This window comes from Orcinus orca, chromosome 5, assembly GCF_937001465.1.
Source record: "Orcinus orca chromosome 5, mOrcOrc1.1, whole genome shotgun sequence".
In the NCBI taxonomy this organism is placed as follows: domain Eukaryota; kingdom Metazoa; phylum Chordata; class Mammalia; order Artiodactyla; family Delphinidae; genus Orcinus; species Orcinus orca.
The window spans coordinates 8786029-8858117 of record NC_064563.1 but is presented as its reverse complement, the minus strand read 5'-3'; the positions used below and the strand labels follow the sequence as shown (position 1 = coordinate 8858117).

At 40.5% G+C, this 72089-nt stretch overlaps 1 protein-coding gene and 1 pseudogene across 1 annotated transcript; one reads left to right on the top strand and one right to left on the bottom strand.

The window, feature by feature from the left end:
• The window catches only part of LOC125964505 (centromere protein U-like), a 2085-nt pseudogene extending 281 nt beyond the window's left edge, over positions 1 to 1804 (top strand).
• A 20769-nt stretch (positions 1805 to 22573) lies between these two features.
• Positions 22574 to 71678, bottom strand: EFHB (EF-hand domain family member B). Its single transcript, XM_004271918.4, is given in 13 exon segments — positions 22574 to 23084; positions 26098 to 26279; positions 28134 to 28346; positions 31303 to 31510; positions 38185 to 38339; positions 42302 to 42369; positions 42956 to 43039; positions 48931 to 49060; positions 52571 to 52681; positions 54949 to 55129; positions 55830 to 55973; positions 56654 to 56716; positions 70758 to 71678. Coding segments are annotated over 13 exon segments (2634 nt in total). The 3' UTR covers positions 22574 to 22910.
• Between the last annotated feature and the right edge of the window lie 411 nt (positions 71679 to 72089).

The window sequence follows — 72089 nt, the reverse complement described above, 5'->3', positions numbered from 1 at the left end:
AAGCACAAAGAAGTTTGGACACTTCTGAAATTGAAGCAAGTGAAAACGAGTCTGTAAAAATTAGTGCAAAAAAGCCAGGAAGAAAACTCAAGCCCATTAGTGATGAATCTGAAAGCACTGAAGAAAGTGATATAAGAAGAAAAGTTAAACCAGCAGACAAGATAATACACGACAACATGAAGCTGTTTCAGCTACAGCATCTTCAGAACTTTCAGAGAAACCAGCTGAATCAGTCATGCCTAAAAAGATAGGACCCCTTAGTGCTGAGCTCTCTGTTGAAAAAGAGACCCTGGCAACAGAAAGTCAACTGAAAACTCAGAAAAAGATGTTTTGTGGCAAAAGGAAGAAACCAAGAAGCGAAGTCACAGATTTGGATACTTCCGACTGTGTACCTATTTGGTGTTTAAAAGAAAAGCAGTGACATCATGGAGTTAGATGTTGTTTTGTCTGCATTTGAGAGCATCCCCTTAGAGTATAAACAAAAAATAGACTCAGAATTTGTAAGGAAGCCATCAACAAATTTCATTCTAATTTGAAAGAAGAACTCATCGAACTGCTTAAAGAAATCCAGATGTTGAAAACTCTGAAAAGGAAGAACGCTAAGATGATCTCAGATATCGAAAAGAAAAGGCAACTTTTGTTTTGTCTTTTTGTGTTTGTTTTTTTCTAATTTCTAACTTGCCTTTTATTTTTCTTTCTTTCTTTCTATTTGGCTGCATTGGGTCTTCATTTCTATGCACAGGCTTCAGTAGTTGTGGCTCGTGGGCTCTAGAGCGCAGGCTCAGTAGTTGTGGTGCACAGGCTTAGTTGCTCTACAGCATGTGGGATCTTCCCAGACCAGGGCTCGAACCCATGTCACCTACACTGGCAGGCAGATTCTTAACCACTGCACCACCAGGGAAGCCTGGGAACCCATTTTTAAAAGGTAGAATTTAAGACATCCAGTTCCCTTTAGCATTCTCTCACAAGCATGAGTAGTGATACGACCAACATTTCTAGGATCTATGTAATGAGCTGCAGCCAATAGAATAGTCTCGTTTCTGTTTCATCCAAATTCTGCAGTTTACTCAGTTATTGCCTGTGGCTCCTTGCATAAATAGATCTGGGGATATTTGTCTCCAGTTAAATTATTTTATGAAACTTGAAATTACCTTCAGTATTAGTGTTATCTTTCTTTGAGAAATCAACTGCCAAATAACAAAGAAAATTTTAGCTAAACCTCATCTTACTTACAGATTTCAGCCAGAAAAGGGTTTTCCACATTTAGTACCAACCCTACCCACCTGTTCTCTATCCCTTTTGTAGATAGAACCCATAAAAGGTAAAATCCAAGTACTCTATGAAGAAATAATGCATTCTAAAGAGAAATAGACTCACAGACATAGAAAACAAACTTATGGTTACCAAAGGGGAAAAGGGTAGGGAGAGGGATAAATTAGTAGGAGTTTGGGATTAACAGATACAAACTACTATATGAAAAATAGATAAATAACAAGAACCTACTTAAAGCACAGGGAAATATATTCTATATCTTGTAATAACCTATAATGGAAAAGAGTCTGAAAATTATATATATATGTATAACTGAATCATTTTGCTGTATACTTGAAACTATCACAACATTGTAAATCAACTAACTATATTTCAATTAAAAAAAAGAAATAATGCATTCTTCCATGAAAATTCTACGTACATAAATTCTTTGGTCCTTCCCTTTTTTTCCCTCACAGATATAGTGGAAGCCCAGAGATGTTTAGATCTTTTCCCTTCGTCTGCAGTTACCTTCATGGTTGCTTGTGATTGAAAGCTTTCCAAAACCCACTTGGGCCTCTGAGCAGCACTCCAGCAACTGCACGTTAACCTGAGTAACTAGAGACTACAGCTAACAGACCTCACACCTGTGTTTTCCCCACTGCCAGCCTTTCACACCCACACCTTGTTACTAAAGCAATTTAAAGAACTGTATTCTGAAAAGAAAATTTTTTACATGTTATTTTTCCTTTCTAGATGTCTCACTTCAATTAGATAGGACATTGTTCTCCCCTTACCAGGCTGATTAACCCCTGGTGCTGCCCCATCTGTGTATGTGTGTGCTCCATTTTTCCATTTATCAGCCTTTGGTTGCACTTATCCACTGACCTGTCTATTGCTCCTTCTAGACAAAGAGTTTCTTCAAGGCAAGGGTCATCTCTCACATGCTTCTAAATCACTAAGCATCTGACACAATGCCTGGTGCACAGGAAATATTCAAAAATTGGTGATGAACACATGGCCCATACTACATTCTGTCCAGTGGGTAAAACCACGTCTGACACCTAAGTATTTCCACGTCAGCTTTGCTATTCTTAACTTCAATAACTGCTATGTGCCTAAATATGGATATAAAGTACATATTTATATTGCTCAGTTGGCCCTTTCCATCTGTCTTCTGTTCTAGGAAATTTCCTTTATTTCTCTGAGTATATCCTTCATTCCAGTTCTCATTCCAAGAGACTACCTTTTCTCCTAAAACTCCCATTAATTGAATGTTACACCTTCTAAATCTGTCCTCTCTCTTTCTCTCTCTCTTTCTCTCTCTCTTTCTCTCTCTCTCTCCTGACATCATATTCATACTTTCCATTTTTTATCTCTTTGTGCTGTTTTCTAAGAGAAGTTTCTTCAGCTTGGGTTCTCAGTGATATCCACTGGTTCATCTATTAAATTTTTTCCGATACTATATTTCTAACTTACATGCAGTGAAATGTGCAGATTTTAAGTATAGAGTTTGATGAATTTTAACAAATGTATATATCCACCTTCATATCCAAGAACTCAATTTATTACCCACAGATCCATGCTGAAAGAATGATGAGAAAACAAACTTCAGAAAAAAGAAAATAAATCTCAGAGGAATAGATAAATGCATGAACTATTAGAAAAATTTATTCTTAAGTCTAAATAATTGTTTGTTAAAATATTCAAAATAATCTGAAACTAGAATTCCAGTTGAAATCAAGATGGGAGATGGAGAGGGACTTTCCTGGTGGTCCAGTGGTTAAGACTTCATGCTTCCACTGCAGGGGGCATGGGTTCAATCCCTGGTTGGAGAAATAAGATCCCACATTTCATGGGGCATGACCAAAATAAAATGTGCAAATAAAAATGTGTTTAAAAAACAGATGGGGGGGCTTCCCTGGTGGCACAGTGGTTGAGAGTCCACCTGCCGATGCAGGGGACATGGGTTCGTGCCCCGGTCCGGGAGGATTCCACATGCCACGGAGAGGCTGGGCCCGTGAGCCATGGCCGCTGAGCCTGCGTGTCCGGAGCCTGTGCTCCACAACGGGAGAGGCCACAACAGTGAGAGGCCTGCGTACTGGGAAAAAAAAAAAAAAAAAAAGATGGGAGGTGGAGAAAGGAGAGGAAGCAGAAGACATAAAAGCATGCTACATTTTTTGTATTGTTTAATGGAAGGCTACAGAGATACTACTTAACTGCAGACATTAGAACAATGCATTTAATATGGAGACACAAAAGACCCCAAATAGCCAAAGCAGTCTTGAGGGAAAAAAACGGAGCTGTAGGAATCAGACTCACTGCCTTCAGACTATACTACAAAGCTACAGTAATCAAGACAATATGGTACTGGCACAAAAACAGAAATATAGATTAAGGGAACAGGATAGAAATCCCAGAGATAAACCCACACACCTATGGTCAACTAATCTATGACAAAGGAGGCAAGGATATACAATGGAGAAAAGACAGTCTCTTCAATAAGTGGTGCTCGGAAAACTGGACAGCTACATGTAAAAGAATGAAATTAGAACACTCCCTAACACCATATACAAAAATAAACTCAAAATGGATTAGAGACCTAAACATAAGACTGGACACTATAAAACTGTTAGAGGAAAACATAGGAAGAACACTCTTTGACATAAATCACAGCAAGATCTTTTTTGATCCACCTCCTAGAGTAATGGAAATAAAACTAAAAATGAACAAATGGGACCTACTGAAACTTAAAAGCTTTTGCAAAGCAAAAGAAACTACAAGCAAGGTGAAAAAACATACCTCAGAATGGGAGAAAATATTTGCAAATGAATCAACAGACAAAGGATTAATCTGCAAAATATATAAATAACTCATGCAGCTCAATATTAGAAAAACAAACAACCCAATCAAAAAAATGGGCAGAAGACGTAAATATATATTTCTCCAAAGAAGACATACAGATGGCCAAGAAGCACATGAAAAGCTGCTCAACATCACTAATTATTAGAGAAATGCAAATCAAAACTACAATGAGGTATTACCTCACACCAGTTAGAATGGGCATCATCAGAAAATCTACAAACAAATGCTGGAGAGGATGTGGAGGAAAGGGAACCCTGTTACACTGTTGGTGGGAATGTAAATTGATACAGCCACTATGGAGAACAGTATGGACGTTCCTTAAAAAACTAAAAATAGAATTACCATATGACCCAGCAATCCCACTACTGGGCATATACCCAGAGAAAACCATAATTGAAAAAGACATATGCACCCCAATGTTCATTGCAGCACTATTTACAATAGCCAGGTCATGGAAGCAACCTAAATGCCCATCAACAGACAAATGGATAAAGAAGATGTGATACATATATACAATGGAATATTACTCAGCCATAAAAAGGAATGAAATTGGGTCATTTGTAGAGATGTGGATGAGTCTAGAGACTGTCATACAGAGTGAAGTAAGTCAGAAAGAGAAAAACAAATATCGTGTATTAACACATATATGTGGAACCTAGAAAAATGGTACAGATGAACCGGTTTGCAGGGCAGAAATTGAGACACGGATGTAGAGAACAAGTGTATGGACACCAAGGGGGTAAAGTGGCGGGGGGTGGTGGTGGTGTGATGAATTGGGAGATTGGGATTCACATGTATACACTAATATGTATAAAATGGATAAGTAATAAGAACCTGCTGTATAAAAAAATAAAATAAAATTCAAAAAAAACAATACATTTAAGTGTGCATGTTAAAATCTAAAAGTAATCATAGTAGAGTAATGAAAAAGTGGGCACCACATCAGAGGAGTTTGGTAAGGCCATTGTGAGAAGGTACTACTTGAGCTAAGACCCAAAGGGTGAGAAGGGTCCTGTGATGCAAAGATCTAGGGAAAGCATATTTTAGGCAGAGGAAATAGCATGTGCAAACGTCTGGAGGCAGCAAAAGGATTGGTGTGTTTGAGAACCAGAGAGGAGCCCAGTATAGCTGGAGCGCCAAACAAGAGTGAGAAAGAAGCACTTAGATCTGAAAGGTAAGAAAGAGTCAGACCATGCGAGGCCTTTACACAATGTTAAAGGGTTTGGATTTTATTCTAATTTTTGAGGGGTGACCCTGAAGTGTTTTGTTTGTTTGTTTGTTTTATTGACATATAGTTGATTCACAATATTATATACATTTCAGGTGTACAACATAGTGATTCACAATTTTTAAAGGTTATAGTCCATTTAAAGTTATTGTAAAATATTGGCTGTATTCCCTGTGTTGTACAATATATCCTTGTAGCTTATTTACTTTATACATGGTAGTGTGTACCTGTTAATTCCCTCCCCTTATCTTGTCCCCTCCCCCTTCCCTCTCCCCACTGGTAGCCACTAGTTTGTTCTCTATATCTGTGAGTCTGTTTCTTTCTTGCTGTATTCACTGGTTTGTTTCATCTTTTTTAGATTCCACATATAAGTGATATCATAGAGTATTTGTCTTTCTCTTGCATTTTTCTGATGATTAGCATCTTTTCACATGCCTGTTAGCCATCTGCATGTCTTCTTTGGAAAAATGTCTATTCAGTTCTTCTGCCCATTTTTTAATTGGGTTGTTTGTTTTTTTTGATATCGAGTTATGTGAGCTGTTTATAGATTTTGGATATTAGCCCCTTATCAGTCATATCATTTGCAAATATTTTCTCCCATTCAGTAGGTTGTCTTTTCATATTGTTGATGTTTTCCTTTGCTGTGAAAAAGCTTGTAAGTTTAATTAGGTCCCATTTGTTTATTCTTGTTTTTGTTTCTTTTGCCTTTGAAAACAAAAAAAATATTGCTACAGTATATGTCAAAGAGTGTTCTCCTTTGTTTCTTCTAGAAGTTGTATGGTTTCAGGTCTTACATTTAGGTCTTTAATCCATTTTGAGTTTATTTTTGTTTATACCATTAGAGAATGTTCTAAATTCATTCTTTTACATGTAGCTGTCCAGTTTTCCCAGCACCATTTGTTGAGGAGACTGTCTTTTCTCCATTGTACATTCTTGCCTCCTTTGTCATAGATTAATTGACCATAAGTGAATGTGTTATAAAATCATTATGGAGAACAAGTTTCAAAGAAAGAAAAGTGGAATCCAAGAGGCTAAGTCAGAGGTGATGGAGATTGGATTGGGAAATGGCAATGGAGATAGAAATGAATGGATCGGGGGAAAATTTTAGAGGGAACACTGACAGCCCCTGGTGGTGATGGGCTGTACATGAGGGTGAGGGAAAGGAGAAAGTTAAAGATGATTCCCAGGCTTCTGGGTTTTACAATCAGGTGAATTGTTTTTATAGTTGGGTAAATGGTTTCTATAATTGAGTGAGTGGATTTTATAATTGTGTGGCCCTTACTGAGTTGGGAAAGTAATTTGTCTGAGAAGAGAACAAGGAGTGAAGACCACAGGCCTCCTTTACATGCATCCAGATGCCCTTTTAGATGCCCACGTGCAGGTGTCTGTCCACAAACCTGGGGTTCTTTTTTTTTTATTGAAGTATAGTTGATTTACGATGTTATGTTAGTTTCAGGTGTACAGCAAAGTGATTCAGTTATATATATGTATCTATATTTTTATATATAAATATATGTACATATATATTCTTTTTCAGATTATTTTCCATTATAGTTTTTTATAAGATATTGAATATAGTTCCCTGTGTTATACAGTTGGACCTGTTGTTTATCTATTTCATACATATTAGTGTGTATCTGCTAATCCCAAACTCCTCCTTTATCCCTCCCCTACCCACATTCCCCTTTGGTAACCATAAGTTTGTTTTCTGTGTCTGTGAGTTTATTTCTGTTTTGTAAATAAGTTCATTTCTATCATTTTTTAGCTTCGACATATAAACAGTTCCCATGTGTTCCTCTACCAACATGGAAACATCAACTTTTATTTCCCTGAATACCAAACTACATTCTTATGAGCTCTGAACACACAGAGTACAAGATACTCTGTTCATTTGGTAGAAATGGCATTCCTCCCCCAAAAGGCACTAATATCTTTACCGGGGGTTGATGCACAAACTTGAATAGAAAAAATGATTTCCACAACATCCACCTGAAGTTTAGCACTTCCTTCAATTCTGAATATAGGCAAAAAACTGCAGTATTATTTGCTATACCTGTGACTGTGTTACAAATACAATTACAGATATTTTCCTATCACGTCAGAGGTGTTCCAAGTATCTCAAAATGTTATTTATGCTCATCATTACTTTTAAATATGCCAGTTATTTGACCTGACACTAGATCTTTTTATTTAATGTGCTATTAAATAATATGATATTTAATATCACAATATTTTAAAGATTTGATAATTTTTTTCAGTATAATTGGTTTTCTTTGTAATCCCATGCATTTTATTTTATGCATTTAAAAAACATTATTCTGAGAAGAAACCCACAAGGTTCATCAGACTCTAAAGTTTGTCAAGTGCTTAAAACATGCCCAGTTCCTACGTAAGTTTTAATTAAACAAATTTCATGGGTTACTGGTGGGAGGGGGTTACAGAGTCATGGACTGGGAAGGCTAGGAATGGAGAAAACCAAGTGAAAAAGGAAACAGGAAAAATATAATTTCACTAAATAAAATCCCAATATGTGTGATATGATCCCACTAATGCCTGTTTATATAATTTTATGCTTATTTATAAAGCAAAATTGTAAAACAATGAGCAAATTTTAAATCTCATAAGTGTTGGAAGTCATTTTCCTAACACTGTCTTCAGAGTTCAAAGATAAAATAATAAAAAGCCAGAGTTAAGGCATCTGCAGAAAGACCAAACATATCAAATTCATCCACTGAGACTATACACCCTGCCTTTCTCTGATTGTAGAACCAGTCCCAAGTTACTGAATTTCAGGAAATTTTCATTAAAAAGTAAGACAGGTGAGAATTTAAAGAAAACATTATCATCTGTTCTGTGAAAATCTCTTTCAAAACACTTACGGTTTCTTGGCAGTTCACTTGAGAACAACAACAAAAAAGAGGCAAATAATGTGTTGTAAGATATATTATGAGAAAGCCAGGCCACACCTTCAGAGTCCACCAGGGTCCTTCCCCAGGATCCCCATCACCCGCAGACCTCCTGGCATGGGTGACACTCTCTGATCTCGCCATGTCTGAGGACTATTCCCTTTCAGTCAGTTAAGTCCAAAGTGAGCCTCAGTCTTTCCGGGTTATCCTTCTTGCAAAGAGGAGAGTCATAGATTACCGGGGGTCCCCAACCCCTGGGATCTAATACCTGATGATCTGAGGTGGAGCTGATGTAATAATAATAGAAATAAAGTGCACAATAAATGTAATGCGCTTGAATCACCCCGAAACCATCCCCAACCCACAGTCCTTGGAAAAATTGTCTTCCACGAAAACGGTCCCTGGTGCCAAAAAGGTTGGGGACTGCTGGACCATTATACTGTAGGCACCATCCACTAAGCTTCCATCTACCCTCAATCCATTTTTCTTACTGAAGCCAAAATCATTGTTTCTAAACACAAATGTGATTCTCTCAAACTCTCCCTCCAAAAACCTTTTAGTCTCCCCCATTTCTCTTTGGATCTGGACAAAACTCCTTCATGTGGCTCCAGCGCCCTGTGCGGTCTCATCTGAGCCCACCTCTCCAGCCTGACTCACCACCATGTTCCCTGCATCTGTGCTCTGCACACTCGGCCCTCCTGTCCCCTGACCTCCCTGAGCCTCCCTCTCCTTGGGGCCCTTTGCATGTGCTCATGCCTGTGACTGGAATGTCCTCCCACCTCCTCACCAAGGTAGAGCCTGTGAATCTTTGAGACCCAACCTCCATCCCAGTTTCATCATACTTTAGCCTCTCTGAGATTAGAGTGTGTCCTACAAGTAAGTGGAGTCTTGTGAGTACTGTTGGCCCAGATGCAAGTCAATTCTTCCAACAGTTTGCCTCTGCCAGTCATCTCAGGGAATTACCAGTCTGAAGTCACTTTAAATTCTCTCCTTGAGTTTTGGGACATATTACTGATGTGAATTCAGATGGAGAACACTTAAGCACTGACTTGACGCTGAAATTCTCGGGAGAGTTTTCTTTTCCTCCATCAGCTCAGTGCCGACATTGAGACAAGTAAATTTCCTTGCTGTCCCTTTCCGTGAGATCATTTATTTCTCACTTGCCCTTTTATTGCGGGGGGCATCCCAGCTTCATGTGGAGGTTCCCTTTTAGGAATTCCATTGTGGATGAGTTTTTTCTCAGTGGTACATAGAATAACCATGCATCATATAAAAACTGCCTCTTAAGTTTCGATGAAATACAGAGGTTCAAATTCCCCAGTTAGAGGCTTTCCTGGTATTCTGTATGGCTCCAGTCTTCCCACCTGTCACAGCGTAACTTCAGCTTTGTTTCTATGTGTGGTTAAATCTACCTCCCTTTCTAAACTATAAGCTCTGTGAGGACTGAGACATGAGACTATATTTTTTTCATCATGGCAATTCTAGAGTCTTCTAAATATTTTTCCAGCTCATACACCCTTTGAGCTACTTCATGCAGTTCTGGGAACAGAACTGTGGCAGATTCAAAGCCCAAACTGGGGCCATGATTTCCATGTTCTTGGTACATGGAGGCTTTCTACTTTCTGCAGATTAGAACCTCCCAAAGTTTCCCAGCTTGGCTAGAACTTACTGTTCACTCCTCAAACCCGAATCCCCTGAAAGCTAAGTTCTCTCCTTTGTCAGTTAACACAGCTTTATGCATTCTTCCAAAAAGGAAAAAATGAGCCCAGTTCTCCCTCCTTGCTTCCCCATTCCATTATAAAACTAATCATATTCAGATAATTGCACCAGCTCCTCCTTCAGACATCATATAATAAGGTAATGCTTATGGGTATAAAAATCATTTAATACATTAATGCATTTTTTCAAGTTTAACATTATTTACTAAAATCTTTATTACCCAAAGCATGGAGTGAAAAGGAAGGATGGAGTCAGTTAATACTAATAAGGATTTATTTACTAGTTTTTCCTGTTAGGAAGTAAAGATGACTACCATTTCCTTTCAAATAAAGAAAAGCGAATGGGTTTCCTAGGACACAGTTGATGATCCAGGAATCATCTTGCATGGTAATAATAGTTATTGGGCTTCCCTGGTGGTGCAGTGGTTGAGAGTCTGCCTGCCGATGCAGGGGTCACGGGTTTGTGCCCCAGTCCGGGAAGATCCCACATACCGCGGAGCGGCTAGGCCCGTGAGCCATGGCCACTGAGCCTGAGCGTCCGGAGCCTGTGCTCCACAACGGGAGAGGCCACAACAGTAAGAGGCCCATGTACCACAAAAAAAAATAAAAATAATAATAATAATAGTTATTTGCTTGGGGCTTACCACAAACGGTAGATGCTACTATTGTGTCTTTTAACAAATGGGGAACTCATAGCTAGGAATGGTTAATACTTGCCCACAAGGTCATAAATCTACAAAGTGATGGACATAAGATTTGAACTCTGGTAGTCAAATGCCTCTTAGTGAAGGAATGAATTTCAAAGCAGAAAATGATGGCTGGTTTCTCATTGCAATGAAAATGTATTCCCTTTAAACCTTAAAATAACTTGTTTGTTCATAAATGTAGGTAATTGTGATACACTTTGGGAGGATGTGGCCTTAAAACACAGCTTCTACCTCCATATATATGCTGGAAAATTTAGTTTTAAGTATTGATTAGTCAGAAGCCATTTCCTTCACAGTCAAGACCATTTTAAATTTTCTTTTTTTTTTTTTTTTTTTTTGCGGTACCGCGGGCCTCTCACTGTTGTGGCCTCTCCCGTTGCGGAGCACAGGCTCCGGACGCGCAGGCCCAGCGGCCATGGCCCACAGGCCCAGCTGCTCCACGGCATGTGGGATCTTCCCGGACAGGGGCATGAACCTGTGTCCCCTGCATCGGCAGGCGGACTCTCAACCACTGAGCCACCAGGGAAGCCCTAAATCTTCTGAAAGAAATAAACATTGAATTCTAAAGTCCCTTATTTACATAGTGATTATGCATATTTACTTGCCATTTATGACTTTTTTTTTTGGCCAGTATATAGTAGACATTTATTAAATGCTGCATTGATTGGATGAATGGATGAATGGATGGATGGATGGATGGATGGATAGATGATGGATGGATGAATGGGTAGATGGATGCATTGATGGATGGATGGATATCTGGATGAATAGATGGATGGATAGATGACGAATGGATATATGGGTGGATGGATATCATGGACTCTGTCTTGGGCACCTGGGTAAGATCTACTCTGACTGGGTGTTTTGATCCTTGGCTCTTTCAGTTCTCTTTTGGTGCCTAATAAGCTACTCCAAAACTTGGTTAAAAAATTAACAATTTATTATTTCTCATGATTCTGTGCATTAACTAAGCTCAGCTGGGTGGTTTTTCTGCTCCACGTGTTGTTGGCTGGATCACTCATGTGGCTGCATTCAGCTAGGAGCTGGGCTGGGCTGCCTTGGTGTTCCTCCCCGTGGTTTATCTCTCAGTGATGTATCTCATCCTCTAGGCATTCTCCAAATGGCCTTGCATGTGCAGCAGAATATCCTGGACATCCATTCAGCATGGCAGCTGGGTTCTATGAGAGAGAATTCCAAGAGGACCAGCCCCCAAATGCAAACACTTACCAATAGTCATATGGTAACACCCAGACTCACTGTGGTAGGGGTCACAGAGAACATGAATCCAGGAGCTGTGATTCATTTAAGCCACTGTGTAAGAGTCTACCTCATTGGCTAACTTGCTGCCCCTTCCTATTTCTTTGGATATGAACTGGTCTAGAAAAGTGGAGTTGTAATAGTCAGAATGCTTTTAGTTAAATGTAATGAAACTCAAACAAACTAAAGCAAAAACAAAATGAATTGGCTCATGTAACCGTAATCAAGCATAGCTGGAACTAGGTGCTCAAAGATTGTATCCAGGACTCTCTCTCCCTCTAACTCTTGGCTCTACTTCATTCCATGTTAGCTTTATTTCCTAAAAGCCAGTTACCATATAATGAAAAAATCCCCAATGATCCGTATTTAATTTGTCTTCATACATTACAACCTCAGAAGTGAGAGATCTCTTATGACTTTAATTTCCCAAAAGAGACTATTTGCCCAGAGTCCCCAGACAGGGAGGAGAGTTCTTGCCACATCAGTGGGTCTGTGGAAAGGATCCCTTTAGTCCCTTTTTCACTAAAAGAACAGCTGTTCAAGTCGTTAACGCTGCATAACAAATCACTAAATTTTAAGTAACTTAAAATAACAGAAATGATCATTTTCTTATCTCATGTGGGTGAGAAATTTGACACTGGCTCTGTGGGCAGTTCTGGCTCAATATCTCTGAAGCATTTGCAGTGCTAGGTGACTGGAGCTGGAAGTGGGGTGGGGAGGTGGGGTGGAGGCCAGCAGGAGCAGATGGGCGCTGGCCAGGCATCGCTGTAAGAGTAGTTCCAGGGCTTCTCCAAGTGGTCTCTCCACATGCGATAATTTGGGCTTCTTCATGGCACGGTGGCCTCGGGGCAGTTGGACAGCTTCCATGGCAGCACAGGCCCCCAGCAAGAGTGTTCCAACCAGCAACTGGAAGATGCACCACCTTTTCTGACCGAGACCTGGAAATCATGGAACATCAGTTCCACTGACCAATTCTATTGGTTAAAAGTGAGACATAAGAGATTCAAGGGAAGGGGAATTAGATTCCACCTTTAATGAAGGAGGGGCAAATTTCTACAAAACCATGTGGACTGAGAAGTATTCTCATGACCATCTCTGGAGAATGCAGTCTGCCACCGCAGCCCTTACAGAGCCCTGGCTGGGTGTAAAGAGCTTCAGTTCTGACGTGTATACCACACAGGGCTAGGTTATCAGGATATCATGCTGCAAACATGTTTCTCTAACTTCAAATTACCTTTGCTTTAAATGAAGTACCCACAGATTTCCATCTCTTTTTTTAAAGGTATGATTTAGTTCTGCTGTTGTTCTTGTATTTTACCCATCAGGTCCATGTGTTAGTAATGGGAGGAAAACAGTGTTACTGCAGTCCCCATGCCCAAAACTAGATTTCAGCTCTGTTCCTACTCTCTGAAACTTCAGTCTCATTCAGCAAAAATCTCCACCAAATTTAAACCAGGTTATTCTTTATTTTTTAACTTGAGAGAATAAAGCATATGAAACTCTTGGCTTTTCTTTTTCGTTCTCTTGTCGAAAGTGAATCCAGATATAAGGAGTAGATGAGTTTTGAGCAAAATAGAGTCACGCAAAAAATACGAGAAAGTCTTGAAAGCAAGCAGAGAGAAAAGACATATGGCCAACAAATAAACAATAATTAGTCAGAAAGCAGTTATTTCTAAAATAACAATGTAAACTAAAATACAGTGAATATTGCCAACATGCTGAGTGACAGTAATTATCAACTTGTCAGGCAAACTTCCACATCCAACTAAAACGTGATTGAAAATAAAAATGCGATTGAGGGTGTGACCAAGATGGCAGAGTAGGAAGACCCTGAACTCACCTCCTCTGCAGGCACACCAAAATTACAACTTACAGAGCAACTATCTATGAGAACAACCAGAAAAGATTTTCCAAAACTGAAGATATAAAGAAGGAACCACAATGAGAAGGGTAGTGGCGGCAGAGACACAGTTTAGTCAGGACCCACACCCCTGAGTGGGTGACCCCAAAACAGGAGAAATATCACAATTGCAGACGTTCTCCCCAAGAAGTGAGCAGCCCCAGCCTCATACTGGGCTCCCTGGCCAGGGGTCCTGCACCAGGAAGACAAACCACCAAAACGTCTGGCTTTGAAAACTAGTAGCACTTATGTTTGGGTGCCAGAGTACTATAAGATACACATGCACATGCAAAACCTCACATGTCCTGAGTCCCAATGCAGAAGCCTGGGTCAGACCCACTTGCTGACCTTGGAGATCCTGCCAGAGGGGCAGGAGGCAACTGGGACTCCCCCTGGGGATGAAGACACTGGTGGCAGCCATGTCGGGGAGTTCACTCTACCGCAATGATGCCAGCACTGGCGCGTGCCATTTTGGAATCTACCATCTAGCCTATTAGCGCCAGAGGCATACTCGCCCGCCAGCAAACCAGCACTAGCCTCGCACCGCTCTGGGGCATGCAGGCAGCCTCATAGCAACGTGGCCCCACCCGCCAGCAGGCCCTCAGTGGATGGCGGGAGGTTGGAGCCTGGATGTTCATTGTTGGAGTGGGTGGTTATAGATAAGCAAGGAACGAGGTCTAGAATGAGCCATGCGGTAATGGAGTCGGAGACATCCACGTGCCACAGTGTTCATTGCAGCTCTATTCACAACAACCAGGACATGAAAGCAACCTAAGTGTCCATCAACAGATGAATGGATAAAGAAGATGTGGCACGTATATACAATGGAATATTACTCAGCCATAAAAAGAAACGAAATTGAGTTATTTGTAGTGAGGTGGATGGACCTAGAGACTGTCATACAGAGTGAAGTAAGCCAGAAAGAGAAAAACAAATACCGTATGCTGACACATATATATGGAATCTAAAAAAAATTTAAAATGGTCATGAAGAATGTAGGGGCAAGATGGGAATAAAGACGCAGACCTACTAGAGAATGGACTTGAGGATACGGGGAGGGGGAAGGGTAAGCTGGGACAAAGTGAGAGAGTGGCATGGACATATATACACTACCAAACGTAAAATAGATAGCTAGTGGGAAGCAGCTGCATAGCACAGGGAGATCAGCTCGGTGCTTTGTGACCACGTAGAGAGGTCGGATAGGGAGGGTGGGAGGGAGGGAGATGCAAGAGGGAGGAGATATGGGGACATATGTATACGTGTAGCTGATTCACTTTGTTATACAGCAGAAACTAACACACCATTGTAAAGCAATTATACTCCAATAAAGATGTTAAAAAAAAATGGAGTCAGAAACATCAATATAAACTCATGTTTAGCTTAATGTAGATACAAATATTTATACATAGAAATATTTGCAGATATGTTTATATACATGGATTAATATTCACACGTATATTTGCTTGCTCTATCAGCCAAGAGGGCACAGAAGCAAAGATACCCCTGTAGCAACTAACACACTTAGTGCCCAGAACTTGGTTTCCCGTAGCATTCTCTACTAAAAGGTCTGGTTAGGGCTCCTTAGAGAAATGGCTAATTCTATGGCTGGGGCAGAAAATATACAAGATGAGCCTGGAGCATCTTATAGTGCCAGAAAATTCAAAAGTGCTAAAAACAAACAAAAAACCACACTGGAATGTTTTGAGCAACAAAATTAAATAGCATGGGGTTATAACCCAAAGTATAGAATAAATATCTATGATATAAATAAATGATGAAATAGACTATAAATGGGGGGTGATAGACAAATCTCCCATGCAGAAGAATTGCAAATAATTTATGTAGACCCTCCACTCTCAGAGAGGTAGAACATAACCTCCCACTTAAGTGTGGGCTGCACATGGTGACTGCCTGCCATAGAGAACAGTATGGAAAAGGGGAAAAAAGAGTAACTTAACAGTAGAGAAACTTGAAAACACTACCTTAGCCAAGTGATCAAGGCCAACATCAACAGTGATAAATAAAGTTGAGGCTATGTTCCTTAGATGTGATGTGATGAGGATAACCCTTTACCTCTGTGGTCTTCCCCCCAGAACACGTAACTGCAGTCTAACCATGAGGGAAAAAATCAGACAATTCTCAATTGAGGGATATTCTACAAAATACCTGACTAGCACTACTCAAAACTGTCCAGGTCATCAGAAACAAGTAATGTCTGAGAAACTATTATCATAGCCAAGAGGAGCCTAAGGAGACATGACAACTAAGTGGAATGTGGTGTCCTGGGTGGGATCCCAGGGCAGGAAAAGGACATTAGGTAAAAACAAAGAGATCTGAATAAAGTGTGGATTTTAGTTAATGATACTGTATCAGTATTGGTTCATTCATTGTAATGGACCTTAATTAATTATTAAGAAGTTAATAATAAGGGAATCAGTGCGGGGAACTATCTTCACAATTTTTCTGTAAACCTAATACTGTTCTAAAATTAAAATTTTATTTTTAAAAATAAAGTGAATGCTACCCAAAGAGAAGGAATGCATGCACGCCTGAGCAGAGAGCAGGCGTGTAAATAGTAAAAGAGCTATACCAACAGGGAGGGTGAATGGTGGACAGCTAGTACACATAAAGCAAAGGCACAGAATTGCCAGAAAGCTTAACGCTTTGTCACTCCAAGTGTGCCCTCTAACCAGCAACACTTTATCACGTGAAAACATTAGAAATGCAGAGTCTCAGGCCCTACCCCAACTTAATAAGAATTTGCATTTTAACAGGCTCTATAGGTGATTTATATGCACTTTAAAATTTAAAAGGCACCAGCTTAATGACTATCAAATACAGATTGTCTGTTCATCCTCTGTCCCCCCCAAACCCCACCTCTCCCCAGCAAAATTCTTTCACCTATAAAGCTCAATAATTCGGTTTTTCTTTTTATCTTTTAAAATTTGTTATACGATTTTTAAAGGTTACTTTTCATTTACAGTTATTACAAATATTGGCTATTTCCCCCGTGTTGTACAATACATCCTTGAGCTTATCTTACACCCAACAGTTTGTACCCCAATTTTCAACCCCGATATTGCCCCTCCCCCTTCCCTCTCCCCATCGATAACCACTGGTTTGGTCTCTATATCTGTGAGTCTGCTTCTTTTTTGTTATATTCACTAGTTTGTTGTCTTTTCTAAATTCCACATATAAGTGACTTCGTACAGTTCAATAATTCAGTTTTTCTGATAGACATCCTTTACTACAAAAGTCGATGAACTTACCAAGGATTCTAATTGTGAAAATATTTCTAACAGAACAAATTACAGGCTGGATCTCTGGACAAAGACAACACTTTTCGTCTTAATTTAAATTCTGTAGTAGTTAACTCTCCTCAAACAACTTAGAGAGTTGGTATGGGGAGTTCTTTTGTTAAAAGATAATTGTTTATTGATTGGTTTGAAGTATTGATATATGTAAGCTTACTTCAGGAGAGCAAGAAAAAGGCTTTCCCTCTGCCCAGATGAAGGTGTATTCACCTCTATCTACAGAGTGGAAAATCAGGCAAAGTAATTACAGGTGGAATAAGGACTGCACGCTCCAGATTACTCTCAGGAAACATTTCTGAGTCTAAATGTACTTTTTAATTATCTCTTCCAATAGCACCATGCTAATTGGCTAATTTGGAAATGATATGAGATCCCATGTGCTTTAAAGAAAATCTGTTTGTTTATATATTTATTTGCACCTGAGACTGTCTTATTTCTGGCAGGACAAATGTTATTAAAACAGAATCACCTGCTTATTTTAACCAGATTTTTTTTTTAACGAACATACATGAATTGGATTATCCCTAGGGTTTCAGGAGGAAGTATTGGCATTTTGAGTCATGGGAAATTGCCACTTAGCCAGGAAATAAGTGAGCTTTAAAAAGATCCCATTATTTTTTACAAGGTTATTATTGTAAATGTTTCATAATAGAAGAAATGCCCTTCAAGTTTACCCTCATTGTTGGTTTATGATTGGGGTGTTAACCTCTAAGGAGTCCAGCTCTTCACGTCAAGCCACAGTGAGTTTTCATAAGTGGTTATTACATAAAATAAAATTACCCTTTATTGGTCCCCATAATATTTCCAACAAGTTCCTCCATTTGTTAGCTATTTTGTGAGGAAAATTTATTGAGTTTATTTGTCTGGGCTAGGAAACAGTGGCTTTTTAAAGTTTTTATGAGTTGAACATATTTTACTATTAACAAGACCATCCTGAACTCTGTAGAAACATGATTTAGGTGAAAACGTGGTGATATATTTGGGTATTTATTTATATTTCACATGAATATTTCACAATGCTGTACCTGTTTCACTAAGAGATGGAACTTCATGATCCAAACAGACTTTCCCTCTAGCTTACTATTGAAAATGTTCCTTTCCAGTCTAACTACTGCCACTAAATAATGAAAGAAGAAACTGCTAGGATCACCCTGGATTTCAGAAAGTGCAGTGGTAAACAGTCTCCTCCCTCCAGCTTGACATTCTCCTTTTTTTCTGAAAGTATTATTGAACGGGCTGCTGCTCTTCTGCACTGTGGGCTGAACCTCATCGCGAAGTTTAGAAATGTTAGGGTGCCCCCTACCGTTGCAAATGGGGAAGCACGGTTCTTCGCTGTTGCATTCGGGGAACAGGATTCTTCCAAAAGGAGTACTTAACCAAAGTTCACATAAGTGATGGTTAGTCACATGGAAGGCAGGTAAAGAGGGAGGAAGGGAAATGGGAGGGAAGGAAGGGAGGGAGAGAGAAATAATAACTCTACCTAAGGATAAATTTAAAATTTTGGAGCAGAGCTACTTTAATGTTCAGCCTGGTCTAGAGATCCATCCGTGAAGGGGGCAGGGGATTTGAATATTACACCACCAAAAATATATGTGTATGTGCACTTTTCTAAAATGATAGTGTGTAGCTTTCATCATATTTCAAAGGGATATGTAACCAGGGTCACTCTCTCTGCCACCTTCCCTGTCACCCTTTTTGGTAACGTCAACATCCCTGTAGGTGGTCTCCTACTTAACACCAGACTTCCCATTGTTTGAACTCCTCTCTTTCAGTGATCTTGTTCTCCAACCGATTTCAGTCACTCATGCCTATTGTCGCACCCCAAACATTGTTACCAACAACCCTACCATCTCCAGGATCTCACGTGCAAGCGTTCCACTCTCTGATCACCGTCTCCTATTTTTCTAGCTTCTTTTTTGTGATACTTCTCCACAATTCTTGACCCACTGGAATGGTCCAATCCATTGACCCTGCCATTTTTCACTACCATTTCACTTCTGAACTTCCTCTTTACCCATCTTAGTTTCTGTGGTAATCACTAGAATCGTTTCCTAGCATGCACTCAGCTCCTATATCCACCCCCCCACACCATCTTATTCACCAGGAGAAATTCCTACCCTCGCTAAATCCAGAGCGCCACTTACTCCACGTCTGAAGTTCAGTGGTTGCATATGAAGAAAGGTATTAAGGAATCAGTGGAAGAATAACTGAGGCAGAAGAACGGAAAAGTGACCTGTAAGACAGAATGATGGAATTCATGGCTGTGGAACAGAATAAAGAAAAAAGAATGAAAAGAAATGAAGACAGCCTAAGAGACATCTGGGACAACATTAAATGCAACAACATTTTCATTATAGGGGTCCCAGAAGGAGAAGACAGAGAGAAAGGACCAGAGAAAATATTTGAAGAGATTATAGTCGTAAACTTCCCTAACATGGGAAACGAAATAGCCACCCAAGTCCAGGAAGTGCAGAGAGTCCCATACAGGATAAACTCAAGGAGAAACACGCCAAGACACATAGTAATCAAACTGGCAAAAATTAAAGACAAAGAAAAATTATTGAAAGCAGCAAGGGAAAAACGACAAATAACATACAAGGGAACTCCCATAAGGTTAACAGCTGATTTCTCAGCAGAAACTCTACAAGCCAGAAGGGAGTGGTGTGATATACCTAAGTGGTGAAAAGGAAGAACCTACAACTGAGATTACTCTACCCGGCAAGGATCTCATTCAGACTCAATAGAGAAATCAAAAGCTTTACAGACAAGCAAAAGCTAAGAGAATTCAGCACCACCAAACCAGCTCTACAACAAATGCTAAAGGAACTTCTCTAAGTGGGAAACACAAGAGAAGAAAAGGACCTACAAAAACAAACCCAAAACAATTAAGAAAATGGTCGTAGGAACATACATATCGATAATTACCTTCAACATGAATGCATTAAATGCTCCAACCAAAAGACACGGGCTTGCTGAATGGATACAAAAACAAGACCCATATGTATGCTGCCTACAAGAGACCCACTTCAGACCTAGGGACACATACAGACTGAAAGTGAGGAGATATAAAAAGATATTCCATGCCAATGGAAATCAGAAGAAAGCTGGAGTAGCAATACTCATATCAGATAAAATAGACTTTAAAATAAAGAATGTTACAAGAGACAAAGAAGGACACTACATAATGATCAAGGGATCAATCCAAGAAGAAGATATAACATATAAATATATATGCACCCAACATAGGAGCACCTCGATACATAAGGCAACTGCTAACAGCTAAAAAAGAAGAAATTGACAGTAACACAGTAATAGTGGGGGACTTTAACACCTCCCTTACACCAATGGACGGATCATCCAAAATGAAAATAAATAACGAAACAGAAGCTTTAAATGACACAATAGACCAGATAGATTTAATTGATATTTATAGGACATTGCATCCAAAAACAGCAGATTAAACTTTCTTCTCAAGTGTGCACAGAACATTCTCCAGGATAGACCATATCTTGGGTCACAAATCAAGCCTCAGTAAATTTAAGAAAATTGAAATCACATCAAGCATCTTTTCTGACCACAACGCTATGAGATAGAAATGAATTACAGGGGAGAAAACGTAAAAAACACAAACACATGGAGGCTAAACAATACATTACTAAATAACCGAGAGATCACTGAAGAAATCAAAGAGGAAATCAAAAAATACCTAGAGACAAATGACAATGAAAACATGATGATTCAAAATCTATGGGATGCAGCAAAAGCAGTTCCAAGAGGGAAGTTTATAGCTATAAAAGCCTACCTCAAGAAACAAGAAAGATCTCAAATAAACAATCTAACCTTACACCTAAAGGAACTAGATAAAGAGGAACAAACAAAACCCAAAGTTAGCAGAAGGAAAGAAGTCATAAAGATCAGAACAGACATAAATGAAATAGAAACAAAGAAAACAATAGCAAAGATCAATGAAACTAAAAGCTGGTTCTTTGAGAAGTTAAACAAAATTGATAAACCATTAGCCAGACTCATCAAGAAAAAAAGGGAGAGGACAAATCAATACAATTAGAAATGAAAAAGGAGAGGTTACAGCAGACATCGCAGAAATACAAAGCATCCTAAGAGACTACTATAAGCAACTCTATGCCAACAAAATGGACAAGCTGGAAGAAATGGACAAATTCTTAGAAAGGTATAACATTCCAAGACTGAACCAGGAAGAAATAGAAAATACGAACTGACCAATCACAAGTAATGAAATTGAAACTGTGATTAAAAATCTTCCAACAAGGGCTTCCCTGGTTGCACAGTGGTTGGGAGTCCGCCTGCCAATGTGGGGGATGCGGGTTTGTGCCCCGGTCTGGGAGGATCCCACGTGCCACGGAGCAGCTGGGCCCGTGGGCCATGGCCGCTGGGCCAGCACGTCCAGAGCCTGTGTTCTGCGGCAGGAGAGGCCACAGCAGTGAGAGGCCCGCGTACCGCAAAAAAAGAAAATCTTCCCACAAACAAAAGTCCAGGACCAGATGGCTTCACAGGTGAATTCTATCAAACATTTAGACAAGAGCTAACACCCTTCCTTCTCAAACTCTTCCAAAAAATTGCAGAGGAAGGAACACTCCCAAACTCATTCTATGAGGTCACCATCACCCTGATACCAAGACCAGACGAAGATACTATAAAAAAAGAAAATTACAGACCAATATCACTGATGAATATAGATGCAAAAATCCTCAACAAAATTCTAGCAAACAGAATCCAGCAACACATTAAAACACCATGATACACCATGATCAAGTGGGATTTATCCCAGGGATGCAAGGATTCTTCAATATATGCAAATCAATCACTGTGATACACCATATTAACAAATTGAAGAATAAAAACTATATGATCGGGCTTCCCTGGCGGCGCAGTGGTTGAGAGTCCGCCTGCCGATGCAGGGGACACGGGTTCGTGCCCCGGTCCGGGAGGATCCCACATGCCGCGGAGCGGCTGGGCCCATGAGCCATGGCCGCTGAGCCTGCGCGTCCGGAGCCTGTGCTCCGCAACGGGAGAGGCCACAACAGTTAGCGGCCCGCGTACCGCAAAACAAAACAAAGGAAAGAGCCGAGGCAGGAGGGAGGGAATGATTCAGCACAATCTGCAACAGTAACTCTCTAAAGCTACATCTAACAGTGTGGTCAGCTGTGTCCCCTACAGATACTCCAAGGACAATATGCTTTTCTGGCCATAAAAAGATGTGAAAAGCCACCAGACATCGTGTAGTTGTTGGAACTCAAGTTTTTATTCCCAAAATTCTGCTCCTTGTAATTAAGTCTGTTTTCCCCAGATGCTGACAGAGACTTAAAAGCCCATTAAGCTTCAGTTGTGTCACAGTGACACCTAAAGAGAAAAATAGCAAAATGTTGAAGTCAAAATTTTGTGACCCTGGCATCACAAACCAGACTTTGAATATCAGGCCACCCACTCAAATGCATAGCATTCTTAAGCATACTAAACATGACAAACTTCCAGCATCATTCTGGGCTCTGCCTTTGGTGAGCTTAAAGGTTAACTCCAAGTGCTCGGCAAATTCTTTGGTGCTTTATAGGAAACAAGAAAATAAAGTTTAAAGTCCAAGATCTAATTTATTAGCAACGCATCCAGGCATATAAGCCCTACCACAGTGATTGCTGAATTATAATATCTAAAACCAGAATGGACTGAACATTTTAGATGAACACGGATTTAACAATTCTTTGGTGTAAATGAATGAACGCCACAAAGATCACATGGCTGTTTTGCACTTGGTCCAGTCTGCGTACTGTAACTCATTCAGAACACTTCTGATAGTCTCAACACAAACTTGTCCTCTGTGATGTTTTTTTGATGCAAGATTCCATACATTTTCAAATTCATCCTCGGAAAGCTTGACACCAATGTTACATAATATCTCTGCAATCTAGGGGAAAAAAAAAAACTTTCAAAGTCAGGCTAATATTTATGTGTTTTTCAGTTTGTATTTTTAAAAATATCTTTATAATATCTAAGACTATGGACATTTATCCCCAAAAAAGATGTGAGGATGTGTGTGTGTGGTGGGGGAGGAGGGCTTATTACGTATAATAAGCCAATATTAAAATTCCAGGACTTTCAGCTCAGGAATCATTTTGCTAATATGAGTGAATATGAGCGTGTTCAACTCTACTAGCCGATATATAAAATTACTTTCAACTCCAAGTGTTTCTGTTTATTTTAAAGGGAGGTGGCCAGATTCAAGCAGAAAGGGTAAAAGAGTTAAAGATAGAAGACTTGCTGGATTTGATTTCCGTCCCAGTCACCTCTTATGTATGTTATCTAGACCCCTTGCATATTAGTTTCTCTTCTTTAAAATAAGAATATTTATGGGACTTCCCTGGCGGTCCAGTGCGCTTCCACTGCAGGGGGCACACGTTCGATCCCTGGTCAGGCAACTAAGACCCACGAGCCACGTGGCCAAAAGATAAAGAACATTTATGGAGTGTCTCTAACTGGCCTGTTGTAAACTTTAATTATAGCTGGGGGTGTGCAAATGTCGGGGAGATAGTGCACGCGCGAGCGAGTGAGCAGACTAAAATCTGAGCATATTGAAAACCAGCAAACTTTGGTTATTAATCATCTCTCTGCAGTGATAATTAGTAAAAGAGATAAAGGGAGGGGGGAAACATGCTTTATATGTCCCAGGGAAAATATAAGAAAGGAAAGATAAGAACCAGTAGTGAGAAGAAATACTAGAATAAGTAGAGGGAAGAAAAGATTTGAAAAAAAAATGAAACTAAATTTAAAAGAGGGAAGACATTTACTATGAAGCATACAGGAGGGAAGCAAAGAGGGAAATGGAAAGAAAGGTTAGACGGTGAATAGGAAAGCCAAAGAAATAGAAGACCTGCAGAATACCTCTATTAAACTAAATCTTAACAATTAAAAGGTCCCCTAGGTATGATGCGCCTTATGGGAAATTAACAATATAATCAAATACACTTGAAATTCAGGGGAGCAGTGCTGTCAGCAGCAGCACTTACACAGCAGAAGCGCCTCAAGGCACCCGCGCATAGTTGCTATTTTCCTCCACCCGGTGACAGGTAAAGAAAGTCCCTGCGGGGACCTCCCTGGCGGTCCAGTGGTTAAGACTCCACGCTTCCACTGTAGGGGGTTAGGGTTCGATCCCTGGTCAGGGAACTAAGATCCCGCATGCCATGTGGTGCAGCCAAAAAAAATATGTCCCTGCAGAGCGAAGCCCTGAGGTGTGTCCTTGGGCATCCCAGCCCTTCTCCCCTGCTTCCTTCCCAACTCTTTGGGAGACATTCCTACCCTCCTTCAGCTTTCCATCCTCGTGTATTGATTAGCTAACACTTTTACGGAAACCCATCTATTCTCAAGGTGACGTTATTACTCCAATCAGGTCTCTGGGTTCTTTTTTTTTTTTAATAGACTTTATTTTTTAGAGCAGTTTTAGGTTTCTAGAAAAATCGAGCAGAAATTATCTAGAGTTCCCGTATGCTCTGTCACTTGCCCCCTCTTTTCCCCTGTTAGTAACATCTTGCATTAGTGCAGTATATTTGTTACAGTTGATGAGCCAATATTGGTACATTCTTGTTAACCAAAGTCCATCGTTCACATGAGGGTTCACTCTCTGCGTTGCATAATCTATGGGTTTTGACAAATGTATAATAACACGTATCCACCATTATGGTATCATACAAAATAGTTTCACGGCCCTAAAGATCCTCTGTGCTACACCTATTCATCCGTCCCTTTTTCTCTCCAACCCTCTGGCAACCATCAGTCTTTCTACTTTGTCCATTGTTTTTCCTTTTCTAGAATGTCACTTAGTTGGAATAGTATATGTGCAGGCCTCTGGGTTCTTACTTCCTACCTAGAATTGTGAGATAAAGGATGACTTCTTAGTTAAAAGAATTTTAGGCATCAGGAAACAAGCAGGAGATTTTTGTTTCTTTTGGTGGCCCTGAAGCCCTATTTCATAGGCCCTTTAGAGTGACTGAGGGAAGAGAAAACACAGTCTGCGAATGTCTCTTCTCTAACCTTCTGTGGTGGATCCTGGGTTCCTTCTTTGGGACCAGCCAGGAGGCATCTTCCTCTGAGTTTCTCCCCTCCTCTCCCCCCACCTCAGTGGGAATGAATCATTGGAATGAATCTGTTACTAAGTTTGCAAGTTTGCAAGCCATCAACCCTGCATGTGCAGTCCCAGAAAGCATCACACATCTGTTCACATCATTTCTAGCTCTGGATTTGAAAGCTCAGAGAAGCAATTGCTCCCTTGATCACAGCCTGCTTTCCACAATGACAGATCTAGACAGGCTGGCTGCTCTGACCAAGACTTGCCGTTACTCCTCGGCCCTCAGAAACCCAATGGCTATTCTGGCCTAGCCAGTTGCACCTGCTTTATAACAAACCTAGGAAGAAAATCACCTGGGCCATGAAGACCACGTTTACCAAGCGGAAAAACAATGGGCTGACACGTGGCAACAGGACAGAACATTTTAAATCAGTGCTTGTTGTAGATAGTCTGAGATAGCAGCTCATAAGGATGGCAGAGTGGCCCTCCTCACACTTACTCTTTGGTTTTGGAGACCCACGACCACAAGGGTACTTACACAAGGAAGGGATTGAGCCACTTTGCTTTTACTCAACGAAGAATAGTGTTGAATATCTTAGGAAAACAGTTTTCTTTTTATACTTAGGTCACAGTGAATATATGACGTGAGTGTAATGCTTCTTAATAGAGTAAATTCTACTTCAAGAATTGTACCAAATATCACAACCAAATTGAACATTATCCTCAAGAATCCTAATGGGGGGGGGGGAACGGGGTGCTCCTGATGACTTTTGTAATATAAACGTTCAAGCAAATAAACATTTCCACCGTTGTGTGTCGTTGGCCTTTCTTTCAACCCTTTTGAAATCACATGTTGTACCTCTTTTTTGGATCTGGTCTTGAAGAAGTCTCTTTCAAACAATCCTTTCTGGCCAAAGATGGTAGGATACAGCAATGAATAGGCATTTCCCTCTTCACCATAATTGGTTCTGTCACTGATACGGCGAATTCGGGGGGCGGGAATATCGGACCGAATGGTTGGAACACCGTAGGTGGGATAACCTAGGACATGGATGGGGGAGGAAAACAGACATTCTAAATACAGCCACCACCAACCAGGTGCCTACTGAGCACTGGAAATGTGGCTGGTCCAAACTGAGCTGTGCTGAGTGTAAAATACACAATTTCAAGGATGTAGTACCCAAAACAAGAATGTGAGACATTTAATTAATCATTTTATATTGATTCCTTGTTGAGATGATAGTACTTTGGAGATACATATTGTATATAAAATATATATATATACTATTAAAAAAATTGTTTTTTATTTTGTCTGTGCCACGCAGCATTCAGGAACTTAGTTCCCTGACCAGGGATTGAACCTGGGCCTTGGCAGTGAAAGCACCAAGCCCTAACCACTGGACTGCCAGGGAATTCCCAATGTACTATTAAAGTTAATTTCACCTGTTTCTTCTTCTTAATGTGGCTACTAAAATTTTTTAAATACAGATGACACCAGGACTTCCCTGGTGGCGCAGTGGTTAAGAATCCACCTGCCAATGCAGAGGACACAGGTTCGAGCCCTGGTCTGGGAAGATCCCGCATGCCGCGGAGCAACTAAGCCCGTGCGCCACAACTACTGAGCCTGCGCTCTAGAGCCCGCGAGGCACAACTTCTGAAGCCCACACGCCTAGAGCCCGTGCTCCGCAACAAGAGAAGCCACCGCAATGAGAAGCCCACGCACCCCAATGAAGAGTAGCCCCCGCTCACCGCAACTAGAGAAGGGCTGCACGCAGCAAGGAAGCCCCAACGCAGCCAAAAATAAATAATAAATTAAAACAAAAAAAATACATACAACACCAATTGTATTTCTATTGGGCAACACTATTCCAAAGCAAGTAGCAAGCTCTCATCACAACAGAATGTAAAGCATGTCTATGAAATCCAGTTGAGAAAAACATGTAAATCCTTAATCATGGCCTTAGTCCAAAAAAGGGATCTTGACCAATATAAAAGAGTCTTCTAAATTCATCATGCTTGATATTGAGATCTGGGCAGTTATGGGTTGAACTGTACCCTCCCCAGACTTTTATGTTAAAGTCCTAACCCTTAGTACCTCAGGAGGTGACCTTATTTGGAAAGAGGGTCATTGCAGGAATAATTAATTAAGATGAGGTTATACGGGAGAAGGGTGGACCCTTAGTCCAATATGACTGGAGTCCTTATAAAAAGGGGACATTGGGACACAGATGCTCGCACGGGAGAACATCAGATGAAGACGAAGGCAGAGATCAGGCTGGTGCAGCAGAAGCTGAGTAGCACCAAAGACTGCCGGCAAACCCCCAGAATCCAGGATAGGGCCTGAAGCAGATTTTCCCTCACGGCACTCAGAAGGAAGCCACCCTGCCAACACCTTGACCTCGGACTTGCAGCCATCGTGAGATGATCAATTTCTGCTGTTTAGCCATTCCGTTTGTGGTATTTGTTATGATAGCCCTAGCAGACTAACAGACGGGGAATAAAGATGTAAGGAACCGTTCTGTAAGAGCTCATCAAATATTTGAAGGCAAATCTGTTTGTAGCTAAGAATCACGTGGTTCAAAAGTCTCCTAGCACTTGGTGAAGTCTGAATTACGACGAGGTCTAACATTCCGGGTTCTGAGCTATGATGGTTTCAGTTTCATTGATACAGAGAGAGTCATTTTACTTGGGTCACCATGAACACTAGTTCAATTCAGCCTACATTTATCAAGCCTTCCTGGATGCTTAAAATACAGAACTGAATGAAAGGTCCTGGGCTTTGAGAAAGTTAGTGTCTAATAGAGGCTGGGGGACAATGCAAGGACAGACAAAGGACACTCCCCTTCTGCGTTTGTTGATCCTTTTAACACTCAGCAAATAATGTGACATACTCACAAGTAGAAGGAACAGCGCCTACAACTGCACTGATCTCCGAAGAAGTGGTCTTGTAGTGATTAGAAACTTGATCGCTTGGCCTCAGAATTGTCCGCAGAGTCTTTTCTGAGCTCCCTGGCTCTTTCAAGACAATATCTTCAGGCTTTATCAGGAGAGCTGGTTCAGATTCTTCTACATTACCCTCAGCAGGGTTTGCACAATCTGGTTTTCCACCTTCAAGCAAAGACGGAAAGGGGGGAAAAAAGGTACAGGACAAAGTTACTACCTGGTGCTCACCCTGTAACAAGATGAGTTTTCCCATTTAGTCTCTTCTTGCTGGTGGAAACAGAGGCTGAGCTGGTGTAGACCCTCCACTGACACCAGTAGCCACTGTGGAAGCACAAGTTCAGTCCAAGGTCATACACCAGGAAATCTGAACAAGGTCTAATGTTTCTGCTCACCACTGCACTCATTTTATGCTAAATAAAGCTTTTAAATCTGAAACACCAAATGAAAACGGAGAACTTTTTTTTTCTTTCCTCTTTTTTAAAATTAGAGCCTATTTTCATATTTGACTTGAACTACAGGATTACCAGAGTTGTTCCTAAGACTGTGCCCTGGGGAGGGACAGGAGAAGAAATATTTGGAGCTGTAAATTCCACACATACCTGATCGCGGTAGGGAGGGAGCCCCCATGCACTGTGACATTTGGAGAGGCGACGAGAGTTCGCTGTGAGCGCAGGAACCGATTCTATAAATAACTCCCTTCCAATCAGTGTATAAGAGAAAACCCTGTAAGATTCTGTTCTCTTTTGCAGATTTGCTTTGCTGAGTCAGTTCTGAAGTTGAGGAGGAAATTCCTGACACAGCTTCTTCATGGAGCTGCTAAGTACACAGATAGCACTAGGCGGCGCTGTGGTCTCTCGAGCGCTGGAGGAACTCAAGGTGCTGGGGAAGGCCCAGCACCGGTTACACCGGCGAAGAGTGCCCCAGTGCCCGATCGGGGTGGCAAACCAGAAAAGACAGACCCATCTAAAGTCTGCACCCCCCGACTCAGCCCCTGCCAATCGCTGCAGTGAAAGCGTCGGGCCCAGTGTTCCAGACCCTCTGGACCCAGTCCCTGCACCCCCGAGTGGGTGGGCGCAAAAGGCAGAAATCTGGACCAAGTACGAAAAATAGTTTCTCAGAAAACTGCTCGAAAACCCCTGCCTTAAATGAAGCACCCCCTTTTCTCCAGCCGTCAACAGTAAGATGGAACTTGATATAAGAAAATTCCTGGCAATACATTCCCGAGTCCCTTCTGACTGACCCACCAGCCACTGTCTTAGAAGAAGAGGAAAACCTCAAGAACTCCGTTGAAAATGGCGCTCAAGTCAGGACCCCCCAACCAGGAACAATTAGAAGAACCACCTGGTTTGAAAGCAGGCTTTTGTTTCCCCCACTGCTTCATGAGTTGTTCCAAGAAGGAAAATACTCTGTCACCCTCTATTTATTTCTGAGAGAACTAGGGTAGAGTTGTTTTCTATAAAAAGCTTCATTAGGTAGAGAAGATCCTCCTGCTTTCCTAGTGGACAGCAGAGAAAAGCCATCCCAGAAACTGGTAAGGGCTCCCGTGGTCAAAAAAGCCCCAAATGTGGTACTGGCTTTGCAGGAATAAAAGTGAAAACAGGAGTATCTTCACGTTTTAGAGGAGAGATATTCCAAGAGGAGATAAGCATGTAGACAATCTTTCAAAAGTTAATCGTCTGTAAGAATCAAGACTTGAAAATTAAAGCAAATGAGGTATCATTATATAACAACTAAATCACAAGAATGTTTGAAATAACACTCAATGGTAGCAAGATTGGAGTAAAACCTTCTCACCAACGTGACTGATAAAATTGCAAATTGGTACAATCATTTAAAAAAGCAAAATGAAAGAGAGAGTTACTTCTGGGACAAAAATAACATTCATAAGAAATGAGATCGAAACAGAAAGCTTTCTGAGAGATGATAATCATTATAGCATCACCCATATTACTTTAAAAATATCTGGAAATAACCTAAGTTTTAAAAAGTGAGGAAATGGCTTAGTAATTCATAATACCTCAGCTTAAGGGAACTGAAAATGAAGTTTACAGAAACCATAAAAGTATCTCTTCATTCCATAGAAATTTGAGAGCTAAGGTTTTTTTTTTTTAGCCAAATAAAAATGGTACAGTCACCGTGATTTTAGCTATTTTAAAATATTTCCATACATGGACTTCCCTGGTGGCACAGTGGTTAAGAATACGCCTGCCAATGCAGGGGACACAGGTTCGAGCCCTGGTCTGGGAAGATTCCACATGCCGCAGAGCAACTAAGCCCGTGCGCCACAACTACTGAGCCTGCGCTCTAGAGCCCGTGAGCCACAACTACTGAGCCTGCGTGCCACAACTACTGAAGCCTGTGCGCCTAGAGTCTGTGCTCCACAACAAGAGAAGCCACCGCAATAAGAAGCCTGTGCACCGCTATGAAGAGTAGCCCTTGCTCACTGCAACTAGAGAAAGCCCACATGCAGCAACAAAGACCCAACACAGCCAAAAATAAAATTAATTAATTAATTTTAAAAACAAAGAACAAGCTTATAAAAAAAATTTCCATATGCACACACACATATGTATATATGTATATCTATATATGGTTAGTGATGCAGGAAGATAATGTGTAAACATAAAGATATTTGAATAAAAGTAAAGATTATGTTTTTCCTTTTCTTAAAAACTTTAACAGATCAAATTCTATTTTACAATTGACTTTTCCTGGGGGAGGGGAGCTAATTTCTCTGAGAAAATGGTTTTCAAACAGCTTTCTGAGGAACTCTCTTTCATATTTTGGGCTTCTGTGTAAATTGTTTTGCTCGTAACTGTTTTCTTTTGAATGAGTAATACACGGTTCCAAACTTAAAAGATACAAAAACATAGATTGAAAAGTGAGTCTCGCTGCCGCTTTGACCCTCAGCAACCAGTGTCCCCTCCCCGGAAATAATAAATGTTATCAAATTCTTTCCTAACCTTCCACAGATATTCTATGCATAAAAATAAAAACAAATATATGTATATGTGCATATCTTTAAATATATAATATTAAAGTTGACAAGAGTCAAACTCCTAAGAAAAAGAAAATACTAAAGTCCATTTAAGAATTTAGCAAGCCTTCAGAAATTAAATACCTTTAATAATGACCCTCTCTTCATACTCCTTAAGGGGGGTTTTATCTTTCCAGTTAAGAAAATTTGCAAATTCAAGGTAGTTAATCAGCCCGTCGTTATCCACATCACAGTATTCAAACAGCTGGTCCAGGAGCTTCTCATCTATGTGCACACTGGCCTGGTCACACGCTTCCCGAAGCTCAGCTTTATCTATGGCCCCATCTCCCTTCTGTTAGACACGAAGCAAAAAAAGATGACGTGAGCATTGTCTTCACGAGCAGAGTGGGCAACATCTGTTATTTCCTTTAAGAAAAAAAGGAAGAGCTCTATCACATAAATTCAAAGAATCGGTCCTATTTTTCACATAAGGAGAGTCAGATACTAAGCGAGATTGGTTCCCATCGTGTCCATCTGATATGTGCCCGGTAATTTCAACCCTGGTTGGAGTGGAGTGTGGCTCACAGCCTTTGTTCATTTTAATATCTTTCTCATTATTTTATTTTTATTTTATTTATTTATTTTTTTTTTGCGGTATGCGGGCCTCTCGCTGTTGTGGCCTCTCCCGTTGCGGAGCACAGGCTCCGGACGCACAGGCTCAGCGGCCATGGCTCACAGGCCCAGCCGCTCCGCGACATGTGGGATCCTCCGGGACCGGGGCATAAAGCCATGTCCCCTGCATCGGCAGGCGGACTCTCAACCACTACGCCACCAGGGAAGCCCAATATCTTTCTCATTAAATCATGTTGTTTACACTCGGGTTGAGAAGGCCTAAGCATGATTCATGCTTGACATTTCATTTGACCAATGTTGTGTACTTTTGACAGCTTTCTGCAATTTTCAATGCTTTCAAAGTTGGTGTTCCAACTAGGCAGTCAGGGACTTCCCTGGTGGTCCAGTGGTTAGGACTCCACACTTTCACTCACGAGGGCCTGGGTTCAGTCCCTGGTCAGGGAACTAAGATCCCACATGCCGCGCGGTGTGGGAAAAAATTAAAAAGTCAACTGGGCAGTGATTGTCCTACACTCCATTGCCTGGTGAAAAGAAGAAATTAGGGAAGTGGCTGCAGGCCAAGCACAGAGAGTGGATTCAAAGGCAGCTGCCCCTGGATATTAACGCTCCCCGTGGACAACAGGATTCACTCAGATTCATCCTGGAAGCGGGAGGAGGGGAAGTTTCCACCCCTTTCAGACAACAGTTAAAGACAGAAGCACCTACGCTGAGCGTGAAAGGAGGGAAATTTAGAAAGACTCTGGGCAGAACCCGGCTGATTCACTTGCAGGGTGACGGGCCGGAGCACATGCTTGTTAAGGAAGAATGGCCAGAGCTGGACGTCTTACCACTCAGCCCTACTGCAGCCCGTCAAGCCAAACTTAGATCCATCCGAGAAGACAGGGAAAGGTCCCAGTGTTTTCAAAGTGGGTGCCAGCTGCTATAAGGGAGCTTTGGCCCTCTCAGAGAGATTTCCCCGAGATAGTTAAACTCCCAAGGGAAAACATAAATGACTCAACAACAATCAGCTCCTAGGCCCAGGGTTGGATTCACAACGTTGGTGAAGGCAATCCCCTTGAGAACAAGAAACTGACCCAGTGAATTCTCGATAAATTCCTGCAGCCAGACCCATAGGCCTGGAGAATGTTCCTAACCCTCATGTTGAAAAAGAATGAGAATTTAAAATATATTATATGGGGCTTCCCTGGTGGTGCAGTGGTTGGGAGTCCGCCTGCCGATGCAGGGGACACGGGTTCGTGCCCCGGTCTGGGAAGATCCCACATGCCGCGGAGCGGCTGGGCCCGTGAGCCATGGCCCCTGAGCCTGCGCGTCCGGAGCCTGTGCTCCGCAACGGGAGAGGCCACAACAGTGAGAGGCCCACATACCGCAAAAAAAAAAAAAAAAAAAAAGTAGACTGCTTTATGAAAGTCTCTGCTGCCAGCCCAAGTCAACCTAAACTACGAGCCCCACACCCCTAACTGAAAAGCAAAGGTGGGGTGGTGGACTGTTGAATCGAGGGTCCCCAAATCTGAAAAAGATGGTGGCGATAATGAAAGAAAATGCTTCTTATTCACTGGGTACAGAGCCACTCCTGCCTCTGCAGCCTTGACGTTTCCCTCCCCCCATACCCCAACCTCAACTGTTCTAAGGAGGACTAGGTATGGGACAAGATCTCCTTGTCCCCAAGGGGGATCACAGGCCACAAGTATCTGTCCCAGTATGTTGTGGAACTTCAGGGGGGTGGAGACTGAAACCACTACGGCTTCATTGGCTATGGGTGCCAAAGTCGTCACCCTACTGAGTGTGCAGCAAGAAGAGACGTCAGGAATCAGCTGGTGGCGTTTGGGCAGGGTTTGTTCAAAGTGGAGAAGGAAAGTTAACAATATATTATTTCTGTGGCTTCCACTGCTGGATGTGTCAATTGATATTGATGCTTTCCATCCCTGTCTTATGAATGTTCAGGCACTTATGATCAAGAGAAGCCACGTGGAGAGAATGCTAGTACCTTTGGGGCCCCTCAACGCTCATGACCCCTTTGAGCTGCAAGTCTCTATGAATAATGATTTCACCACGTAGAGCCACTGGGCCTGGTTCACTAACCTGAAACCCAGTGGTCTTCACTGGTCTGCTGTGGCTTTCAACCTCAGTAAGAGCTAAGGACTGAAAAAGGGCATAGTCACTCTACTCAGTGGGCAGAACTCAAGGTTATTCTCACAGCTCCGGCCAATACTGCCATTGATGAATCTGTTATATTTTTACTGACTCTTGGACTGTTGCCAATGGCCTGCGTGCTTGGTTGCCACTTGGAAAACTACAGACTGGGGACTTCCCTTCCCTGGTAGTCCAGTGGTTAGGACTCCATACTGCCAATGCAGGGGGCATGGGTTCAATCCCTGGTTGGGGAACTAAGACCCCACATGCCGCCCGGCATGGCCAAAAATATAGAAAATTAAAAATTTTTAAATTTAAAAAAATTTTTAGAAAGACCACTACAGATTGGAAGATTAAAGACACCTCTTTTTATTACCTTTTTTGTTTTTTTTTTTTGCCGTATGCGGGCCTCTCACTGTTGTGGCCTCTCCCGCTGAGGAGTACAGGCTCCAGACGCGCAGGCTCAGCAGCCATGGCTCATGGGCCCAGCCTCTCCGCGGCATGTGGGATCTTCCTGGACCGGGGCACGAACCCTTGTCCCCTGCATCGGCAGGCGGACTCTCAACCACTGCGCCACCAGGGAAGCCCCAAGACACCTCTTTTTGAGACAGAAAACTATGGATCAACAGAGGAATGGATAAAGAAGATGTGGTACATATATACAATGGAATAAAAACGAACAAAATAATGCCATTTGCAGCAACATGGATGGACCTAGAGATTGTCATACTGAGTGACATAAATCAGACACAGAAAGACAAATATCATATGATATCGCTTATATGTGGATCTAAAAAAGAAGGGGGTACAAATGAACTTATTTACAAAACGGAAATAGCATCACGAATGTAGAAAACAAACTTATGGTTACTAGGGAATGGGGGGGAAGGATAAATTGGGAGATTGGGATTGACATATACACAGTACTATATATAAAATAGATAACTAATAAGAACCTGCTGTATAGCACAGGGAACTCTACGCAATACTCTGTAATGACCTACATGGGGAAAGAATCTAAAACAAAAAGTGTGGATAGATGTATATGTATAACTGACTCACTTTGCTGTACACCTGAAACTAACATATTATAAATCAACTGTACTCCAATAAAAAAAAGAAAAAAGAAAACTATGGAAACAAATCACGGCTGCTGAGTGAACCATCCAGGTAATTCACATAGATGCCCAGGATAAGGGTCCATCCTCCGATGTGGATGACAGGAATCAAGCTTTGGATTGAGCCTGCACCACCCAGGTTGCACCATCGCTGCCTGGATCCATCCTTGTAGCAGATACGACAATACACGCACCATTAGACAAAGTGCCAAAAAGGCAGTCGACGTTTCTGAGGCAGAGGCTACCACCACATGCCTAACTTGTGACTCCTGCCACAAGCTGACCCATTTGTCTCATGGTGAGGGAGGACACATCACACACAAGGCATTGCCCCATGCTCCTGGCATACTGACTACACGAACCTTTGTCCCCACTCAGAGCTATTGATTGTGCATCTCTCTGTTGACACGTTTTCAAGTTATAGAATCGCTATTTCAGGCCAATGAGCCAGCTCCAGACACAAAAGTGTGGCCCGTGCAAGTCATCTGAGTCACGTGCTTTGCTTTCTGGACCACTTTCGGTCTGACAGTGGTGTGACTTATAGCACAAAGGCTACTCAACAATGAGCTATTAGTCAAGGTATTCACTGAACCTTTTCTACCCCCAACCATCCACAGCAGTCTGGTATTACTGAGCTTTGGAACAGCCTTGCTCACACGTCTTAGTAAACCAGTTTTGTCAATGAATGCAACTGTCCCCCAAAAGGAATCATCCCATCTCAGCTACTTCCTGGATAATAGGCAGAATAAAAGGAGTTGGAATTATATATACCTATTTTGAAAATTTGAGACTCTGCTGTGACCATTCTTGGACATGATGAGTCTTTATTTCCCCCACCCTTTAGATTTTAAGTTCCCTGAGTTAAAAGCCTGCACATTATCTGGGATAATGTTTGATGTGCTGTGAGTGTTCAGCAAATAACAGAATTAATCCTCTAAGCCAAGAAGAGTCATTTAGGAAATCACAGTTTATTTGTTCTGTTTTGTTTTGCTTTTCAATTAAATTAAATCTGGGCATTCAACAGTATAAGATTCTAATCATCAAAAACAATCCTACAGCTGTACTAGGAAGACCCACATCTTATTACCCACTCAGGAAAAAAAAGCTCCTCAAGGGCACTGAGCACTACATTGTACATATTAAAAGTTAACTATTTACGGGCTTCCCTGGTGGCGCAGTGGTTGAGAGTCTGCCTGCCGATGCAGGGGACACGGGTCTGTGCCCCGGTCCGGGAAGATCCCACATGCCGCGGAGCGGCTGGGCCCGTGAGCCAGGGCCGCTGAGCCTGCGCGTCCGGAGCCTGTGCTCCGCAACGGGAGAGGCCACAATGGTGAGAAGCCCGCATACCGCAAAAAAAATAAATAAATAAATTATATATATATATATATATATATATATATATATAAAACTTGTTTTTGCTTAAGTAATTTAATTCTGAAGAATAATTTTTAAATTACCTGTAAATAGCAATCGGTCTCTACTAAAAACCAGAGAAACAGTTGAATACTTACATTTTCTTTAAACACAACTTTGTGAGAAATGTCGTTGATGACTGATTGGTGTTTGTCCCGACATAATTAGTACAAACTTAACTGAGGTATTTAACCCACTTTTTATTCACCAGTACATCACAGGTACACAGGCCCCTAATCTAAAATCAGATAAAACTCATGGGCTTAAAATGAATTAGCCAATGAGTGATCAAGATTTTTTCATAAGATAAAAATTGTGAGGTGTCACTTTTCTGAAACTGTACTCAACATTGGAATGGAGATAAGAATATTATCTTTTTTTCCTTTTGAGATGAACTAAAATTATTCTGCTCTTTCTTTTCTTCTCCTATCAAGATTATGATGCACTACATCATCACAGGTTTATTTATGAGCTTTTATTTGTTTATGTTAGACTCATTCTAAAACAGTTTGAGGCTGCCTAGAAAAAGAAGTACAATGAGAGCCAAAAAAAGTGAGGAAATCAGGGCAAAGAGAAAATAAAGTTTTCTCTTTATTAAAAGACTAAAATAAGATGAAACCTGAAATAAAAAGAGTGCACAAAATGTATGCTATAAGATCACCTTCACAAACTAGATGTGTTTCTCTGTATTGGCTCTGAGCTTCCTGGCAGCCAAGTCAAAAAGGTATGCACTATTGGTCCAAAGTCATGCTGTACGTGACACAAAAACAAACCAGATACCTAGACAAAGCACAGTTATGTGTTTTAGAAAGACTGGGTTTCCTTATAAAGAGGATGCGTGTGACAAAAATAAATGACAGCCGCGTGGGTGTACTAATAAAAAATGTGCCACGTTTCACAAACTGTTTGTGTAGTAGCGTTCCTTAGTGCAAGCCTAAGGCGCTGTGCAGCTTGGTAAATCCTGTAATGGCCTAAAATGATGTCCGGTAATTATGCAGCCCTGGGTTGATCTGACTTGATCAAAGAATAAAATTTAGAGGGGCTTGAAAATTGAGTGATCTTACTCTCAAAACTGAAACCACACCTGGTGCCCAGGGGAGAGCGTTCTAAGCTTGACTTGGACCAGACTGACAGTACCATGTGTACACATTCAGAGTGAGGCAGAGACTGTCCATCCCCCAGGCTCCCAGCACACGCTAGTTTAATGATCTGCAACAGTGGTTCTCAAACCTCAGCCTGCATCAGAATCACTGAAAAGCTTGTTAAAACACAATTACTAGACGCCAACCCCAAGTTCCTAATTCAGGAGGTCTGGGGTGGGCCTTAGGACGTGCCTCTCTAGCATGTTCCCAAGTGATACTGACGATGGTGAAAGAACCACATTTTGACAACGCAGGTCTACTCCAGCAAACATTGTCTGTCAAGGGCTAAAAAGTAGATATCATAGGTTTTGCAAGCCATTCAGTCTCTCTGCATGTGTAATTGCAAAAGCAGCCGTGGACAATACTTAAAACAAATGGGCATGCATATGATCCAGCAGTCCCACTCCTGAGCATATATCCAAAGAAAACTCTAATTCAAAGAGATACATGCACCCCAATTTTTTTAAATATAGGCATGTAAAACTATTTACAAAAACAGGTGGTGGACCAGACTTGATCCTGATCTACACCAGCCTGCTGGGACCTGTAAGCCCAAGCGTAGACCAAAAAAGCTTCACTTTACTACTGGCCTTGTCATAGTGTCTGAAGGCTGACAGTAAAGTGTCAAAGTTTTGGTAGTTAACTTTCTTTAAGTGATGTCGCACTGCTGCAACCAGGGCTCTCTGTCTGTCCTTGCCTCGGAGATATTCTCCCGGAAGTCTTCTGTGGATGAGATCACCAGCTCCTATTGAAGAGAGGGGGAAAAAAGTCTTTTATCTGAATTTAAAGTCTGTCACAATTATTCCCACACTAACTAAAACAGAGAGAGATCTAGCAACTTCTGTGAATGAAAAAACCTAACTCCAATACTATTATGCATCATGACAGAAAATTCTTTTGTATAAAAAAAAAAGTACAAAGTAATTGATAAAAATGAATACTTCTGCTGTATGCGACTTCTTTGCTCAATGAAAAAAATCTGAAAAAATGAATTTTATGGGGGAATCATGAGCCCACTCAGCTGTCAAATCCTTCCCTAAGACAACAAAGTCCTTGCCTGACACCCTCTTAGAAGACATTTGTCTACAAGGCTGAGGATCTGAAAGCTGGGGCTGATTCCATGTGGGGGTCACTCTGTGTGCCTCAGGGTTGACCAAACATCTGGGAAACCTTGTAAAAACTGGACACAAGTTCCCTACTCCTTCCTAATGTGAGTTCCCAGTCTGCCTTCAGTCTGCACACCAAGTCCCCATTTCTGTCCTGCTTCCCTTACACTATTACCAGCACAGGAGACCTCCATTCACAGTCCATTAAGTGAGTCCTGACCCACAACCCCGAGGAATAACCCCTCCAATCCACCTGCTGCCACTGCCACCCCCAGCCCTTGCTTCCACTTTTCTTTCATGACTTAAAGGAACTTTCCTGAATTATGACACAAAGAAAGTACAAATACACTACCTCTAAACCCCATTGCTTGGTTGTTAATGGTGACACAAATCAGACCAGAGTTGACCATGTTGCTTCAGATGTGACGGCTTGGTGGATGTCACCAGAAGAAACCTTCTGCCTCAGTTGTTTTTCCCCTGGCCTATACCCCTCCCTTCCTGCTTTCTTGCGACAGGGTCATGCTGGCAGTTGGTGGGTGATATCCTGGGTAGGTTAATTTAAATTTCAAGATTGATGGATGCAACTACAGAGGATCATACTAAGTGAAGTATGTCGGAAGGAGAAAGACAAATCCCATACGATATCACTTATATGTGGAATTTAACATATGACACAAATGAACCTATCTATGAAACAGAAACAGAATCACAAACATAGAGAACAGACTGGTGGTTGACAAGGGGGTAAGGGGTTGGGGGAGGGAAGGATTGGGAGTTTGGGGTTAGCAGATGCAAACTATTATACATAGAATGGATAAACAACAAAGTCCTACTATATAGCACAGGGCAGTATATTCAACAGCCTATGATAAACCATAAAGGAGAACAATTTTTTTAATGTATATGTATGTAAAACTTTGCTGTACCGCAGAAATTAACACAACATTGTAAATCAACTATACTTCAATTTTTAAAAATTGAAAAAAAATAAATTGCAACATTGGTTGCAGTTCAAGGCAACTAATATTCACACCTACTTTGTACAAGGCCCTATATTATTAGGCTCTGTCAAGGGTCTTTTTTAATAGGTACTCGTAGCACCTCTAAGTTTATTATAAAATCAGGAGTTAATCCTGCATATTCGGACAAAAGCCTTCTTTCTAAGGGTAGACCCTAAGTATGGGTGAAAAGCCCACAACCAGTGCTGGTTCCAGGAACTGGCCAAGTGCCTCAGAACAAGATCATCTGAAACGGGGTCAGCTATTATCAGACCATCCTAACGTAGGCAAAACCCAAGTAAGGCTCTGCGAGAGGAAATCAAAGTGATTAGGGGTGATTTTTGACACATAAGTGTGGCTTCCTTTCCTCTTCCACATTTCTTCCCCTGATGTCAACCCTCTGGGGGGCTTCTCTGTATAAGGACCTCCCCCCACCCCGGCTCTTCCACAAGATGGCTCTTGGTTGAGTTTTTTTTTATCTTCAGAGGCCTTCACTCTCCATTAACATCCAAAAATAACCATTTGAAAGGTTGTATCTCCAACTCTACCTGGTTTTCCCACCACAACCCTACCAGGTATGACTGCCTAGTGGATGAGAGGTACGCTGATACCCTCTTCTGGCCTGGCCCTGAGAGAATATTTATGAAGCTCATGTCAAATCACTGACAACTACTCAAGAGCCACCTCTGAAGAGCTGAAATCAGGAGTACAAGCTGTGGCCCTAAGAGAGAGACCCATGACCTTGCTACCACGCCAGGGACATCAGAAAAGCCACGCCTGCTCCTCAGTTGCACCCTGCCTGCTACCAATTCTCATGATGCACTACTGCCTATGATTCTCCTCCACATCGCATCTGCCCTGGTGCATTCTGGGAGCCGGATTCTCCTCCACATTGCCTCTGCCCTGGTGCATTCTGGGAGCCAGATTCTCCTCCACATCGCCTCTGTCCTGGTGCATTCTGGGAGCTGGACACAGCCCTTGCACTCTTCCTGGAAGCATCGTAACATAACCAACAACCCCAGGCCTGAGGGATGAGGCATTCTTTGTGCAGTTGCCTTTCTTTCCCTAAGTAAGGGTAAGGGAGCAATCCAGGCCCAGTAAAGAAACCAGTATGTTCTCGGAAGCAGGCAGACCCTGAAGCTTTCCACGGAATAGATGCTGCTAGTTAACCCCAACAGTAGTCACAAAAGGCCACTGGGGTTAATATGTGTCCATCCATGAGCTCCAGGAAAAGTCTAGAGAGGGCTGACAGTCCGCTCACACAGTTACGCCGTACGGTGCCAAGGCCAATACTGACACATTTTTTAAACTATTAATGTCAGTGTCCTTCCTTTTCACTTTATAGCTCTGTCTTATCATTCACCTTTTAAGGGTAATGTAGCTCAACTATTAGGAAATTTGTCAATGTTGCCTAATGTCAACATGATAAACTATGTGTTAGATACATTGATTCATGCTATAGATACCGGGGAAAACAATGTACTGTGCGCTAGACCCCAAGAACCAACAGACAGCAAGATGGGGCGCCAACCAGCATGAACCTGCCCTCACGTAGGCAGCTGAGCATGATTATCTAGTTGTATTTCAGGCTAACTCATGGATTTCCTAAATCATCCCTTACCCACTTCTAGAGGTATGAAGAGCCTCTAAGATGGGCAGGCATCCATTAAACATGTAACAGTGGATCTAGAAACAGAACCAAAATATAATCTCCTAATGTGGTGATTCATGGTGCTCTGAAACACCATGTTGCAGAAGCTCAGTAAATATTTATTTTATTTGTCAGTGAGTGGGCTTTAACACATTTTTAGTAGCAGTTCTTAAAGTTTAGTGTACATGAGAATATATGAGCATGGGTCCCCAGGAACGTGCATATTTAATAAATTCTCTGGGTGATTTTAATGCAGGTACACTGCAGACTGTATTTTGAAAACCAGTAAAATACAGCCCAATCCTGATAAGTTTTGGCAGAGTTTTCCCTTTGGAAGTCTGCTGTTTAGATCCCTTAGCACTAAAGACAAAAATCCTGGGAATTTTCTTCTGCCACTTTATAGGTTGATTAATTGATTGGCTGGTGGGAAGAGTGGTCCTTAAGTATGTGGTTGTAGAGTACAGTGCTTTCTGGAACTTGAATGTCCCTACAGTTCATCTGGGAATGTTGCAGTTTCTGATTCAGTAGGTCTGGGGTGGAGCCTGAGATTCTGCATTTCTAAGAACCTTGCAGGGGCCACCAACACTGCCCATCTGCAACCACATTTTGAGTAACAAGGGCCTAGTACAATATTGGAATTCATTAAAAAGCTGCCTCACTTCACTTTGGCTTGTTTAATACAGGCCTTATTTATTTTCTAAATAAAATTCTGAGCCTTAAATACACTTAAGGAATTCATTACAAGGGCTTTAAACTGTTCCTATTTCAAATATAATATGAAAATTTTGTTTCTTTCTTGTGCTACAAATTGTTCTCTTTAATGTTAATGTAATATTTTAAGCCATTAAAATTCGAAGCTTTGAGAGAAGGAGATGGTGAACTTAACTGCATGATTTGGGGGGTGGGGGGGATTTTGTTGTTTGTTTTTTAAGAAGAAAGTTTGTATATTTACCATAATCATCAGGACGGAGACAAGCCCCAAATGTGTGGTCTGGGGGAACATTCATTGTTTCTGCAATGCTATCAAAGAAAACAAATCTTTTAGTGAAAATTCCCACCACATGGCATCCCTGGAATTTAAAATATGTTTGCCTTTTTTTTTTATCGCCTATATTTTCTCCTATAACCAAACTATGAGAATCAAACAGAAGTTCTCCAACAGATCTTTTTCCTAATCTCCCACTCGCATTAGCAATGGCTGAATGCTTTCACTGGCTTCCAGTGAAAAAGTCCAGACTGAAGAAGAAAAAACAGAACATACTCAAAGCAGAATTATGGAAGTACATACATATACATGGGGGGGCGGGGACAAGGAAGAGAGAGGAAAATATAATGCAATAAGTTAAATTTCTGAGATCTCAGAAATAAAGCTTTACACAAAATTCTTCCACCCTGTTCTCCAAAGGCCCTGTCCATTTTGGAGACTCAGTACTTTCCTGGAACCCCAAGCGCTATAGAGGCTAATAAGAGTTCCCTGATTAACACAAAAGGATGATTCTTATTTAATTGATAGAACCTAATAGAACACAAACCAAAATTTACCACAAGAGTAGTTTGTAAATTTGATCCAAAAACATTTTCAATTCTAAGTTAATCATGAACTTACGGATCTAAAGTTCTTCCAAGTTTATGTTGAAATTTTTCTTTGAAATCATCAACTCTCTTGGATACAACCTTAGCTCCTCTTTTCCTATAAAATTAGAAAATTGTCAGGTATCTGTATTACCTAAAGTATTCTTGGCTACCAAATATACATATGGTGAGGAATACCATAGTATCATTTGGGCCATCACAAAATAAATCCAGTTTCAAAAGAAATTATATGCTAAAAAGAAAGCTTTATGTGTTCATTCTTCTATCATGTATATTCTATTATAAAGATAAGTTTATAATAGAATATAAAATTTTGATTAAAGAATAAGACAAGCAAACAAAATTTTTTTCAGTAAACAAAAAGTTAATATCATTCTTATGAGTGTAACTCCTAAAACTGCTAACGGAAAAGTAAGCATAAAAGAAATAAATAACCAAAGGATATAAACAAATAACTCAAATCTAGTAAGCAAATATATGGAAAAATTATAATACTCTCCAGTAATAAAAGAAATATAAGATAAAAGAACAACAAAGTACCACTTTTAAATAGTACGTAAGTAAATATATATATATATAGAGAGAGAGAGACAAGAGACAGAGAAAGAGAATATCTAACATTGGCAAAAAGTATGGTAAAACACTTGTAGATTGCGAGTGCAAATTGCTATAATCCTTTTGGAAATAATTTGGTAACATGATTCAAAAAGCATAAAAATGTTCATCCTCTTTTATCCACATCTGAAAACCAATCATAAGGAGATAATCCACATAATTAAGTGTGAAAAGAAGTTACATTTATAAAAATGCGTGTAGCCTCACTGTCTACGATGAGGAAAAAAAAAAAGAATCTAAATGTTCAATCCTGGAGGGTGATTATGTCGTATTAACAAGAACACACTTTGTGTGCATTCAAAATGTTGGTTATTTAGAATACACAGCAATATAAAATTATTTTATGTTAAGTTAAGAAAAACCAGGATATAAAATGTTATTGCACTCTGATTAAAGCTATGCAAAAGTCAACACAGGAAGCCACACTAGAAAGAAATAGATTAAAAAGATAATAAAGGTTGAATTAAGGTGACAGGATTATGGGTGATTTTATTTTGCCAATTTTCTGTAACATAATTTCATTACTTCTATCACTGTGATTAAATGACTAAGAATTTCTTTTGAGAACTGCAAAATTACAACACCGCTATTTAATAACATTAAAATTAATAAATTCTCTATTGTTTTGCTAAGACTAAAAACAATGAACATTAAACTCTTAGATTCCATTTGCTTTTAAAACTGTTTCCTGTACTGGAGAAATATGGAGTTGAATAAATTTCTGGAGAAGAGTGACACTCTGGAGAAACAAAAGATGAAATATAAAGTAATTCATCTTTTATTTCTTCATTTACTTCCCATTAGTTCAAAAAGGGAGAAAAAGAACAATATGGGTAAAGTCAGAATAAATCAGAGGCAGTTTAAGGGCTGTAATTTGAACAAATAAAGTTGACAATCTAAAACCAGCTCCAAGGACTTCCCTGGTGGCACAGTGGTTAAGAATCCACCTGCCAATACAGGGGACACAGGTTCGAGCCCTGGTCCAGGAAGATCCCACACGCCGCAGAGCAACTAAGCCCACGCACCACAACTACTGAGCCTGCGCTCTAGAGCTCGACAGCCACAACTACGGAGCCCGGAAGCCCACACTCCTAGAGCCCAAGCTCCACAACAAAGAGAAGCCACTTCAATGAGAAGCCCGCGCACTGCAACAAAGAGTAGCCCCTGCTGGCCGCAGCTAGAGAAAGCCCACATGCAGCAACGAAGACCCAACGTGGCCAAAAATTAAAAAAAAATAAATAAATAAAACCAGCTCCAAGGGGCATGATTAGGAACAAGCCTGGATGGTAAAGGTAAGGATTCTAAGTCATGGAGCCTACGCTTCTCAGCCTAAAAGTGCCTGGGTTATGTTTCTGGGAGAATCGGGAAGTATTTCTGAGCAACCAAGTATGTCAGAGTATCAATAGCTGTAACATCATTACACACCTCAAAGTATTCACTAACCAGCTCAGAGTAAAGTCTCTGCGTGCCAATCAATTTTTTCATTCAGACACATACACCCACCCACACACACACCCCATTTCAACATTCTAACTGATTCTTCAGACCAAAGGTCATAAACAGAATATAGATAGAGATAGTTTTATGGAGGAAATATATTCCTTAAAAGTATATATATCTCTAATAACTCTCAAAAGTTAAGAGTGAAACAAATTTGTGTTAAAATAGTGCATATCAAAATGAGATGTAAACAAAACAGAAAAAGACTCACAGACATAGAAGACAAACAATGGTTACCAAAGGAGAAGGTGGAGGAGGGATAAATTAGGAGTTTGGGGTTAACAGATACACACTACTATATATAAAATAGATAACCAATATATATAACAGGGAATATAGTTCCCTGCGCTATACAGTAGGCCCTGTGCTATACAGTAGTTCTTGTACAGCACAGGGAACTATACTGCATATCTTATAATAACTTAGAATGGAAAAGAATCCGAAAAAGATTAAATTTATATATATATGAATAAATAAATCACTTTGTTGTACACCTGAAACTAACACAACATTGTAAATCAACTATTCTTCAATTTAAAAATAAAGACAAAAAAAGAAGAAAATAGGAACAAAAAAAAGAGATGTAAACGAATATACTTCACTCTAAGTTTATAATAGAAATCACACTGAAGAATGAAGTAGTGAGTCCTTTTTGAAATACAACAAATCAAGGGAATAAAGAATCTATCATTTCAGCAATAATTTTCCAACTAAGTTCGAAATACAGAAAGTGATCAAATAAAACAGTGTTCCATAAATGATGTTTCCTTGTGGGTAGAGACAAGTTGGTGGGAAATGCATCCTGCACATGGCCTGCTTTTATAAATTCAGTGTGGTTTTTTATGACTATCCCTAATCATTGACAAATATGTGCTTGTTAATGACCCAGAAGCTCTACTCTTAGGACCTCCTTAAGGACCACCTTGTGAATATGTTTATTTCATATCTTTAAGAAATGGATAGTAGGTTTAATATTTCTAAGCTTTCAGAAGTGGATAAACCATATTTGTCACCTTCTTTTAAGTGTCAATTTCTATGTTATATTTAATTATAAATATCTAGTGAAATACTTAAATCATTTCTTCATGTTTTCCTTTATGTATATTTTAACAACTTTAATAGCGATAAATTCATGAATATTTGTTTTATAAGCTCTTCTTCTATACCCTAAAGAAAAACTATCTCGTACGGGTTTAGTATAATACTGAAAGAATTTCTTCTGTGTTTGTGTTTTAACATTATTGTTTTCAATAATTCAGGTATCAGAAACTCATATAATAAGGGAGTGGGAGAAGAATGGAAATCAAAATTTCAGGCCTGTGATCACAGAATCCACTGTCTATACCCCTGGTGTAGTGGTTAAAGACAGCCCCTGGCAACACACTGCCAGGGTTTCAACCCTACCCCTAGTATTTCTCAGTTGCATGATCTTGGGCAAATGATTTCACTTCTCTGTAGTTCAGTTTCTTCATCGGTAAAATGGAAAGGCTAAAAATTATAGTACACCTGAAGTATAGTTGAATTACAGTGTTGTTAGTCTGCTGTATAGCAAAGTGACTCAGTTATGCATATATATACATTCTTTCTCATATTCTCTTCCATGATGGTTTATCACAGGATGTTGAATATAGTTCCCTGTGCTGTACAGTAGGACCTTGTTGTTTATCCATTCTGTATATACCAGTTTGCATCTGCTAATCCTAAACTCCCAATCCTACCCTCTCCCACCCTCTCGCCCCCTTGGCAACCACCAGGCTATTCTCTGTGTCCCTGATTTTGTTTCTGTTTCATAGATAGGTTCAGTGAATAAACTTTTCCATACCCCCCTGAAAAAAAATTATAGTACACCTACCTCACAGAGGTGTTGGTAGGATTAAATTAATCATATATAAAGTACTAAGCATTTGGCCTCTATAATTGGGAGCTGTTATTTCAGCGACCAGACAGGCAAATGAGCGAGGCAGGTGGGTGCCTGTGGGAATGTGCAAACTCTGTGTGCACCCTGGGGGCCTATGGAAACTTGGAGGGCCAGTGTATCCTTTAAAGAGGACAGAGGGTGTAAGAAATGGTACAAATGAACTTATATACAAAACAGAAATGACGTCACAGATGTAGAAAACAAACTTATGGTTACCAAGGGGGAATGGGGGGGAGGGATAAATTGGAAGATTGGGATTGACTTATACACACTACTGTATATAAAATAGATAAACAACAAGGACCTACTGTAGAGCACAAGGAACTCTACTCAATACACGGTAATGACCTATATGGGAAAAGAATCTAAAAAAGAGTGGATAGATGTACATGTATGACTGGTTCCCTTTGCTATACAGCAGAAAGTAATGCAACATTGTATTTGTTTTGTTTTGTTTTTTGTTTTTTTTGTTTTTGTTTTTGGCCACACTGTGCGTCATGTGGGATCTCAGTTCCCTGACCAGGGATCGAACCCGCAACCCCTGCAGTGGAAGCTCGGAGTGGATGGCCAGGGAAGTCCCAACACATTGTAAATCAACGATACTCCAATAAAAATTAATTTTTAAAAAGTTATAAACTAAAAAAATAAAGAGGGCAGAGAGCAAAGCAAATCTACGCCCACCATTGACGTATAGAAATGCAAGCCCAGTATATTCGTTTCCTGTGGGTGCTAGACAAATTACCATGAACTTGTGGCTTAAAACAGTAGAGATGTATTCTCTCACAGTTCTAGAGACCACAAGTCTGAGATCAAGGTGACAGCAAGGCTGCATTCCCTCCAAAGGCTCTAGGGGATAATCTGTTCATTGCTTCTTCCAACATCTGGAGGCTGTTGGCACTTTTTTTTTTTTTGGCCTTCCTTAGCTTGCTGTCACATCATTCCAGCCTCCTCCATCTTCACATCACCTTCTCCTCTGAGTGTCTTCTGCTTTTCTGTCTCAACCCTCCCTCTGCCTTTCCCTTATGAGGACACTTGTCATTGGATTTAGGGCCCACCCATCATCCACCCATTCTGGATGATCTCTTCGTCTCAAGATCTTTAACTTAATTGCATTTACAAAGACCCTTTTCCCATATAATATAACCTTCATAGGTTTTGGGAATTAGAACATGGACATCTTTGGGGGCCACCATTCAACCCAGTACCTCAGTATTTTCAATCTTCTGATTTTTTAAACATAGTAGGAAATATAGGCTTTTATTTTGTTTGTTGGCTTAGATAGAAAATATAAGACAGGGAATGAAAAACTAAGGAAACTTATTTTAATTTCTTAGGAAAGTAGTCAAAATGTAGAATGCAGGTATAAAAGGGTCACAGTTTGTGAGAGTTAAGTCAGATGCTCAGGCGCCCAAATAACTATTAAAGAAAGCTGAATGATAAGTGACAGGTCAATTATATGTGACATGATTGTCTTTGTTGAGACTTGAAAGCCCACTATCTTTAAGAAACATAGTAGGGTTGATCCCATAGATTAAAAACATTCATGTATGTCTTCCAATCTGCTGAAAAGACATGAAATTACTTTAGAATCACAAACACACACACAGGGAATTCCATGGCAGTCCAGTGGTTAGGAGTCTGCACTTCCATTGCAGGGGGCCTAGGCTCTATACCTGCTGGAAGAACTAAGATCCTGCAAGCCACGCGGTCAAAAACAAACAAACAAAAAATCAAACAGAAAAAAACCCAACAGCAACAACAAAAAGACAGTATCATGGTTATCTCTGGGGGAACTGGACAGTTTAGAAGACATATCACTGTGTATCTTTTTCTATTATTTTTATGTTTGAACCATGTCACTGCATTACCTCCTCAAAAAATAAACGTAATAAACTGTCAAGTCCATATGCCATATATCTAACACTTGTTCCAAGACACAACATACTTAAACTTACATTTGTAGTTCGTGGAGCCAATGTAAAGTTTTTGCCATGTTTCGTCCATCATTAAAATGTGGTGTTGGGATGCCATACAAGTTAAATCTATGAAAACTTGACGGATTATACTTTCGGTGCTTTGCTTCTCCTAAGAAAAGAAAAGGGAAGACTTCTGACTTAAGCAACACAACTTTGTGCAAGAAGCGCATGATGTTCTCACTGACAATGAAAATGAGAGTGGGAAAAAGAATGGAACTGTCACAGCACAGGAAACTGCACACATTTGGCTACAGATGACAGATGCATTCTCCCATGTGAGCTGGGAGACTGGTGGAACAAGAGTTCCTTGTGTTAATATTTGGAAAGTAAGTAGAAAAATGATGTAGGAGAAAGACATATAACTGATGAAAAATTCAGGGCCCATCAATGTTAAAGAAATCCTTAAGATCAGGGGAGGTACTGCAAGGCTTTGTGACCCCAGCGGTGCTTTAAGCTATGCTAAGATTTGAGAGATTGGTGTTTTATATTTGCTCTCACTGAGATTTGCGTTACAACCTTCACATTTCGTTATAATCACTTATCTCATATTAGAGACATTCAAAGGTTGATAGAGGGCTGAGAACCCAACAGGGAGGTCTTTATTTTTAAGATCTAGTACTGTACCATGATGTGGTATTAGTTTTCTATTTGTAGATAAGAAAGTAAGACTGAAACTAGAGGTCAGCTAAAAGGTTATAAAATGATGGAGAAAAGATATTCAGCCTCACCAGTAACCCAAATAATGTAAGCAAAAACAATAGCGCACAGTCATAATTCGACTCTCAGTTAAGCAAAAATAAAGAAGATTGGCAAAGTTCGCCATTGGGGAAGATGCAGGGAAATGGAAATTCTCATACACTGTGCCTGTGAGGGCAAACTGGGGCAGCTATTCAGGTGGAGAGTTTGGCTCTAAGAGTGAAATTTTCAGATGCTCAGAAATGTAGGAATGTATCCTATGGAAACAAATCACATTCACAAAGATATATAAACAATACATTTTTGTAATCCTGAAAAATACAATATTGATAACTGACCTGAAAAGGCAACCAAGAAATTTCATATGTGGGGGGGGGGGGGGGGGGCGGGGAAGAAAAAGGGAAAAAAAAAAGTGTGTACAGTAGGATGCAAAACACACACATACACTCATATATGAATGAGCAAAGAAAAACATATATGAAAGTATCATCTATGGCAGACTGGGAATTGTGGGAGATTTTCTTTGCATTTCATATACTTCTATACAACCTGCATTTTATAAAAGAAAATATGTATTACTTTAGTAATAATTTAAATTAAGTGTATTTAAAAGAGGTTGTTATTGTTATTGAATGATGTCCTTGACATACTATTTCAAGTAAATGCATATAGCAGGTTCTCCAAAAGCATGGAGATTATTGTCACATTTAACTGAAGATAGCTCCGTGGATGGGGGTTAGAAAGATGTTCGATGTATCAAATGTAGTTATCTCTGGCTAATGGGATTTCAAGGTTACGTTCACTTTTTCTTCATTTTTCCATGATATTTACATTCTCTACAATTATATTTTTATAATAAAAAATAGTGCTTTCATTAAAGGGAAAATGTAAAAAATAAATATTTAAAGGATTGGATTCTATTCCTTTTCAAGAGGCTAGTGAGACTTTTGTAAAAATCAGCAAATGAAAGTAATTTCAGTCATGTGATAGTCCATTAGAGTCTTCTAAATATTAAAAAAAAAAATTGGACTGGGAGTTTGGGACTAGCAGATGCAAACTACCATATATAGAATGGATAAACAACAAGGTCCTAGTGTAGAGCACAGGGAACTATATTCAATATCCTGTAATAAACCATAATGGGAAAGAATGCACATATGTATAACTGAATCACTTTGCTGTACACCAGAAACTAACACAACATTGCAAATCAACTATACTCCAATATAAATAAATAATTTTAAAACTACACTCATTTTCCTCCAAATTGTCCTCCAAATGCTAAATGCATATAAAGGGTGTCTATATACATATTCATGGAAATAGTTCTTTCTTAAAACAATTAAATGGCATTGGATTAGACTGTGCTATCGATGCTAAACTTTTCCAAAAATGAATAAAATATTTTCACAAGAGAGGAATGGAGGGAAGGAGGAATAAAGAAAAGACTAGAAGGAGGAAAAGAAGAAAGGGAGGGGACTTCCCTGGTGGCGCAGTGGTTAAGAATCCGCCTGCCAGTGCAGGAGACACGGGTTCCGGCCCTGGTCCAGGAAGATGCCACAGAGCAGCTAAGCCCGTGTGCCACAACTACCGAGCCTGCGCTCTAGAGCCCGCGAGCCACAACCGCTGAGCCTGCGTGCCACAACTACTGAAGCCCACGCGCCTAGAGCCCGTGCTCCACAACAAGAGAAGCCCCCGCAATGAGAAGCCCACGCACTGCAACGAAGAGTAGCCCCCGCTCACCACCACTAAAGGAAGCCCACGCGCAGCAACAAAGACCCAACTCAGCCAAAAATAAATAAAATAAAATAAATTTATATTAAAGAAGAAGAAAGGGAGGGACAGAGCCAGGGATGCGGAGGAGACACGGAGAGAAGCCTTGTCAAGGCTGTGAAAAAGCGCGGTGGAAGCAGCCGTGGGAGGATGGAGATGATCTCAGGACTGGGGTGTACCGGCAGCGTAAGGAACCAGCAGAGACTGGTCATGGGAGAAGGGAATGGCTGACTCCAGCCGGGGAGCAATGGGCATAGCAGACAAGCCCCAGAAGGAGTATGATGTGAGGGGGCGGTGGAGGAGAAAAGTAAAGAAATAAAGACGGAGAGAGGGGTCTTGTGCTGCAGTGAAGGGCTAGTCTTACTTCTAACTAATGCAGATTAGTTCGTGAATCTTGCACAGGCCATCGGCTTTCTCAGGACAGGTATCAGAGTCTAATTGTCAATCCTCTGTTAGATCAAGATTTTACTTAGCACCCACACGTCAACAATTAAATTGTAGTTTACAGCAAACATCCAATGCCTTTTAGTTATGCTATAGAATAATTCTAGTAATAAGGCTTTTAGTCAAGATCACTTAATAATAATAATAATAATAATAATAATAATAATAATAATAATGATAATAGTTACTGAGCCCTCACTATGTTCCAGGCACCATGCTTGGCATTTTGCAGGCACTCACTTCATCCTCGCAACATTATTATCCCTATTTAATAAATTTTAAATAGATGGTGATAAGTAAAATATTCAAGGTCTAAAAGACAATAAATGGACAAGCTAGACCTTGAACTTGATCTGACTCGAAAATTTCTGCACTTGACCATTATCTAATATTCCTCATGTAAAGCAAAGCACTTAGAATAATCCTATTTGAATAAAAAACAAGATTAGACTACCCAACATTTAATCTTACTTAGCTATTTTTTTCATTTTAATGAAACATATCTTTCTACATTTTACACCCAAAATGCATAAGTGTATGTGTTCCCAGCTATCGGGGTTTATAACCTTATAAGTAATAAGTTATTATTTATTGATCACCTATTATATGCCAGGCATTTTAACTTTAAGCACATCATCTCCCTTATTCCTCTTCACAAATCTGAGTCTCATATTCTCAGGCCCATTTTACACTGGAGGAGACTTACCTGCATAATAATCATTGTGAGATACAATATACAGATCGTGTCCTGCCTGTCCTTCTTCAAATACTTCTTGATAGGATTTTGGTGGATTCACCACCTCTCTAGCAGGTAATTCTGAAGGAAGAATTAATGAAATCAGTTTTAAGGCATTTTTCAACTCTTTATAACATATTTAAGTTGACTAGAGCAAATGACAAACTGGTATGCTAACTACATAAGCTACATGGGCAAAAAGCCAACATACATAGAGATTTCTCACCAAAGACAGGAATAGCCCAGGCGTCACTGTCTTAAGGATCCCACTTGAACAGATTCAATCCCTAGAATTCTGAAGAACTCCATACTGGTTAACCATTTGGTTGTCCTGAGCTATATGCCAAGCCCAGTTAAATTCCCAATTTTGAGGATCTCAGGATTCTTTTTATTTTAGTTTGCTCCAGACTTCCCAAGATGATCTAGGCAAATTTGAATCACAAATCAGTTTCAGAAACCCTGATGCCCTGTGGGGAAGACTTGATGCAAATGTTGGCAGCTGTAGACAACAGCACACACCCTGAATCTGTTTAGATGTGAATATCCATCTTCAAAATAGCCCAAAGTGCCGGGGAAATCACTGGCATCAGAAAGAAATTCTTCTTCTTACTGCTCCCAAACCTAGAGCTGGAAGATCTTTGTTGAACAGCTGCTTTTCCAGGACTGGTGGTCCCTGGTTTTATATATAGCGAATTATTTTCTTTTTATTGTTTCATGTAATGATTTTTAAATATAATTCCATTTACAATTTCACTGTTCTCTTTCAACCTAACAACATACATTAAGATGTTTTCTTTTGGACTTTCTGCCAAGAAGTGGGGTCTATAAACAGTTAAGAATACCAGAAGGTAGCCCTACTCAGAATAATCCTGTAAAGCAGTGCTTCTTTTTGATGTGGGAACCATTACACCTATTAATACACATATATACATTTTAGAACATTCTTTCTACTACATATTTAAATGAGGCACACCTAGGCAGTACTTTCCATATTAAATTCTTGATAGCGGTTATGATATAATTACTGTAATTCTGTAATGCCTGGTGTACTTAAATACAATTTTTAATCCTATTGAAAAGGAAAAAAAGATATTTTATCTGTTCTAAAATACATTTTTCATGTTTCAAATTTTAACAAGTTTTAACTTTAGATCTGATAAACTAAAGTACAACTGCAGATTTTGCATTCCAAGAGAAAGGCATAATTTATCTCCAGAACGGATGTTACTATGTCAAGGAAAATAATCTAATGGACATTTTGGTGAAAAAAAGATAAGTTCCTGGTGCAGAGCCGCAGTGGGTGCAGAAAGATAAAGAAAGAAGCGAATTCCTCTGCAGGATGATAAAAAGATGGAATTTGAGTTTTCCTGTAATAAGATCCCTGGAAGGAGAGGGTAAGAGACCAGAAAAGGCTAAATGTGAGAAGGTGTAAAGGGAAAGCACCCAACAACATGGCAGGACGCTGGGGCTGCAGAAGAAAATATGGCCTGTGACCAATTCTATTCTAAGTCATTTGCTGAAAGATTGCTTCACTCCCTCTCAAGATGAGAGGGGAATCTGCTTTGATACTGCCTTAGGTTAATAAGCAAGTGTACACATCATGGATCTTCATGAATGAGTGTTGTACACAGCATTTACCTAACATCTGTTTTGTGGTCTTTGTATGAAACAGAATTTCATAAAGAGTTAAGCACAGACGTAGAGAACAAACTGGTGGTCGCCAAGGGAGAGGGTGGGTGGAGGAGGGATGGATGGGGAGTTTGGGGCTAGCAGTTGCAAACTGGTATATATAGAATGGATAAACAATACGGTCCTACTGTATAGCACAGGGAACTATATTTAATATCCTGGGATAAACCATCATGGAGAAGAATACAAAAAATTATGTATATATGTGTATTACTGAGTCACTTTGCTGTACAGCAGAAATTTACACAACATTGTACATCAACTATACTTCAATACAAAAAATTTTTTTAAAAAGAATTAAGAGTTATGAACACATTAGAGGCTTTGGTGGAAATAAAACACACAAATAGATGTCCAGGGGAAAGAGATAGCAACCCTCACAGCTGGTCCCAAGATCAACTTCCCGGAGTCTTTTTCCTGTCTTTACACCATCTCTACTCTGCTCCCTGAATCTCCTCTCCAAACCCTGAACTCTTACTGCCTTGACATACATCAACTCTAAGGCTTCTGGGTCTGAGAGTAACTTTCTTGCTATGATTCCCATCTTTCATTCTGGGATCAACATTTACACCAGCACTAAATAAATCCCGACAGGATATTTAATCCCATTTTCTAAGAAGACATTTTATCACTCCTTCCCCACCCTTTATTTTCACTACCTTTAATGACTGCCGTCCCAAATGTCGTGTTGAGTATATCCAGGCCTTTAGGTAATCCTGGCGTCTGGTCATGAGATTTTCCTAACGGTGCCCGTTGATTGCTAAAATATACTGATTCCTTCTTATCTTTCATTTTCTGTTGAAAGGTTGTAATAGGCTGTGGGTTGATCAGTACCTTTGCCTAAAGAAATCGTACAAAGCAAAGATGTAACAACCAAAAAAAGGAAAAAAGTCTGAACACTGAAACTCAATAGCTGGGGAGAAGACAATATGATTGTGGGAAAACATTTCATGATCGTTGTCTTGGCTCACCTTCAAATGAACCATCAGAATTGGGGTTATGCAGCTTAGACATGTCTAAACATGACTTTTCATTGGGGCTAAAGCATTTATGAGGGCAACTCCCTGGTTACTCGACTCCAAGGTTCCAGAAAAGTAGGAATGACAAGTGCAAGAGCCACGTGATTCCCACCAGCTCCCTCCAGGTATAAGATCAGGTCTTCTGACCCTTGGCTGTCCATTCAATCTGTCGCAGGTAACACCGGGACCCTGCGTGCACGCAATGCATGTACAAGCGCTCTTAGCATCTCCAGCAATATCACCCAGCCTTTGTCCCCACCATGCTTTAACAAACCTTGACAGCACTTCTCTTTACTGTGAGAAAATTAAGTGCAGCTTGGCTTTTATTATCTGAGGGGAGAATATTAGTCTGTGGCTTAAACCGTTGACTTTTCTACACTCACCCTCCTGGCTGCGGCTGCTTGGATTTTTTTCACTGCCCAAGATTAAGAGTGGGAAGGAGATACTTCACTAATACCTCATTTGTTCATTTTCACCTTGGTAAGTGAATAACGTACAGGGAAAAATAGAACAGAAGTTACCGGTGTTGAAATTTTAGATCTGATTCCATGTGTCAAAGAAGGTGCAATTTGGGGATCATTTGCTCTGCCATAAAATACTCTTTCGGCTCCAGCAGGTGGATATCTGAAGTTGAAAAATTTTTTTGCTTCAGGTGGGGTCACTAGCTACCAACAGGGAGAGAAGAAAATAGAATTATTAAGTACAGTCGATTAGATATTAGCAAGACTGATCTATACCAATCAATGAACACCCTTCATTACATGAGTTTAATCAGTACCTGGGGATCTACAGCTCCAAACAATGAAACATCCTGAAATTTTTTTAATAGAAATAAACAACATATTTTAAAAGTTATATTTAGAAAACAGCCAAGAAGTATCCAGGTTAGGAAGTATACCATAAATGACTATTTCCCATCGAAATAAATGGAATCTCCTGTAGTTTTTGTAGAGCTGGAAATTGTAAGCCTGGAATTTTCACTTCCTCGGACAAACTCAATAGAAGGCCCCAAAATACAGTAAAAATAATCCAAATTGACCACATTAAATTTATGCAACTCTCAGAAGGAATGTTGAGCGTTGTTTATCTTATGTTCACACAAATGCTTTTTTTTTTTTTTTTTGCAGTACGCGGGCCTCTCACTGTTGTGGCCTCTCCCGTTGCAAAGCACAGGCTCCGGACGCCCAGGCTCAGCGGCCATGGCTTACGGGCCCAGCCGCTCCGCGGCATGTGGGATCTTCCCGGACCGGGGCACGAACCCGTGTCTCCTGCATCGGCAGGCGGACTCTCAACCACTGCACCACCAGGGAAGCCCCACACACAAATACATTTTGAAAACACTCACCCTGGGAAGTTTTTCAGTCAAGCAGTTTGCAGCTCTGTATCCAATCGGAAGAACTTTCCCTGCCTAAAGAGAAAAAAAGCAATAATTGGTCATTGTCAGGTCCAGGGGTAGTGTTTTGAAGAATGGAATGTATTTCAAATTTGGCCTATGTATCTAATGCTAAAAAGTTACTTTCAACTACTTAACACAATTAAGAAAAGTAGTAAGAACAATTAGCAAATCGAAGACAATCCTGATGTATAATATAAACGTTAGATGCTACATATATTCAAGCATACCTTTTTTTTTCACAGTGCAGCATTATTAGTGATCCATCAATTATAGGACCTCTGCAACATGCTGAGGGATTCAACTTTCAGAAATAATCCCGTCATAGTTCACAGGTTAATTATCGGCTGTCCTATTGTCATCAGTACAATGAGAGTGTGGCTGAATTCAAGCTAAACTCAAAGTATTAAGTATTTCTGAGTGGGTGTGGGTGTGTTTGCACTGTGGGTGTATTTCACCAACACCCTAACTTTTTTTTTTTTGCGGTACGTGGGCCTCTCACTGTTGTGGCCTCTCCCGTTGCGGAGCACAGGCTCCGCACGCGCAGGCTCAGCGGCCATGGCTCATGGGCCCAGCCGCTCTGCGGCATGTGGGATCTTCCCGGACCGGGGCACGAACCCGTGTCCCCTGCATCGGCAGGCGGACTCTCAACCACTGCGCCACCAGGGAAGCCCACCCTAACTTTTGATATATGCGAACATGTCAACCCTGGCCATGCTTCTTCAGTGAATGGCCCAAACCTCACTTGGCTTTGTTCACTTAATTCTAATTTGGGTCTTATCTGCCCTTCCCTTGCCCAGGTAAAGATTATAACAGTTCATTCCCAGCAATGCACCTCTTATCTATTTCCCGTTTATCATTTCAAGGCAGCTGATAGTTATTTCTGCAAAGCATAAGTTTCTCTTTAAAAAACCGAGAGAAACAAACTTCCCATACAGAATGTTCTAGGTCTCTGGAGGAGGATGGAGGAAATCAGTGAAAAGCAGAGAGGCTGAGAGCTGGGTGAATGGATGAATGTGTAGGTGTTGGCAGGGGGATGGATTAATTAGACAAATGAGGGATGACTGGATGACAATAAAGAAGATGGATATAGGTGGGTAGGTGAAAGTTTTTTATTATGTTAAATGTTAACTGAGGAATTCCTCTTAGAGGGAGAACCATCAAGGATTAAGAGAGTAAGGACTTCCCTGGTGGCTCAGTGGCTAAGAATCCACCTGCCAATGCAGGGGACATGGGTTAGAGCCCTGGTCCAGGAAGATCCCACATGCCACAGAGCAACAAATCCTGTGCACTACAACTATTGAGCCCACGTGCCACAACTACTGAGCCAACGTGCCACAACTACTGAAGCCTGTGCACCTAAAATTCGTGCTCCACAACAAGAGAAGCTACAGCAATGAGAAGCCTGTGCACTGCTACAAAGAGTAGCCCCCGCTCTCCACAAGCAGAGAAAGCCCGTGCACAGCAACAAAAACCCAACACAGCCAAAAATTAATTAATTGATTGATTGATTGAAAAAAAGAGATTAAGAGAGTATCTTGATGACACCTCTGTGTATAAAAGAGGAAGCCCATAGACATGGTCAGACAGAGAAGTTGATTGCTTTGCTAAAAAATGGGAGAAAATATGAAGTCTTGATGGGATAGACTAAAGAAGGATTAAGAGAGATGAGAGAAAGACTGAGAAAGAGGTGGGAGGAGGGAATGATCTAGCAACAAGGTCAGAGGCCGGGGGGCCCAAGATGCGAAACTAGCCAGTCACAAGCAGTCCAACCTTAATGCCAAACCTTGGGTAAATTCTACTTACACAACTACACAATGGGAGAAGAACCTTAGGTTAAAAAGGAAAGGGGCTGTGCTCTAACTTGAGCTGAACCAGGGTGGGGAAAAGAGAGGAGGGATGCAAGTGATTTTTTTAAATTTCTTTTTGTTTGTTTTTTATTTTATTTATTTGTTTGTTTGTTTTTTGAGATACAAGTGATTTTTAATTCAGCTGGAGATGGTAAGAAATCTCAGAGATATCAGGGAACATAAAGTCTCTCTTGCTATACATGTTATAGAAGCTCCAGCCATTCTTTTAAATATTTAATGTAAAGATTAACTCATAAGGAATGGAGATGTGGTACATATATACAATGGAATATTACTCAGCCATTAAAAGGAATGAAATCATGCCATTTGCAGCAACATGGGTGGACCTAGAGATTGTCATACTGAGTGAAGTAAGTCAGACAGAGAAAGAGAAAGGAATCTAACAAGAAATGATATAAATGAACTTATTTACACAATGGAAACAGACTTGCAGAGTTAAAGAACAAACTTATGGTTACCGGGGGAAGGGTTGGGGGAAGGGATAGTTAGGGAGTTTGGGATTAACATGTACACACTGCTCTATTTAAAATGTATAACCAACAAGGACCCACTGTATAGCACAGGGAACTCTTGTTCAATATTATGTAACAACCTAAATGGGAAAAGAATTTGAAAAAGAATAGATACATGCATATACATAACTGAATCAGTTTGCTCTACACCTGAAACGATATATCACAACCTTGTTAATCAACTATACTCCAATATAAAATAAAAAGTTAAAAAGAAAAAAGACTAATTCCTAAGGCTGAGGGTACCCAGGGCAGCTACTCGCCAGATGCTACATGATGAGAGAGATGGAAGGAAGATGACTTTACTTGTCCGTCATCTGCTGACTTTCCAAGTGTTTGACATTGGATATTCCAGGTTTCTATCACTGTAAACATTCTGTTGGACAGAAATGCCTTTGGTATTCCTCATCGAGTTGCCTACTTGAAAAGCAATTTGATTCCAAATCAGTAGCTGTAATCAGGTTTGGATGTTCTCAGGCCATTTGATTGGGGACACAAAGATGGAAGCCATTATGTCTGATTTCTATCTACAGTGTCATGTTATGTGTGACAAGTCTCGCTCCAGTCATGGATCTCTTTTTATCTCTTTTTATTTCAGTTGTTTTCAAGGATGCCTGTTCATCAATTTGAGATGTGAAGGATAGCAGAATTTGCCACCCCCAAATATGCCTCTTCGGCATAAGGATTGTTTTCAACCAATTATTTTAAGAAACAGCAGAAGCTCTGAAAACAGAGTAGAAGTTACCCTTTTGTAAGGGACATGTACATTTTACAAAGGAAATCGCTTGTAAAGGTGTTTCCCTCTCTGTACTAGGAAGAGAAGGTTGACTCTAAATGTTCAGGAACTCTTATCAATGGAGAAGGCACTGATGTAATCCGCATAATAAACCTTACCCTTGTTTATCATGCTTTCCGTGGTAACCTCCCATAGCTGGCCTTCTTTTCGCCCCAACATCTTTTTTTTTTTTTTTCATAGTTAGATGAGTTTTCTTCTTTTGTTGAAGTATAGTTGATTTACAATGTTGTGTTAATTTCTGCTGTACAGCAAAGTGATTCAGTTATTTTTTTAATATTCTTTTCCATTGTGGTTAATATAGTTCTCTGTCAACATCCTATTTTTTTAATAAGATTTTTTTTTTTTGATGTGGGCCATTTTTAAAGTGCTTATTGAATTTGTTACAATACTGCATCTGTTTTATGGTTTTGGTTTTTTGGCCTCGAGGCATGTGGGACCTTAGCTCCTCGATCTGGGATTGAACCTGCACCCCCTGCATTGGAAGATGAAGTCTTAACCACTGGACCGCCAGGGAAGTCCCCCAACATCCTTTTTTGTCTGTAGCTAAAGATGGTATTTAAGGTGGTGACTTGGGCCATCTTGGGACTTACTCAGTTTTCCTGGGTATCTTCCATGTATACATGAGGTATACGTGTTAATAAATGTGTTTGCTTTTCTCTTGTTAATCTGTCTTTTGTCACAGGAAGTCTCAGCCAAGAACTCAGAAAGGCAGAGGGAAAATTATTTTCCCTCCCCTATTATTTCTCCATCAAGCTCCACAACATAGATATACTCTATTCTTCATAGCCTACACTTTGAATCTGGCTATCCCAAACATGCTTCCCAAGTTTGGTGAAAATCTGTTGTGTAATTTTTCATGTGGTCCAGTAAGAGACAAACGGGCGCTTCCCTGGTGGCGCAGTGGTTGAGAGTCCGCCTGCCGATGCAGGGGACACGGGTTCGTGCCCCGGTCCGGGAAGATCCCACATGCCGCGGAGCGGCTGGGCCTGTGAGCCATGGCCGCTGAGCCTGCGCGTGCGGAGCCTGTGCTCCGCAACGGGAGAGGCCACGACAGTGACAGGCCCGCGTACCGCAAAAACAAAAAAAAGAGAGAGACAAACGGAATGAACTTTTGTTTTATTTATATAGATATAAACACACTAAATACGCAACAACAGGCAAATGGTTAAATAAAATATGGTACCTTCAAAAGATATGCTATCGTGGAATCATTTAAAATGATGTATATACATCATTTTAATGGTATAGGAAAATGTTCATGAATTTAAAACAAAGACGTAAATTTGCATCGTACAAATTCAAAGAATCACGTCTCTATCTGCAATATGCACAGAACACCATAGACAAAAAGTTGTTAGTTGTGATCGCCATTTCTGAGTGGTGAGGTTCCATGTGCTTTTATTTTCTTCTTTGTACTGTTTTCTCAATATTTTACTGCGTACTGCTTTATTACCCAAAAGGAAGCAATGGAGGCTTTCAAAAAATCTATAAACAGTATCAAATAGAAGGGAAACAGCTGCAAGAGCCCTAGAAGTAAGAATGAGAATCAAGTATATGCACAGCGAGGACGGAACTTAAGAGCAGCTTTAACGGTCACCTTAAGTTCTACTTCCTGAGCTCTAAAGGGGGGACCTCTGCTGATCCTAGGGACCCCTTAACCCGAGAAAGGGAACAATGATCTTTTCTCAGGCTTTTTCCTTTTGCCTCAAGGGCATTTGTTTTAATGTCTCGGAAATGTCTTTGATTTCATCCTTCAATCCTCTACTGAATGTTTATTTAGACTCTCTAAATAAGTTATATTTAAGTTCTAAAATGTCGTTTCTTCTTCTCTGGCTGTTCTTTTCTTTTTATTATTTTTATTTATTATTAATTTTTATTGGAGTATAGTTGCTTTACAATGTTGTGTTAGTTTCTGGCTGTTCTTTTAAAAGTTCCGATCTTGTCTTACGAATGCAACATCTTTTATCTCTCAAATAACTTTCCTGTGTGCTTACATTTCCCCTGCTCTCTCTGGGGTTTCTGTTAGCTTGTTTTGGCCCCTCTCTTCAAGCTGGCATCTGATCATCACAAAGTTTAAGACTCCACAGAGATGATTATGGAGTTCCGTGTGTTACAGGGCTTGTTGACTCTCAGGCTTTCCTATAAGATGATCAGTTAATGAGGCAGCCTTTATTTTGGTAGAGTCCCCCTATAAATTTTTTTTTCCTCTAGGCTATTCAGAATTTCCAGAGGCTAATAATAATGGTAATAATAACTGACAATAATAAAGCACATCACATAGGCTGGATACCATTCTAAGGGCTTCCTATGTATTATTTCATTTAATACTCATAATGGTTTCCACAAGGTAGGTACTATTATCATCTCCCTCGTAAGCAAACTGAGGCACAGAGAGGTTGAGTAACAGGGTTACACTGCTCATATATTGGCAGATATCTGAGCCCAAGCAGGCTGGCTTCTGAGTCTCTACTCTTATCCGTCATGCCCTCCTGTCTCTCTAGTCACTGCCTACTGATGAGAGGGTGGGCTTTACCCCCAGCTGCTGGCCCTTGAAGGGCCCACTGGGAGAGGAAGCTAGGGAAACTGCACTACAGAAACTACACTTTTACTTACTAACGTCCCATTTTCAGCCTGGAGCTGCCCTCCTGCCTTATCTTTGGCTTGGAGTCTTTTGACTCCAAAGGCACTTTGGGAAAATAAATCCACAGTTTTGGTAGAACGGAGTGGGAGTTGGTGGAGAGAGGTGGGAATCATGGGAGCATAGAATGGAGGAGGGGAACTGGAAACCCAGCAACACTGAATTTGGACCTTCAACCAATCCTTCAGTTTTCAGATCCAAGTTTTACTACATCTTCTTCCACGGGCTGAGCTCAGGGATTATTCCGGGCAAATGGGATCATTTCTGGTGGAAATTACCACCTGATTTCCCTCATATTTCATTTCCCCCTGCAAAATCAGTGGCCATGTCTCCATCTTCTTATTTTCTAAAATTTATTGAAATTTTTAAACTGTTGTGTCCTCTTTTATTTTCTTTTTCCTCATGGTTTATTATCTTAAGAAAAAAACAACAACAATTACAGGCCACAAAAGTCAGGAAATTAGCATGGATCTAATTCTAGTATCTAATATAAGGACCACATTCAAATATCACCAGTTGCCCCAGTACAGTCCTTTCTAGAAAAAGGAGTATATCCAAGGTCACAGCGTGAGTGCTTGGTTCCTCTGAAAACCAGACACCCCCATTAGCCATACAAGAGATTTATGAAGGGAAACACCTGTGAAAGATGAAGGGGGAGGCGGAGGGTAGGCAGGGAGAGCTTTCAGACCATGTCACCTGTGAAGGGAGAGCAGGAAGGAAGTATTAAGAAGGGCTTCAGGCCACAGCACAGTTCTGAGAACACTTTGGCCAGGCCAGTGTGTGGTCTCTGAGACTACGTTTCCCATTAAAGGAATCTGTGTTGGCCAAACCAGTTCAGTTCTAGAGTCCCTGCCTTGCTCTGTCCTGGGTAGTGTGGCCTGGTGAAGGAATGCTGCAGGGGATTCATGGGGCAGCAGGTGGAGGCTGTCAACCGGCTACACTCTTCCTGCCACCACTGACCCCGGCCCAGACCCCACCCAGCAGGTCCTCTTGAGGGTAGTCAGAATCCAAGTGCCTCGGTAACCAGCACACATGCATAGCATTTACTTGTCATGTCTGTTCTGTCTTCTTTGGTCAGGAACAGTTCCTAATGTTCTCTTGTCTTTTATGACCTTGACAATTTTTGAGTATAGGTTTGTTATTTTGTTAAATGATCCTCAGTTTGGGTTTGTGTTCTCTTATGATGAAAGTTATACATTTTTGTCAGGGCTATCAGAGAAACAATGCTGTGTTTTTCTACCAGGAAGCCCACACTGTCAATTTGTCCTATTAGTGTTAACTTTGATCACTAAAGGAAGGTAAAGCCAGCTAGGTTTCTCCACTGTAAAGCTTGTAATCAATAATTATTCTATGTAATGGATAAACAACAAGGTCCTACTGTAAAGCACAGGGAACTATATTCAATATCCTGTGATAAACGTACTGGAAAAGAATATAAAAAAGATTTATATGTGTAACTGAATCACATTGCTGTACGGCAGAGATTAACACAACATTGTAAATCAACTATGCATCAATTTAAAAAATTATTATGTGTAAATATCCAGTTCCTCACTAAACTTTTACTTGCTGTTTTAATATCCACTGATGACTCTGACCTAAATCATTACTACTATGACGGTTGCCAAATGGTGACTTTCTAATTCCATCATTCCATCTGTGCTATACTGCAAGGAATTATTTTTTTCTTGCTATTTTTTCAATCACTCATGTATTTATATCAGTATGGGCTCATGGATTTCTGTTTTATTCAATGGTAATTTCTTAATTGAAGTACAGTTCATTTACAATATTGTGTTAGTTTCCCATTTACAGCAGTGATTTGGTTAATTTTTTTTCAATTTTTTTCCCATAGTTTATTACAAGATATTGAATATAGCTCCCTGTGCTATACAGTAGGTCCTTGTTGTTCATCTATTTTATATATGGCAGTGTGTATCTGTTAATCCCAAACTCCTAATTTATCTCTCCCTCCCTTCTCCTTTTATTCAATATTAATTTTATTCAGTGCTCAAAGTATAACAGTTTGGGCCACTGGGAGCTCCTTCAAGCTTGTTTCTGCACCCCTTTGACATATCTGCATTATTCTTTGAGCACTTTCTTACTTTTTAGTTCTCAACGGTGTTCCAAGTTCATATCGTACTACACCAGCCCTAGAGTCAGCCATTCCCCCAAAGAGTCCTGATTCCTTTTAGTAGAGAATGATATTTAGAAATCAAGATCCCGGTTCTGGTGTGCTCATTGCTACTAAGTAAACATTGTTTCTAGATCCTCTTAGAGGATGGAGCTAGGAAATGTGTGGTGTATACACACCCCACACATTTGCATCTATATCAATTCTATGATACTCTGTTTAGTTAAATGTTTAGCTTAGATATTGACAAGGATATAGACATAGATGATATAGATATAGATGATATAGACATAGACATAGACATAATACCATGAGTTTCCACCAATACCTCCAATCACAATCCAACACAACAGGATTCCTTCTATCCTTCTCCTTTTCGTATTAGTAAGTTTTTTCTCTACCAGTAAGAAACCTGGCTTCTACTGTTCTCAGTCTTTACTTATCTGCTCAGGCCCTCTGTCTGTAATCAAACTCCCAACTGCACTGACCACCTCCTCACTCAGGCACCTCCTTCCTCAGTTCCCAGCCACAGCAGCGCCACCTCCCTTGGCCAGCTTGTCAGTTGGTCCCCAATATGACAGGTTTCAGTGACCAAGTATGATTCAAGTCAACTCAGGAAGGTTGATATGAGACCATTTTCAGCTGCTAAAGACCCACTGGCCCATAATCATCCACTCTCCAAACTCCGTGTGGGCTGGCATAACAGTCCGATCTCTCCCTTGGTCAAGATCACTCTGTTTTGCTCATAGATATCCCTAACTCGGAAAATCTCAGCAAAAATTTAGGAATGATGGCATCAATCTTTCTGCCCAGAAGGCCCTGAACCCGTTAGGCAAATAAAACCACCCACTTCGCAGAATTCTGCAGAGATTGGCTCTTTGCAAATTCAGACAAAATGAATCTTTGTGACTTTTTTTTTTTTTTTTTTTTTGAGTATCAGGGCTTGCGTGACTATCAGGTTCTCACAAGATTTACAAATAGGTGACCCCTTTGCCTCTACCCATCCCCCAAATAGCTATCAGGGTCTTTTTGTGTAGAAGAGGAAAAAAATAAGGCATCCCTTTGCATGACATTTACCACATTGTAAAATCATTGGTCTATTGGTCTCAAGTCTATAGACTGTAAGGTTTTTGGAAAGCCAGTACTGCATCATTTTTCATCTTTGTAGCCCTAGCACCTAACATACTGTCTAGTCATTGTAGACAATATTATCTTTTTAAAACCTTTCTTTGAAACTTTCCTTCCTTCCTCCTCTTTGTACTTCAGGCTTCAATACAATTTATCAATGCACTTTGTAAGGTTCAGTTGTTTAGTCTTAATAACCCCAAGGTTTCTGCCATAGTCAGTGCATTAATGTCAATCAAGGGACAGTATCAGGATGTCTTGGAGAAATGACCATTAGAGAGATTTTGATCTCTACCAGAGTGCTGTCCAAGAGCCCTTCCAAGGGTCTACACAGAGAGGACCTCGTTTTACCAGACTCTTTAGTTCTTGAAGAGCACTCCAAAAATCTCCTCTTGGGCCACCATTTCTTGGCTTTTCCTGAATACAGGTCCTTGCTGCTATACCAATAACTGTACCAGCAGTCATTGCTGCTATACCAATGCTGCTATACCAATGACTGTACCAGCAGTCATTGCTGCTATACCAATGACTATACCAGCAGGATTAGAAGGCCTAATGGGGTCTCATAAATCCATCAGAGCAGACCTTCACTTGCAGCCAACTCTGGGCAGCAACTTCAAACCACAGGATGAGTGTCCTTACAATGAGATGCATCTGTTCCCCTCCCCCCAACACTGGAACGGCCTCTCGTGGAGATGACAGTTTCCTGAGCGCACCCTGATGAAAAGCTAGTGTCCTCGCAGGCTGATTTTAGCAGGTTCTTCACAGAGGTATTTCCATCTGAGCTCTGCTCACTGTCATACTTGAAAATGGGTTTTGACCTCTCCCAAATGAACTTCTTCCCTTCTCTGAAACTGGATGAACTCAGGGGCACCAAATACTTCACCAGCCCATCCCTTGATCAGGATGCTGGGGATCTCCTATTCTTTTCCTTTCAGTTGTACGCGTTCCACTAAGCCTACGAGAAGTAGATAATGCACACGATATCTAAACTCTTACAAGCATAAAGAAAATGAAAATATGGAAGTCTTCTCAATTCTTTTCATGTGCTAGCATCCCCCTAATACCAAACTCCAAGAAAGATAACCCAAAAAGGAAAACTGTGTCCAATATTACATGGGATCGTAGATGCAAAAACCCCACTAAAAAACTGGCAAATCAAACCCTAGAATATATTATAATAATAATATATCACAACCAAGTAGGGTTTAGCCCCAAAATATGAAGATGGTTTGTTATTAGAAAATTAATCATATTGATTCAGAAAAAGATATATTTCAACAAATGTGGGGAAAGCTCTTCATAGTTCAAGCTCTATTCCTGACTTTTAAACATACTTAGCAAACTGGGAATGGATATGGCAAAAATAATACTTAATGGTGAACCGTTAGAATCATTCCCATTAAAGTCTGAAAAGCGACTTTTCAATATTGTATTATTGATCGTAGGCAATGCAGTGAGATAGGAAATTGAAATGAGAGTTATATATATTAAAGTAGGAAAGACAAAAGTGTCAATATGATTGTCTACCTAGCAAATCCAAAAGAAATAATAAGCAATTAAGACCAATCAGAGTTCAGCAAGATGACCAGATATAAGAATAAAAAAAACCAAAACAATGAAAACAAACATATGAAACAATTTTCAAACTCATTATAAATCAAAGAAATGTGAATTAAAACAATGCCTTACAAATCATTATTAATTTTTAAAACTTAGTGGTACAATCTTTTAGGAAGGGATTTGGCAACAAGAACTAGAGAAAGATTCATCGTTTAGCTTCTGTTGAAACTCTATCCTAAGGAAATATTCTAAGACATATACATAAAGAAGTTCATAGACTATTTTTACAGAAAAATCTGGAAAAAAATCTATTGTCCAAAAAGAGAGGGAATGAGTTATCTAAAGAATCATATATGGTATACACTACCAAGCGTTAAGATAGATAGCTAGTGGGAGGCAGCTGCATAGCACAGGGAGATCAGCTCAGTGCTTTGTGACCACCTGGAGGGGTGGGATAGGGAGGGCGGGAGGGAGGGAGATGCTGGAGGGAGGAGATATGGGAACATATGTATATGTACAACTGATTCACTTTGTTATAAAGCAGAAACTAACACACCATTGTAAAGCAATTATACTCCAATAAAGATGTAAAAAAAAAAGGAAGCATATATGGGCTTAAAGGAATATTGCTTTTATCACTAAAACATCTTTTAAGTTCTCTGTAATAACACTGAAAAATTTATTAAATAATAGTAAGTGAAAAGTCAAGACAATTTTTATGCTTGCTGTAACAACTACATAAAAATGATTAGGAGAAAAGTGTCATGGGAAGTATAGTACAGTCTAGAACTCAGACTCTTAAATTGGAAGTGGTGACTTCAAATCCTGGGGCTACTACTTCTTAGCTGTAAGACTTTGGCCAAATTATTTAATTTTCCTCAGTTTCCTCACTGGTAAAGAGTTAATACCTGCAAAGCTCCATGGGTAGCGATGTTGATATAGTAAAGCCACTGATAACAATTAATGTGAGGGCAGCAAAGTGCCAGTAGGCATAGTGTTAGGGTGATAAGATTATTGTGTTTTCATTCCTGTTTTCTAAAATTTCCATGTTATTATCTTTGTTTTATAGTGCAAGTAGATATTTTAATATTTAAAAAATTATTTTAAAAGGAACCTTGTTTCTAATCTAGGCTAATCTCTCCTCTGGCCTGTGATCCCGTTTCCACTCCCTCCTGCTTATCTGGGGTCTGGTTCCACCCATTATCTCGTTTGTGTTATCTCAAACTCCCCTACTGATTCACTAAATAAATAAAATTATTCCTAAATGGAATCTTTACTCTGTTCTCTTCACTGTCACACTTCTTAGGAGAAAAAAAAAAGTTACAATAGTTTTCTCCAATTCTAATTTCACTCTTCAGTATATTGGAATCTGCATTCTCACTATGTTGCTAATTCCCTTAATGCCCAAAGCTAATTCATCTTTATTCTATTTACCCTATCGGAGACGTTTTAACACTGCTGGTCACTTTCTCCTTGAAGCTCTCTTCCCTGTCCTCTCACATTTTTTTTTTTTTTTCCTCTCACATTTAGAAAGGAGGACATGAGAGGTAGCAGGAAGCAGAGGTTTTAGAACTGCCTGTATTGGAAACCGGAAGCTGGTTTCTCCTTGTATGTGAGATCAGGTCTGAAGCCATAGACCCATAGACTGCAGAACCGATCCAGAAAGGAGAAGCAGGCATGGTCAAGTGAGAAGAGAGTGGCTGGGGAAATCCAATAACGGAACCAGAAAGCAAAGTGGGTCAAAGACAAAAGAACACCCTGACTCCCAAGGGGAACAAAAGTCTGCAGATGCCAAAAAAAAAGTTCTGCAGAATCCCTGTGACCACTTCAGCAGAATTGTGTTCTCTAATGCCTCCTTTACTCCCAGAATACTTTAAGGATGCTCCCTTTATGTTGCTCAACACCACCCTCTCAGACTCACCTCTTTCTTCTCTGTTTTTTCTCCCACTTAATCATCCAGCCTTCCTTCCATTTATCAAACATATATTTACTGAATGACCAGTATAAGCTGGACATCATGATATGCCATGAAGCGACATGATAAATAAGAGAAAATCCTTGTCCTCAAGAACTCACCTAGTTGACATTTCTTTCTCTGATCATCTCATGTGTTTCCCAAGGTAAGATCTTGCCTAGACCTTCTTTGTCCCATTTCCATCCATGGCTCCAACTGTCTGCCTGGCTTTTTCATCTGATACCCTGTAAATAACTGAAACTCAGGATGGCCAACACCAGATATTCATGTGTCACCAAACCAGAAGATGTCTCATTATCAAACTAGAAACTCCTAAGTCATCCATTAACTTCCCTCTCTTTCACCACATAGATCCACAACTGGACGGCAATTCTTAACAATACCGTCTCCTAAAAGGTTCTCAGAATTGCTCTCTCCTCTCCAATTCTTTCCAACTCTACGTTAATTTCAGGCCATCATTACCCTGAAATAACCTTCTAACTTTTTCCTGTCATCCAATATCTTCCCCTTCCAGTCCACCATTATTATTGATATCAGAATTATCTTTTCAAAAGGCAAATTTTATTCATTTCTTCCCTCATGAAGATCCACCATTGCTTCTGTACCCATACGTTTTACCCCTGCATTCGGGACCTTTAGATTTCTTCTTCATCTCTTACCACCATGCTGGCTAAACAGAATTGCTTATACCTCCCAACACAAGAAGCTTTGGTCACACTCCATGCCATTCTTTGCCCAAGATGCTCCAACCGTTTCCATCTGACAAATACTGACACCTTTCTAAATTAGCTAAAATATTACTTGCTCTGTAAAGCCTTTCCTATCTCCTCCAAAACAATTGTCCAAACTCTCCATTGCGCTTCATATTTAGAGTGTACTTCTATTAAGGAAGAATGTTTTCTGTGCATTTAGACATCTATATAATATTTGTTTAGTTATTGCCTCCAACATTGGAATGAGAGCCTAAACCCATGGGATTAGAATCATGTGCTTCTCATTTGATAGTGCCCTGGACCCAGCATAAGGACCACCACAAGTCTTTGCTGAAAGAATAAATAACTCACAGAATAATGAATAGAAAAAGCAAACTGTTTTTGAAAAAAGTACATGAATATTAGGATATAACATGTATTACAGTTGGAGGGTTGAGAAAATGCAGATTGAGGAATGAAATGTAGGTCAAAGGAGAAAGGAGGGAGAAATCAAGAGGACCCATTCGTGTGCACAGAAAACAAAGCTGACATTAGAAAAGAAGGCAGAGAGTCAAAGGAGATCGGACAGAATAACAGCTGGAAAGAGTCTCTTGGGACAAGGAATATCAGAATCTCAACAAAATCTCTGCAATTTGACTCTGCAAATCCAAACAAGTCTCACTCGTTTATCATCTTGATAGAGACATGGCTATACATAGTTCCTACGGAAAGTACTAGGAAAAAACTTACACTTGGCCAGCAAGGCAACCGATCAAAAAATTTCCCAGAGTATATGGGTCTGATGCGATCTGGAGGTTCTACTCCTGGTTCAATGTTCTCAGTCTCCCTTTGCTCTTCAGGTTGTTGAGCCAACTGGCACTCAGAAGGTTCTATCACCAAGCCCATTTGGGGTTCTGTAGGCTTAGTTTCATCTGGATCCTCTGGTTGGGGGAACCCCATGTCCACCTCCACAGGAGGCTGCATCTCCATGCTGGGCTTCATCACCACACAGGTGGACTCTTTTTCCAGTCCCTGTCTAGGTTCCATACCCAAAGTAGGTTGCTTCCCCACTGAAGCCCCTAACTTTTCAGGGTCACCAGACACAGGACATCTCCTGCTGCCTAGAGCCTGTGGACTTTCACACACCAGGCCCAGTGGAGACTGTGTTACCCTTCCAGGATGACACCCCGCCAGAAAACGCTCATTTTCTAAACCTGCTCTTCCTGGCAACATTCTCAGAGGACATTTTGTTTCCTGTGAGGCTGAGACCCTGCTGACTCCTAAATTACTCCCTTCCATGAAAGTCCTAGAAATATTCTGTCTTTTTAATCTTATATCAAGCCCATTGCTCGATGGACATTTTGTTTCCCGTGAAGCCATCCTCTCCTCATATTTATTACTGCATGGAGAATCTTCTTTTCCTAATCCCACTCTGAGCCCCAACTCCGTGGGAGATGTTGTTCCCATGAAGACCCTTCTCTCTCCTAAGTCATCTTTTCCTTCCTGGGTGAGTGCCACGTCCATGCTCAGGGGAGATTTCCTCTCAGATACCCTCATTCCTCCAAGGGCACTCATCTCTAAGGGGTAAGCTGCACCTGGCTAGAGGGAAGATCCCAATCCCTTGGAGCGCCCCAACCCTTTGGGGGACCCCGCTCTTACGAAAGAGCACATCTCCACTCGGACTTCCTGCCCACTGCTTCCTGCCCGCCACTTCACACCTAGCAGAATTCACTGGGGAAAAGAAGATGGAGGTCTGTTTACCCAGTTACCTGGGAAACGGGGGCGGGGCTTGGAGCGCAGCTCTTTCCAGGGCAGGACCCCCACCCATCTCTCTCCCTCTTTCTCCTCTCCCCCACTCTCTCCTCTTTCTCTCTCCCTCATTCCCCCTATTCTCCCTTATTCCTTCTCTCTTTTTCCCCCCTTCTTTAGTTGATTTGGAGGGCAGGAAAACTTGAAGGATGTGGTCTTGGGCTCCAGATCAAATGACCCCAAATTTCTCTTTGGTTTCCCAAGCAATGCGGTCCCGTTAGGATGGGTTCAGCCAGGGGCCTACTCCTGGCCACGGGCCTATTAATTTTACTG